General features: G+C 38.9%; 1 protein-coding gene and 1 pseudogene across 1 annotated transcript; both read left to right on the top strand.

Annotated features, from left to right (window-relative positions):
- The first annotated feature begins 7,701 nt into the window (after positions 1–7,701).
- Positions 7,702–37,565, top strand: LOC125411842 (uncharacterized). The gene is made up of 10 exons (XM_085691132.2): positions 7,702–7,955; positions 9,733–9,818; positions 25,110–25,201; positions 27,614–27,740; positions 29,761–30,485; positions 31,468–31,558; positions 32,349–32,417; positions 33,732–33,832; positions 35,424–35,550; positions 36,331–37,565. The coding sequence occupies exons 3-10, from the start codon at positions 25,172–25,174 to the stop codon at positions 37,404–37,406; spliced, it is 2,346 nt and encodes a 781-aa protein (XP_085547258.2). The 5' UTR covers positions 7,702–7,955; positions 9,733–9,818; positions 25,110–25,171; the 3' UTR covers positions 37,407–37,565.
- A 24,201-nt stretch (positions 37,566–61,766) lies between these two features.
- Positions 61,767–63,457, top strand: LOC125411774 (vomeronasal type-1 receptor 4-like; annotated as a pseudogene).
- Positions 63,458–72,089: the final 8,632 nt, after the last annotated feature.

Raw genomic sequence — 72,089 nt, forward strand, 5'->3', positions numbered from 1 at the left:
CTACTGAGTACAGTACTGTGTTAGAAATCCAGTTGCTTTCTGAAGAATCTCTTTCTCATATGCAGGGCTCACAGATCAGCCAGAGGGGCTCACTTGTGAAGCAGAATAAAGACTTGGAAGGTGGAGAGACAGGAGAGAGTAGCTAAAGATTCAGGTATGTACTGAACGGGGATGTGGGATAGTGGAAATGGGAAGTGAAGTCAATTTTGTCACATTGTTTCATTAGAAATGGTTGTGGAGAAGTCCACTGAGGAAAATAAAACTCCTGAGTATTAGAAAACTTTCTATGTAAAAATTAAAAATCTGGAGCAAATATAATTTGATTTTACTCTGCATGTGGGTGATGCTATTCCTCTTCCATTCACATTGTTGATCATATTTTCATACCAATGTTAAATGGTTCTTGTTGCTTTTATTTTAGTGCAGCGTAAAACTGAGAAAGTTGATATCTCCCGGTTTTTCATGATGTCAGAACTTTTGGAACATTTTGTAGTTCCTTCAGATTCTCTCTTTTAAGGTTTATTGATCCTAATGGTAAGAATAAGACCACTACCACACATGAGACAAATTTGAAGCAAGCTTAGTTTTTATTGGGGTGCACCCAAAAACTGACCAGTGATTGCCTCCCAAGTTGGCTTAAAGAAAGCAACCCTGTTCTGATTTCAGCCACAATATGACTGATACTTTCGGATTCTACCCATGTAGAATGCAGACCCATGTATGTGCGGACAAGCCCTCACACAGAAGTACCTATTGGTCCCGTGGATGTTAAAGGGCCCCATGTGACCCACATGTGGTTTAGATTGCCTCATCCATGTATGGCTTAGCTAAGCAGTTGCATGCATCCATGGTTACATTAACCACATATCACTCAGCCAAGCCTGTGCACACATGTGTGGTTGCATCATTCACTCATGACTCAACTAAGCCCTTCCACACATGCATGAGCTCCGTCTTCTGCATATGACATAGTCACAGCAACCCCCTGTGTGTATGTGCTAGGCAGCTTTTAAAAGCTGGACATGCCATTTCTCTCTCTCTCTCTCTCTCTGTGTGCACCCTAAAAAAACTCCTTAGTGGATTTGTTGTGTGTTCCGTGTTTCCTTCTCATTCATGCCAGGTAATTTCATTGGTGCTCTGAGATGCAGGAGTCTCTCCCACCTCGAGCCCCACCCCTGCAGTTGGGATCCGAAACTGGGTATTTTTTCCACAACATCCATGTGTTCCATCTGCCTGAGCACAATTTCTACACCACCATCTTCAATTGGTGAGTTCTCCCATTCTTGTCAGCTTTACTGTTTTGCCAAACCTGAGGAATTGACTGCTGAGCTTCTAGAAATCTTCTGGTGTTCCTAGAAATGGGGGGACAGTCCCCAATTGTGGCCTTAATGGCCACAGTTGAGCCCTTCGATGACATTCATCTCTGGATTGCTTCCCTTAGCTATAATCATCATTCCATCTGTGACTGGGGGCCCAGGGTCCCACAGATTTTTCTTTCTCCTTTTTTCTTTTCTTTTTCTCTTTTTTCTTTTGGACCACTCATCAGTGGTCCCCACCATGGTCTCTCTGGCCCCTGAGTTGCCCCAACCAGAGTCAGTCAGACTTTAATACCCAGCCTATAGATAGAGAACTCTCATCTACAAGCCTTGCAGTGTTTGCTGCCATCACACCCCACCTATAATGGGGAGATGCTCCCCTATAAGCCTAAGGTGTCACTTTTTTCATGGGTTTTCACGGTTTCACCTATGTGTAACAAGCCATTCAAGATCATCAATCCAGTCTTCCCCCAGTATGCCTTGTAGAGGCCCTGAAACCCCAGGTCTTAATGTCCTACTTACAGATCCCCAACTTGGTTCAAAATAATGACCTTGTTACAATTTAGATAACAATCTAAAGTGGCCACCTAACAGCATTTTTGATCCCAATATTCTATGGAAGCTTTCTAACTACTGTCAGCACACAGGCAAAAGGAAGACGTTTCCTTATATCCAAGCCTTTTACTATCTAAGCTCTAAGCCTAAGCCCTCTGTCCTTGCAAGTTGTTTGCCTGCTCACATGTTCCTGGCTATGTCATCTTAACCTGAAGAACTCTCTACTTCTGATCTGGACCCAGCTAACAAACCCCCACCGTTTTCAACCTCAGCAGGCAGCTACCCTCGTTCCTTCAGCTCCTACTCCCCATTCCTTTAGCTCCTACCCCTGTTCCTTTAGCTCATACCACCACTTCTCCAGCTCCTACTCCCATTCCTTCAGCTACTCCTTTGGACTCTGCTAAGAAATCCACACCTTCCTGACCTCAACAGATAGATACTTCCACTCTTTTACTTCCTACTGCCTTGCCACCTCCTACTGCTCACATCCACATCATGCAGACTCCACTGCCCTCTTCAGCGCTCTCTTCCTCCACTAAATACTCCATTAGTCTCTCTGGATCATTCTTCCTCTCCAGTGCCTGGCCGTAGCAGCTGTCCAGCTCTGGTATCCACATTTATCCCTACTCTCACATGCTCACATGCTGCTATGGAACCCAGTACTGACCAAGCCAAGCTGGCTGCAGTTCTCAGGTTGTGAGAGGTGACTGGTGTAGGTGGATTAATTAAGATTCCTTTCTCCCTCTCAGAACTCTCCCATATAGAACAAAACCTGGAGTTTTATATGTCTAATTCTAGCACTTCATAAAGCAATTTCAATATAATAGCCAGTCTTATAACCTCACCTTTTATGATATTTACATGATCCTAACTAATAACCTACTTCCTGAAGAGCACAGGCCAGTTTGGGAGCAGGCCAGACTACATGCAGGTGAGATTCACCAAACATGCGCAACACACCCTTCAGGGGTCAGAGGCGGTCCCCGAGTAGGAACCACACTGGGATTATAACACTCCAGGTGGAATTTTAGCTAGGAACTGGTTTTTGACTTGCCTCCTGACAGATCTCTGTAAGGCTGTCCTCAAGTCAGTAAATTATAATAAGCTCTCAGAGGTCATTCAAGATATGAAGGAAAACCCTTCTGCATTTTTGGAATGCCTCACTAAAGCCCTGTTGCAATATACTAACTTAGATCCAGAAACTAGGGAAGGCAGACTCATGACTCATTTTTTTTCTCAGTGTTGCCCTGACATTAAGGCTAAACTTAGATGTTTGGAGAAAGGGCCCTTGACCCCACAGGCAGAAGTATTAGAGTTGGCTTTTAAAGTGTACAATGTGAGGAATGACAAAGCTGCAATAACTGTCACTTGCTAGCCACAGTTCTCTGACTGGCCAAGGCAACAGACTGCCAATCCATGCTGTCCATGCTGCACCCTTGTCCCTGGATCTTGAGAACTGCCAGAGCAGTGTTTCAAATGTGGTAGACCTAGTCACTGAGCCTGAGCATGCCCTAATCCTCACCTTGGTCCCACGAGACCTTGTCCAAATGCCATAGGGAAGGACATTGTGCAGTCAATTGTCCTCATGCATATAGTGGCATGGAGACATCAAACCCAGAAAATTCCCAAGTTGACCTTCTAAGTCTGGCCATGGATGAGTGAGGCTGCCCAGGCTCCTGTGACCTGACCACAACTATCATCTGTAACAGGGATTCTTGGATAAATATCATGGTATCAGGATGACCCATCTCTTTTCTCTTGGACACCAGAGCAACACACTCGGTACTGAGAAAATTCTGGGGGCCTACCCCTCCTTCAGGTTTCTTTATTGTCATGGTAGGGGGACAATCTTATCTACCTCAGCAGACCCCAACACTTAATTGTGTATTTAGGGGTATTTATTTCACTCATTCGTTTTTAGTCATGGCAACCTGTCTGGTACCTCTTATGGGAAGAGACCTTTTAGCAAAAGTCAGAGGTTTATTAGGGACCCCTGTTTGTATCCTGCTGGTCGGGATAACAGCTCACCTGGACCATTCTTCCCCAAGGATTCAAGGATAGCCCATACCTATTTGGTCAGGCTTTAGCTACTGATCTACACTCACTGTCTCTTCCTAAGTCTAAACTCATACAGTATGTAGATGATATCTTATTTGCAGTCCATCCTTGGAGATCAGTAAAAGTGATACTGCCACTCTTTTAAATTTCTTGTCCTAAAAGGGCTATAGAATCTTACCTTCTAAGGTCCAGTTGTCTATCTCTCAAGTCATTTACTTGGGATTAACTATTACCCCAACCCAAAAGGCTATTACCCTAGACAGAAAGAAGCAAATTCAGTCCCCTGGAATTCCTTCTACAAAAGAAGAAGTTTTATAATTCCTAGGAATACGTGACTTTCTTTGTTCCTGGATCCCTTCTTTTTCTCTCTTCACCCACCCCATTTATGAGGCAGCTCATGGCTCTCTGCATGAGCCCCTTCTCCACCCCATTACTAAACCCTTCCAGAGACTCCAGCAAGCCCTTATCCAGGTCTGAGCTCTTCATTTCCCAGGTTTGACTCATCCTTTCTCCCTCTGTGTAACAGAGAAGGAAGGTTATTCCCTTGGGGTCCTAGGACATCACCTGGGACCTTCCTTTGCACCTGTAGTATACCTGTCAAAGAAGCTGGACCTCACCACTCAGGGATGGAGCACCCTGCATACATGCTTTAGTGGTAGCTTAGCTTCAGATTGATGAGTCAAAGAAACTAACCTTTGGGTCACCCACCACTGTCTTCTCTCATCACAATCTGTCCCATCTCTTAATTTACAAAGACTTAAGAACCTTATCTCCTTCCCGAGTTCTTTTCCTCCAGGTGGCACTAGTAGAAGATGCCACATTCACTTTCCAATGCTGCTCACCCCTTAATATCTCAAATCTCCTGCCTCAACCTAAAATTAATTACTCCCCATCTTACCCCTGCATAGAGATCTTAGAGAATCTGCTGCCCCACCCATCACAAATACAGGAGGGCAAACTGTCCCAGGACACTTTTATCTGCTACACAGATGTCAGGTCTTTTTTATGTGATGGAACCTGTAGAGCACGCTATGCCATAGTGTTAGATACTGGGGTAGTGGAGGCACAGGCACTCCCTGCCCATACCACTAATCAACAGACTGAGTTAATAGCCCTTACCCGTGCCTTTCAGTTACTAAAGGGACAATCTTTAAATGTTTACACAGACTCCAAATACGCCTTTCATATCCTCCTGTCCCACGCAGCTATCTGGAAAGAGCACAGACTTCTTAAGGCAAAACGAGGATCGATAAGTAACTCAGGTTACATTATGAACTCGTTAAAAGCCTCCAATCTCCCCAAAGTTATAGAAATTATTCACTGTTGGTCTGAAACCGACAGTTCCATTATATACAAGGGAAATAACTGGGCTGACCAAGCAACTAGAACAGCAGCATTCCAGAGCCCAAATCTACCTCAATCACCTCAGGGGGTTCATACAGTACAACCCACATTCTCACAGACACCCTGACACTCAAGAAATTCTGTTCTACCTACATCAGCTCTTTCATTCTAATAGCAAAGCTCTGTTTCATTTTGCCAAAGCTCACCTGCAACCCACCCCCGAGGACTTAGACTTCTTAAAAGCTACTATTGCCTCTTGTGAAATCTGTCAAAAGTCAGATCCCAAGACCAAAGATTATAGCTTCCCTTTTCCCACCCACCAGGCCAGGGACTCTCTTCAAGAAACTAACAGGCAGATTGATTTTACTTATATTTCCACAGTCAGATGAGTTAAATATCTCCTAGTTTTGGTGGACAGGGGAGGGACTGGCAAGGCTTGTCTGTAAAAGGAGCAGAGGAGACCATTACAATTATGGCTAGACTGATTTTGTGTGAGGCCGGTGTCGCTGAGTACAATTTCTCTGAGCTGTCGATTGCAACAGCTGTATGGATGGAGTCTAGAGAATGGCATGGCTTAGCCTTTCCTCTTCTCTCCCTTCTTATTCCATTTCCTTCTGCTCCTCCTCTTCTTTCATGTTTCCAGAGCCATAAATGAGGAGGTATAACTGACTTGTTTAGGGCTGAGCTCATACACCTTACTTATTTTCTGCATCTGGTATAGCCACAAGTCTGCATTCACTACTGTGTTTTCAAAAGGAATGCTCTCTGTTTTATCCAAAAGCACCTGTAACATGATCCCCTGGAGACAAATTCATTTTTCAGTTAGCAAAATGATAAGATCATTAAGTACTGGTAAAAGCAGTACAGCAGAGGATGAAGTCAAGCGTTGTCGTCTCCAGTAGTGTTTAGACCAGCACCTTACATTGTTACCTATTTCCTTTGGTAGAAGAATCTAGAGTTCTTGAAATGTCTTTCCCTCTCAAAGTTGATGTAAGACCCAGTCTCTGGCCTCAGTCTTTGGAGGCCCAGCCCCTGTGTCTGCCAAGCCTTGGTCCCTCCCGGGAAAAGTGTCAAGGTGGCCCGCCAAACATTGGCTCCTCCCATGGAGGAGGGACAAGACAGTCCGCCCGCTTCCCAGGAGCACAGGAATCCCATTAAACCTGGATATCCTTTAATTTGGCTTGTTGTGATTTGGCACGATTGGGGTTTTTTCATTGGCAGAGAGCTCTCGTTAGGAAATATTCCTAACAGTTGATGTTGCTGCTAACCATGGGATTCCAGCTTTTTGACTATTAATGGTGGAGAACTTTGAGGGCGGGGATAAAGGTGGCTCTTAGTGCCACTTCATTTGCATCATGAAGGAAATGTTTATCAAACTTCCCGGGAATGCTCTCCAAGGGGATAGTTACTGCATCAAGTTTTATAATGTTTTATATCAATGTAGAAGATGTAGCTGGAATTTCACTTTCACATTTTACTAGTGCTACTTTCATGGAGCATCTGTTTTTTTTTTTTCTCATTTATCATCTTATTTGACGAAGTGATACAGATGCTCTTTTCTCGTCTACAAGTCCTGATCTTCAGTCTCCTTGATCTAATCTGGCGCGGAAGCTTTTCATTGATTTACTATTATGCTTATTGCGTTTTTCACTTGTTTCACTTCAGTTTGAGTTTCCTTTGGTGTTGCTAACTCTTTATCAAATTCAGTTTTCATAGGCTGAATTATCCTCATTTTTCGAGGACAAACCGTTTGCTTGCGTCTTCCTGTCCTCCAATCACTTCATTCCTGTCCTCATTGACTTCAGGAGCTTGCTTCCTCTTTATGTACTTTGACCTTATTGAGAATACTTCTGTGGTGTGTGTGTTTTCTATTTCTCATATTTTATGTGCTTTGGTCTCCTTAGAGGACACAGCCATGGGAATTTGGGGGAGCAATATTTCATCGTAGTTTGTGTTTGGGTTATGGAAACTAGCATTATATTTTTGGGTGATTGTTTTTTTCTGTATGCGTTTATAGGCCAGGAACTGAAATCCCAAAATGAGGCGTTAGTCTGAACAATTTCAACAGAGAGTGGTCAAAACTCAGGATAAGAGGGTCGGATATGGAGAGCAGCGTCCTACTAAATCCAGATCTGCTCTAGGCTGGCAGTAAGCCTGTGGGGAGGCTGTGCAGAGCGGGTCCAGGGCAGCCTGACAGCTGGAGCTGTGTGGAAGGTGGCCTGAGACAGAGTGGGAGGGGACCTTTCGAAGTGTGTGTGTGTGTGTGTGTGTGTGTGTGTGTGTGTGTGTGTGTGTGTGTGTGTGGGAGGGGGGCTGGGGGTGGGATGGGGCGGAGACAGACACTCGAACGGAAGCAGTTTATGAGAGAATGTGACTCATTGGCTGGACGTAGCGGAAGATTGGAGTATGGGCAGGGTGACGTAAGCGGAAGCTGGGAAACCTCGTGGGTAAGGACTGGGAAGTGGACTGCTGAGCGAAAGGCAGCAGCGCTTAGGTCTCATTCGCTGTCGTTGCTCCGGGACCTCAACCGTGGAGAGTCGCGTGTGTAGACCTGGGTGTTGCAGGGACGCGAAAACTCCGCGGAGTCGCAGTCGCCATAGTCGCCGTGGGGCGGCCTGGGAAAGTCAGCAGTCAGCAGCGCAGTGGCGGGAACCGCAGCCCGGAGGCCCTGGAACTTCCCAGGTCAGAGGAACTGCGGGGCTGGGACGCAGGAGAGTAGGCGCCGGGATGTGGGGGAGGCAGTTTCTTTGATGCACATAAGGAAGCCGGCTCTGAAGTTGTCCTGTGAATTTCTTTCCTTGTTGGTAAATTTTAAATAATATCAACTGAACAATCCTGATTTTTTTCATTGAATTTCTGGTTGCCAAATATTATAAGAATACTGTAGTAGAATGTTTGAATTTATCTGTTGATATTTGCAAACGCGATTCGCGTTGTTATGGTGGAAAGGACAAAGCTCTTGAAATTGAAATTTTTTTTTTCAAGCTCCACAGGTCTGGTTGTAAACATTAACATTGAAAACCAAACTTTTTATTGTTAATTTTCCTCTGAGGCTCTGTACTCTGATGTAACCACAGCATTCTGAAAAGTGTCTTTGCCAGGTCCGGTGGCACAGGCCTTGTATACCAGCACTCAAGAGGCAGAGACAGGTCAATCTCAGGTCTTGAGACCAGCCTGGTGTACATAGTGAGTTCCAGGACATGCATAGCTACATGGTAAGACCCTCTCAAAAGAACAAAATAGAAAAAAGAAAAAGAAAAGGAAAAGGAAGAAAGAAAAGAAAAAACAAATTGTATCTCATCTTCTTGTGCTGAATTGGTAGTGTTGCATCTTGGAGTCTGGAAAGCACATTATGATGATTGAGGGTGTCAGTATTCTCACAGTTAAAAAAGGCGTTATAAACCAGGAGGTGGTGGCACACACCTTTGGCAGGTGAGTTCAATGCCAGTCTGGTCTACAGAGCAAGCTTCTGGACAACTAGGGCTACAGAGAACACACACACACACACACACACACACACACACACACCAAAAAAAAAAAAAAGAAGGAAGGAAGGAAAGGACGTTATTGAATAATTATCACTCATCTACATCAGAAAAATGTCTAAAATAGTCTATCTCCTTGGTTCAAGAAAAGCACTCCGCCCATAGACATGTGACCAACCAAACTGTTGGTTTTTCTTTCTTGTTTGTTTGTTTTGGTTCTTGTGTTTGCTTTGTTTGAGACCTGAACTCACAGCATCTGACCAAAAATTCACCCTGTAGGACAGGTTGGACTGGAACTAAGTGAATTCCACCCACCTCTGCCTGCTGAGAGCTAGAATTAAAGGTGTGCCCCTACACAACCATTCAAACCCTTGTTCTTTACTTTGTGGTCTTTTGACAGCCATTGTTGAATCTGGACTTCTCCCAGCAGGAAGAGTAATGCCTGAAGCCTGCTGAGAGGGCTTTGTACTGGTACTGGATACCACAGAATTACAGAGGTCTGGTTTCTCTGGTAGAGAATAGTTAGCTTGCAGTCTCCCTTGTTCTTGGGGTTTCTGAACAAACCAATCTGCAAGTGTGTGAGCTTTGTGTGAATGAGTCTCACATCCCACAGAATAAAGAGGAATCCTCAGAGGGGGAAAAACATTTCAAGGAATGTTCCTTCTTCTTTGTGTGTTTCCCTTTGGGAGGTGTGAAGCTTCCATCGCTCTGGGTCTGTGATGAATTCAGAATGTCACAGAACCTCATCCCAATCTTTCAGTTTCATTTCTACCATTGAGTTCTGACTAAGCTGTGATTGGAAGGGGCATTCAAGTTACACAAAACTGAAAATGCTTTCTAAATGTTTCTAGTATTCTGACATTGCAGGACACTTGGACTCATTTGTAGAATCCTCTCTTCATCCTTCATCTACTGAGCACAGTACTGTTTTAGGAATCCAGATTCTTTCTGAACAATCTCTTTCTCAATTACAGGGCATGCTGATCACCCAGACCTGCTCACCTCTGCAGCAGAACAAGGGGAAGTAGCCGAGGAAGGAAGACAGTAGCTAAGGATCCAGGTATGGTGGAGGCATTGGTGAAAGAGTGGTAAGGGGTTCACGTGGAAGTGGGACATGAGATCAGTTTTGTCACATTCTCTTTCACTAGAAAGAATTTGGGAGACTTGCTCTGAGAAAAATATCCTCACGATAGATATGAGAAGAGGTTCTGAGGAAGAATTGACATTAGGAGGCAAATAAATTGTATTTCACTATACCTTGGGTGTTGCTGCCATTCCCTTCATGGCATGTCATCATATTCATTGATTTTCATGTATGATTTTAATAAATTATAAAATGGTGAAAGAAATGCTTTATTGTGTTCAGAAATTTGAGCCTTGGTATTCTAGCCACATTCTCTGCCTTTTAGTGTTTTTTCTCCGTTCCTGAAAATAATGCCAACTGAGTTTGATAAGAATGAAAGTAAGTGGTGGCACAGGCCTTTTAATCTCAGCACTCAAGAGGAGGAGGCAGGTGGATCTCAGTGAGTTCCAGGATAGCAAAGGCTATACAGAGAAACCCTGTATTGAAAAAAAATCAAGAAAAAAAAATGGAGTTATGTTGGCCGGGCTTGGCGGTGTACACCTTTAATCCCAGCACTCAGAGGCAGAGGCAGGCAGATCTCTGATTTTCAGGCCACTGTGGTCTACAAAGCAAGTTCTAGGTCATCTAGGTCAGCCAGAGCTACACAGGAAAACTGTCTCCATAAACAAACAACAACAACAAAAAAACCAGAGAAAAAAAAACAATGGAAGTATATTTATAGACTTATATCCATCTACTGCCGCCCATGGCTATCTCCTGTTGTCTGTGCTCATGGCAATACTAGGTGCTTTCTACTGCTGTAAATGTCATATAGCATAGAGGTCACCTTTGATCCTCCTCGTATTTTCTGGCTCTCTACTGTTTCTTGGTATTTTCAGGATTACTTTCTGTAAACTATGCAATAGGATTGTGAAGTATATTTTGTCTGTGTTCTGACAAATGAAGCTTTCCTGGAGTTCAAAGGGTGGAGTTAGCTGCTAGTTAACCATAGAAGCCAGGCAGTACTTGCACACATATTTAATCTTTGCACTTAGGATAAGGCAGCGGAAAGATCAAGAGTTCAAGGCCACCCTGGGAGATTGGACCCAGTTTAAAGAGAAATTGAGCCAGACTGACCTTGGTGGTGCACGCCTTTAATCCCAACACTAGGGGAGGCTGAGAAAGAAATATAAGGTGGGTGGAGACAGGGTCTCAGAGTATTCATTCATAGAGGTTAGAGATTAATGACTGTTGTTTTGCTTCTCTGATCATTCAGCATTCACCCTAATATCTGACTTCAGGTTTTTATTAATAAGATTAACATCAGTATTGTGATAGGAATTTCTTGCCATTTTAGTGTTTTAAAAGAACAGATGGCAATGTGCCAGTTTTCACAGGTTTTCTGTATTCTCCTGTTTTCTGTTGTACATGTCTGCATCTAGGTTTTGTTATGTGTACCCATGTTGATAAGAACTTTCTTCTATTTTTATTTTTTTAATTTTTTTTTTTTACTGAGCTCTACATTTTTCTCTGCTCCCTTCTCTGCCTCTCCCCTACCCCTTCAACCCTCCCCCAAGGTCCCCATGCTCCCAATTTACTCAGGAGATCTTGTCTTTTCCTACTTTTTACTTCCTATATAGATTAGATTAGCCTGTCTTAGTGTCCACATTGTTGCCTAGTTCTCTGGGATTGTGGTTTGTAGGCCAGTTTTCTTTGCTTTATGTTTAATAACCACTTATGAGTAAGTACATATGATTATTGTCTTCCTGGGTCTGGGTTACCTCACTCAACATAATGTTTTCTAGCTCCATCCATTTTCCTGCAAAATTCAAGCTGTCTTTATGTTTTTCTGCTGTGTAGTACTCCATTGTGTAATACCACATTTTCCTTATCCATTCTTCAATCGAGGGGCATTTAGATTGTTTCCAGGTTCTGGCTATGACAAACAAAGCTACTATGGACATAGTTGAGCATATGTCCTTGTGGTATGATTGAGCATCCTTTGCATATATACCCAAAAGTGGTATTGCTGGGTCTTGAGAAAGGTTGTTTCCTAATTTTCTGAGAAATCGCCACACTGACATCCAAAGGCCTGTACCAGCTTGCATTCCCACCAGCAATGCAGAAGTGTTCCTTTTCCCCACAGTCTCTCCAGCATAAGTTGTCATCAGTGTTTTTGATCTTGGTCATTTTTACAGGTATAAGATGGAATCTCAGAGTTGTTTTGATTTCCATTTCTCTGATGACTAAGAATTTTGAACATTTCCTTAAGTGTCTTTCAGCCATTTTAGATTCCTCTGTTGAGAGTTCTCTGTTTAGGTCTGTATTCCATTTTTTTTAATTGAATTATGTGTTCTTTTGGTGACCGATTTCTTGAGTTTTTTGTTTATTTTGGAGATCAGATCTCTGTCTGATGTGGGGTTAGTGAAGATCTTTTCCCATTCTGTAGACTGTCATCTTGTTTTGTTGACCATGTCCTTTGCTTTACAGAAGCTTTTCAGTTTCAGGTGGTCCTATTTATTAATTGTTTCTCTCAGTGTCTGTGCTGCTGGGGTTATATTTAGGAAGTGGTCTCCTGTGCCAATATGTTCAAGTGTACTTCCCACCTTCTCTCTTTTTTTCTTATGTTTTTCTTTTCTTTTCTTTTCTTTCTTTCTTTCTTTTTTTTTTTTTTGTTTTTTGTTTTTTGTTTTGCGAGACAGGGTTTCGCTGTAGTTTTGGAGCCTGGAACTAGCTCTTGTAGAGCAGGCTGGCCTCAAACTCATAGTAATCTGCTTGCCTATGCTTCCCAAGTGCTAGGATTAAAGGCATGTGCCACTACCGCCTGGCTATGTTTTTCTTTATTATTTATTATGTATACAGTATTTTGCCTGCAGACCAGAAAAAGGCATCAGATCTTATTACAGATGGTTGTGAGCCACCATCTGGTTGCTGGGAATTGAACTCAGGACCTTTGGAAGAACAGTCAGTGATCTTAACCTTTGAGCCATCTCACCAGCCCCCACTTTCTCTTCTATAAGGTTCAGTGTGACTGGCTTTATGTTGAGGTATTTGATCCATTTGGACTTGAGTTTTGTGCATGGTGATAGATATGGGTCTATTTTCATTCTTCTACATGTTGATATCCTGTTATGCCAGCACCACTTGTTAAATATGCTTTCTTTTTTCCTTTTGCTATCTTTTGCTTCCTTGTCAAAAATCACGTGTTTGAAGATGTGCGGATTGATATCCACGTCTTCTATTTGGTTCCATTGGTCCTCCTGTCTGTTCTTATGCCAATATCAGGCTGTTTTCAGTACTGTAGCTCTGTAGTAGAATTTGAAGTCAGGGATTGTGATGCCTCCAGAAGTTCTTTTATTGTACAGGATTGTTTTGACTATCCTGGGTTTTTTACTTATCCATATAAAATTGAGTACCTTTCTTTCAAGGTCTTTGAAAAATTTTGCTGGGATTTTGCTGGGCGTTGTGTTGAATCTGTAGATTGCTTTTGGTAAGATTGCCATTTTGACTATGTTAATTCTGTTTACCCAAGAGCATGGGAGATATTTCCACTTTCTGGTGTCTTCTCCAGTTTCTTTCTTCAAAGATTTAAAGTTTCTGTCATACAAGTTTTACACTTGTTTGGTTAGAGTTACTTCGAGATATTTTATGTTATTTGTGACTATTGTGAAAGGTGTTGATTCTCTGATTTCTTCCCCAGCCCTTTTATCATCTGTGTACAGGAGGGCTACTGATTTTTTTGAGTTAATCTTGTATCCTGCTACATTACTGAAAGTGTTAATGAGTTGTAGAAGTTTCTTGGTAGAATTTTTCGGATTGCTTATGTAAACTATCATATCATCAGCAAACAGTGAGAGTTTGACTTCTTCTTTTCCGCTTTGTATCCCCTTGATCTCCTTTTGGTGTCTTATTGCTCTAGCTAGGACCTTTAGTACTATATTGAACAGATATGGAGAGAGTAAACAACCTTGTCTTGTTCCTGATTTCAGTGGAATCGCTATGAATTTCCATTTTGGTTTGATGTTGGCTGTTTACTTGCTGTATATTGCCTTTAATATATTTAGGTTTGTTCCTTATATCCCTGCTGTCTCCAAGACCTTTATCATGAAGGGATGTTGTATTTTGTCAAAATCTTTTTCGGCATCTAATGAGATGATCATGTGGTTTTTATTTTTTAGCTTGTTTATATGGTGGATTATGTTGACAGATTTTTGTATTTTGAACCATTCTTGCTTCTATGGGATGAAGCCAACTTGGTCATGGTGGATGATGGTTCTGATGTGTTCTTGAATTCTATTTGCCAGTATTTTATTTAGTATTTTTGCATCAATGTTCAGGAGTGAGATTGGTTTGTAATTCTCTTTCTTAGTCACGTCTTTGTGTGGTTGGTTTGGGTGTCAGGGCAATTGTAGCCTCATAAAAAGAGTTTGGCAATTTTCGATAAGGAGTTTCTAACCAAAAAATCATATTATTGTTTGCTAATACTCTATTTTGTATTTTGATACTTTTGTGTTGATATTTTTGTACCTACTCTACATATGATCTTCGATAGTCTTAACAACTATTTGCAATAAAAAAATTCTTTCTTAATATGTTGTATCATTAGATATGAAATAAAATTTTGGTATAAAATCTGTTTTGAGTCAGGTAATAAAATTTTGGTAGAAAATCTATGCTTTGGACTGGGTGGTGGGGCACACTTTTAATCCCACCACTCGGGAGGCAGAGGTAGATCTGGTCCACAGAATGAGTTACAGTAAAGGCTCCAAAGCTACACAGAGAAACCTGTCTCAAAAAACCTAAAAAGGAAAATAGATGCTTTAAATTCAGTTCTCATTAATCTTTTTTTTTCATAATATAATCTGTTTACCTCTTTTGCTTAGGGCATATTTACATTTACATTTCAAGAAATTTTCAAGAAAATTTTATATTTACAATTATATTTCAAGAAATTAGTGAAAGAAATGCATTTGTTATTGTTCAGGAACTTGACGGTAAACTGACTTGGAAGAATCAGCATCTCTGTATATTAAATTTACGTTATCTTATGACCTACAATGTAGAGGTTTTAGTATATACATATTGGCTATTTCAGCTGCTGTTGAGCATGGTTTATTCAATTCATTTGCTTATTTATTGATTGTATTATCATTTGCTTCCTTTGTATTTTTTTTGGTAGATTTTGGCCTTTTATTCATTGTTATATAAATGGATAGCTAATAAATTCTTCTGCTGTGTAGACTGTCTTTTCATGATTTTTTTTTGTTGTTTTTGGGGTTTCAAGACAGGTATTTTCTGTGTAACAGCCCTAGCAGTCCTGAAACTGACACTTTAGGCCAGCCTTGCCTCAAACTCACAGAGATCTGCATGTCTCTGCCTCCTGAGACGTGGGATTAAAGGCGTGTACCACCACTGCCCACCTAGATATTTTTTCTTAAAGATTTCTTTATTATGTATACATACATCAGAAGGAGGCATCAAATGCTATTATAGATGGTTGTCTTGAAAGTCTTTTAATTCATTATGTGTAGGAGAGATTTGAACCCAGTTCATGTTTTCATTTGCCTATAGATACTTTTCCCAATACCTCTGTTTGAGGAGGCTGTCTAGTCTGCAGCAGACCTCTGTGGTCTTTGGTGACATTGACAGGGTCATTGCTGTTGGGCAGGGTCTGGATCTGCTGCTGTAGTACATTGAGCTGTTTGTCTTCCTCTCCCATGATGCTATTGGTTGGCTCTGCAGTGTCATCTGGAATTACACTGGATTATCTCAGACATGTATCATTTTCTTCAGGTTTCTGTGTACCTAGGCAATCTGTGTATCAATATGGTTTCTAGGTTTCTCTTTATGGTTTCTGAAGTATCTTGTAGGAAGGTTAAATGTCTTGATGTTTGAACTGATCATATAACCACTTCCAGAAATACTGTAAATTTCAAAATTATGTCCCATTCCATCTGTATAAATCATCTTTCCATGTTCTATTAGCATCTTCAGTGAGTCCAAGTTTTCATTGCAAAGTACTTTTATCTGTTTGGTTAGTTCATTCAAGTAATTTTTATTTTGTTTTCTTTCTCTCTCTCTTTGCTGATTTTTATTTACTATTCATTTATTTAGATTCATGTATTTAATGTATACTAGTTTTTTGTTTGAGTGTATGACTGTATATCATGTGTGAAATTACCTGACGCAAGTGAGAAGGAACCACAAAACAGGCAACAAACCTGTTTAGGAGTTTATTAGAGGGGGCGTGTACAGGCCTGGGGAGTCGGTGTGCAGAGAGAGGGCGGAAGATGGAGCTTCCAGCTTTTAAAACCTGCCTAGCTCATGCACACAGAGGGTTGACATGGCTACGTCATATGCAGATGATGGAGCCCATGCATGCATGCAAGATCTTAGCTGAGTCATATGTGGATGTAACCATGCATGTGCTGCATGTGGGTCACAGGGGGCCCTTTACCATTCAGGCACTTCTGCCTGAGGGCTTGTCTGCACATGCATGGCTCCAGAACCCAGAAGTGCAACCTTATTTGTGGCTGAATAATTACATTCCACTCTTGTTTTTATTATAAAAATTGGGAGTTTGGGGCTCTTTAATGTGTGGGAATGGGACATTGTAAGGTCTCTTGTTACTGCTTCTTGCTGATTTTGTGGGCGTCAGGGAGTTCAGATGCTTGAACACATTCTTGGATGGCTTATTACTGTTGTGTTTTCCAGGCACTGTGGAACTGACTGACTGACAGCTTGGACCGTGCAAGATGCTGGAAAGGCAGAAAATTATGTCTGGAAAAATGTTAGGTTGTGGGGAGAGTCCTAAGATGGAAGATAGAGTTTTTTTTGGGGGGGGGAGGGTGGAGGAGGAAATTTCACAGGGGTTCCTGAGACCAGGAATGATAAAGGAAGAATGAAATGATACTTATTCTGGGTGAGTCTGGTTCATTTAGGTAGCTCCAATTGACTCCCTGGAGCTTATAAGAAAAATGTTTGAGAAGAAATAGATTTTAGACATATTAAAAGTTTATGATTATGATGATGTAGTATTTGAATGGAAGATAGTGGGGAGAAGGGGGAATTATTGGAAAGGGGAATTATTAGACCCCTTAATGTTTTACCTGAAGTAAATCTTAAGGCACTTGTTTTCCTTTAGCTTTATGGTATTACCTTAACATCCAGGAGAAATAGTTGCAGTCAGTGATAAATCTGTTATGTTAAAGTCTGTTTTGTGAGTTTTTGAGTTTGGGGTTGCAAACTTGTTATTGTTTCTTACCACCTGGGCTTTTGACAGTCCTTGTACCTCCAGCTCTATGTTTTATGATGTTCTTTGTAATAACAGCTGAGTGGTTAACTGGAGATTTAAGTATGACATTGCAGATATGGAGAAGTTGGTAAAACAGATAGGAGGAAGAGGGAGAGTATATGGAGTTTTTGGGACAGGAGAGTTGAGTATGGTGATGAGACTTTTGTTTTTTTTGGAACTGGAGAAAGAATGGCTGATCTTGGTGTCCTCTGGAACTTAAGGGAGTAGGGTCCTGTTTGAGTTGCCATATATGAGGGGTATCTTGAACTGCAAGAGTAAAAGGTTTAAGGTGGATCCAATGAGGAAATCCCTCGAGCTTGGCAGTTGTGGGAATTACAAGAATTACTTAAAAAGGGGCCCTGACATTTAGGGGAAAAGGGTGAGGGGCATTGGTCTGAGGGTAGAGAGTAGTATCTGATCCCCTATTTTAATTGGCGGTGGACATGAATTGGCACATGATTAAGCTAAGGAGTAGTCGGTAAAATCTCATAATAGGGAGCGGAGATGGTATAACAGCAGAGTAAGTAGGTGATCAGAAAGAGGAGAGGTTTTAGGTGAGAGGCGGGGGGTTAAAACAGCCACCCATATATGAGTTCAAAGGGCAAGATGAAAAGGGGCCTTTTGGGGAGAGCCCTAAGCCTAAGAAGGGCCAGAGGCAAAAGTTTTACCCAGTTGAAGTGAAGCTTGTGTGACATTTTAACAAGAACAGGTTTTAAGAAACGGTTAGTTTGTTCTATCTTTCCTGAAGACTGAGGGTGGCATGTTGTATAAAAATGTCAGGGAATGTTAGGAGCCTTAGACAAAGTTTGAGAAATCTGGGACATAAACTCTGGGCCATTACCCGACTGAAGAGAAGTTGGGATCCCATACCGGGAGATTTCTCGAAGAAGAACATCCGAAACTGTCTGGCCCCTCTTGTTAGTGGTGGGAAACACTTGAATACACCCAGAAATGGTGTCCACCAAAAAAAGAAGATATTTAACTCGTCTGACCGTGACTATATGAGTCAAATCCAGCTGCCACTCAGTTCCTGGAAGGGGCCCTGGACTGGTGGGTGGGAAAAGGGAAGCCATAATATTTGGTCTTGGGATCTGACTTTTGACAGATTTTACAAGAGGCAATAATAGCTTTTAAGAACTCTAGGTCCTCAGGGGTGGGTTGTGGGTGAGCCTTGACGAAATGAAACAGAGCTTTGCTATTAGGATGAAAGAGCTGATGTAGGTACAACAGAATTTCTTGGGTGTCAGGGTATCTGTGAGAATGTGGGCTGTACTGTATGAACCCCCTGAGGTGATTGAGGTAGGTTTGGGCTCCGGAATGCTGCTGTTCTAGTTGCTTGGTCAGCCCAGTTATTTCCCTTGTAAATAATGAATAATTTCTATAGTTTTGGGGAGACAGGAGGCTTTTAACAAGTCCATAATGTAACCTGAGTTAGTTATCGATCCTCCTTTTTGCCTTAAGAAGCCAGTGCTCCTTCCAGATAGCTGCGTGGGACAGGATGATATGAGAGGCATGTTTGGAGTCTGTAAACATTTAAAGATTGTCCCTTTAGTAACTGGAAGGCATGGGTAAGGGCTATTAACTCAGCTTGCTGATTAGTGATATAGGCAGGGAGTGCCTGTGCCTCCACTACTCCAGTATTTGACACTATGGTATAGCCTGCTCTATGGGTCCCCTTCACTTAAAAAAGAGCTGCTATCTGTGTACCAGGTATAAGTGTCCTGGGACAGTTTGCCCTTCTGTATATGTGAGGGGTGAGGTAGTACATCATCTAAGGTTTCTATACAGGAATTATCTGGGAAATAATCAATGTTAGGTTGGGGTAGGAGATTTGAGATATTAAGGGGCGGGCAGCATTGGAAAGTGAGTGTGGCACTTTCTATTAGTGTGGTTGGGTCGAAGGAGCCCAGGCAACTTTACTTGTCCATCACCAGACCTAGAAGGTCAACTTGAGTATTTTCTGGGTTTGATGTCTCCGTGCCACTGCTTGCACAAGGAAAATCGACTGTCCAGTGTCCTTCCCTATGGCATTTGGACAAGGTCTCGTAGGACCGAGATGAGGATTAGGGCATGCTTGGGCCCAATGACCAGTTCTACCACATTTTAAACACGAACCTGGCAGTTCTCGAGTCCCGGGGGGTTAGGGAGCAGCACAGACAGCAAGGATCGGGCAGTCTGTTACCTCTGCTGGTTGGAGGGCTGTGGTTAGCACGGGACAATGATTGTGGACTTTGTCATTCCTCACATGGTACACCTTAAAAGCCAACACTTAAGACTTCTGCCTGTGTGGCTAAGGGGCATTTCTCCAAACATCTAAGTTTAGCCTTAATGTCAGGGTAGCACTGAGAAAAAAAATGATAGGATCATATTGATATCATGAAAGGTGAGATCATAAGACTGGGTAATATATTGAAATTGCTCTATGAAGTGCTAGAATTAGACACATAGGACCCTAGTTTTTGTTCTATATGGAAGAGTTCTGAGAGGGAGAAAGGAACATGTACCCAAATCAATCCATCTACACTGGCCACATCTCAAAACCTAAGAACTGCAGCCAGCTTGGCTTGCTCAGGGTTGGGTTCTGTAGCAGCACCTGAGTGTGTGAGAGTAGCGGTAAAGGTGGGTGCCAGAGCAGGATCACTGCTGTGGCCAGGCACTGGAGAGGAAGAATGATTCAGTGGGGCTGGTGGAGTTGGGGGAGAGAGCTGAAGAGCAAGTGGAAGAAGGAAGAAGATTGTGTGGCAGCGGGAAGTAAAGGAGCAGAAGTATCTGTCTGCTGAGGTGTGGATTCCTTAGCAGGGTCCAGAGCAGTAGCTGAAGGAATGGGGATAGTAGCTGGAGGGACGACAGTAGGAGCTGAAGGGACTGCAGTAGGAACTAAAGGAATAGGGGTAGGAACTGAAGGGACGGTGGTAGGAACTAAAGGAACAGGGGTAGGGACTGAAGGGACTGCAGTAGAAACTAAAGGAACAGGGGTAGGGACTGAAGGGACTGCAGTAGAAACTAAAGAAAACAGGGGTAGGGACTGAAGGGACTGCAGTAGAAACTAAAGGAACGGGTAGGGACTAAAGGAACCTAGGTAAAGACTGAAGGAATGCTGGTAGCTGCCTGCTGAGGTCGAAAAGGCGGGGGTTTGTTAGCTGGGTCCAGACCAGAAGTAGAGAGTTTTCAGGTTCAGATGGCATAGCCAGGAACCATGTGAGCAGGCAAACAACTTGCAACGACAGAGGGCTTAGGCTTAGGACATAGATACTAAAAGGCTTTGGATTTAAGGAAACTTCTTCCTTTTCCTTGTGTCCTGACAGTAGTTAGCTCCTGTAAAATATCGAAATCAAAGGTGGTATTAGGTGGCCACTTTAGATTGTTATCTAAATTGTAACGAGGCCATTTTTTTGGAACAAACATGGAAAAGTGTGGGAATCTGTAAGTAGGGCATTAAGGTCCTGGGGGTGGGGGGTTTCAGGGCCGCTCAAAGGCATACTGGGGGGAGGCTGGATTGATGAACTTGAATGGCTTGCTACCCATAGCTGAAACTGAAAACCCTTGAAAAATGGTAATACCACAAGGCCTATAGCAAGAATTCTCTCTTGTCTAGACGGGGTGTTTATCAGTATCAGCATGAACACTGCAGGACCCATGGGTGAGCATCCTTTGCCCCCTGAGTGGAGTTCTATAGCATGACTGGATTTGGTTGCGGTGACTCGGTGACTTGGAAGCTAGAGAGGCCAGTGGCCATTCTGAGCACCTTTTAACGTCAGGGGAGAAAAAGTAAAGAAAAAGGAAAAAAAAGAAAGAAAAATCTGACGTACCCTGGGCCTTCAGTTGCCGGAGGACCAGCCCCGTGCCATCAAAACACAATTTTAGCTAAGGGAAGCAATACAGAGATGAATGTCATCAAAGGGCTCAATCGTAGCCTTAAAGACCATGATTGGGGCCTCCCCCCACACACACCCCGTTTCTAGGAACACCAGAAGATTGCCAGGAGCTCAAAGGTCAATTCCTCAGGTTTGGACATACAGTTAAGCTGATCAGAATGGAGGAAACTAACCAACTGAAGCTGGTGCTGTGCGGAGAAATTGTGTTAAGGCATATGGAACATGTGGTTATGTGGTTGTTGTGGAAAAAAAATAACCAGTTCTGGATCTCGACGCCGTGAGAGGGGTTTGGGGCGGAAGAGCCTCCCGAGTCTCACAGCACCAATGAAATTACCTGGCGCGATTGAGAAGGAACCACAAAAGACGTCAAACTCGCTTAGACGTTTATTGCTGGGGTGGGGTGGGGGTCTTGTACAGGCCTGCGGAGTCAGTGTGCAGAGAGAGGGAGGAAGATGGAGACTTTTAAAACCTGCCTAGCGCATGTGCACCGGGAGTTGATGTGGCTATGTCATACGCAGATGACAGGGCTCTTGCATGTGCGCAAAGGTTTAGCTGAGTCATATGTGTATGTAACCACGCATGTGCGCATATGGGTCATGTGGGGCCCTTTAACATTCAGGCACTTCTGCATGCAGGCTTGTCTGCACCTGCATGGCTTTAAAACTCAGAAGTGCAGCCTTATTTGTGACTGAATAATTACAATGTCCATCCTAGAATTGCAGTTATTGACACTTGTGAGCCAGTATGTGGGGTCTGGGAATGGAAACTGGGTCTCTCTGCAAGACCAGCATGCTCTTATAACCATTGACCCATCTCTTTGGGAACCTATTAACTTTACTTATGTGAGTAGCAATACTAGAAAATATTATAAATTGTTTTTATCTAAATGATCTAAAATTTGGTTTTACACATGTATTTGTTATTTTAATAACCTTTTTCTTTCATTGTTGTTGTATGTTTGTGTATAAAAACATACCTACTCAGTCTGTATGTTTTTAGGAATGAACATTTGTTTGGTATTGGATAATGTACTCTCCTCTGGGGAAGACTATTTCTCCAGCTCTCAGAATTCCTTAGTGTTTGACTAGGGTTGAGACCTAGTGAGCTTTCCTTATTCTGCCCATGATTAGGCAGCCGTGTTTGTGCATGTAGCTTCTCTGACATTTCTAAAAGACACACCATCACAGCAAATGTCCTATTCTTCTGGCTCTTATAATCTTCTTGCCCCACTTTCTCAGTGATTTCTGAGCTTGAGATGAAGAAGTTGTGTTTTTTTGTCTGTTAGTGGTGATTGAGCGTCACAAGTCTGCATTTTGACTGATTGTTTTCTGTAATAATTTCCATGAATTCCAAAGAAACTTCCTTTGACTAGGAATAAGGGCTACAATAATCTGTGGGAGTAAGGAAAATATTTATGCCGTTGGGAACTATTTTGATTTAGTAAAGTAGTGCTTGTAGGTTCTCCTTGAAGATTCCTGACTTCAGTAACCCTAGGGAAACTAGCTAGGTTTCCAGTGCCAGGCATGATTTCCCTCTTGCTGAGAGGGTCTTAAATCCACTTTGAAGCTGTGGTTACCATCAAGGTTTGTGTGCCGCACTTGCTGCTTTAGGCTATCGTGTAGTGCAGATCATTGCTGTGATTCAGAGATGTTATAGCTGGCTAGGACTGTTGGTTGGCTCCACCTTTGAAAGGATGCTTGTTGCCTTCTGTTACCATGAAAACTAGTTCCCAGGGAGGAGGTTTAGGTTATAATCATCTTGAGTCATTTGGGTTTTTTGTCCAAAGTACATGGTGTCTTCAACAATAGGTGCTCAGCTACCTCTGGGAGGCAAACTTGGACAACAGCAATAGCCTATAATGAGTTGAGTATCTTGGACAGCAGTGACCAACAACTACTGTGGAGTCCTGAAAATGTGAGCCTATTTTCACATTAACCAAAGGTCAGAGAGTTCTGTTCTCTCAAGGCTATTGTGCTTCCACCTCAAACAAAGGTTCCCTTCCCCCCCTGGTGTAGCTCAGAGAAGGAGAGGGAGGAGAGTGGAGACCTGAAAATTTGAGCCTGTTTCCTTTGACCAGGGACCAGAGAGTTCTGTTCTCTTAAGGTTATTGTCAACAGGTGTGGCTAATAGTCAGACCTGGTACTCCAGGAATGGGGAAGTAGATCTGTTCCTGCCTCAAACAAAAGTCTAAGGAGCCAACTAAATTCCAGTTTCCTTAAGGAGATAACTTTGGATCCCACCCAGGGAGTGGTTTCCCTATAGAATGTTTTGGTCTGGTTTGTGAGCACAATTTGTTTTGTTCTAGCATCAGAATGTTTGACTATGAATGTAGCCTGCGACCTTCAATTAGCAGTTCATTTCCTTGTATCATGTTAATGCTGTCTTTTGTCCTTTTGGGGTCAGGAGTATTTTAAGCCATTGGAAATTAAATACTGCCAAATTTCAGTACTCACTGGAATTCCCTCCTGATAATATGCTATATGTTTCTTCATTTTGTTATTTTCATTTGTGTCTTCATATACTTTACTATGTTTCTAAATCCTCATGCTTCTACCTGTCATGAGGTATTTTTGTCAAGTCTGATCCTGGACAAACTACAAAGCATGTGTCATGCCTGATTTTGGTGGTTTTGTATGAAAATATCTGGCTCTTGTGAGGGGTATCATCAGCCCAGATGTGGTTTTTGTTTTCATTCTAAATGTATCTGCATGCACAGACTTATGTATTATAGGCATTTTTTTTCTGGACAATAGATAATAGTATGACTCCTTATAATATTTTAGACATCCTTACTGTTTTATTTTACCATACTTCTTCATTGTTTATATATCTGTTTCTTCTCCATAATTAAATCCCTCCCCCATGTTTTCATTTCCACCTTTAGATCACTTGTTCCCTGTTATTCCCAACTATTAATCCCCACACATTTCATAGTGCTTTCTTTTTACTGCATCACTCCAGGTTGTATGTTTAAATCTGAAGATTTGGAGCTAGGAGCTTCCTATGAGAGAGAATATGCAATGTCAGTCTTTTTGTCAGGGTTACCTTACTCGATATGCTCTTATCTGCATCCATTCAATTACTTACAAAGCTAATGATTTCAATTTTCTTTACACCTAAATCATATTCTATATTTTCATTCTCCCTGTCTGTTGAAGGACATTCATTATAAGTTGTTTCCCTTTTGTAACTATTATGAGTAGACCAGCAATGAGCATGGCTAGCAAGAATCTGTGGAGCATATGCCAAAGGGTGGACTATCTGAGTCATGTGCTAGATTCATTTAACTTGAGAATTTGTTGATTTAATTGAGGATTTTCCATATTGATTCCCAGAGCACCTAAATTATTTGTTCATAAGGATTTTATTCCCTATGCTTGCTTTCTTTCTTTCTTTCTCTCTTTCTTTCTTTTTTTGATGCTCTTCCTGGTTGAATTATTCATATTATTCCTCTTCCTTCTCTGAGAATTAATGCTTTGCTGCCTTGCCTATGGACGATTAGTTCCCAGTTCTCTGGTATTTATCTATTCATTTGAAATTTATTTTCCATGTTCTCTTTTAATTCCTCTGAATCTTCTGTGTATGTTCTGCCTGTAATTTATCTGCAGCGTTGCATTAGTGAAATCAATTGTGATAATTCATAACTGTCTTAGAATGCATTCATGTCTTCAGTTTTGTTCTTTAAAAATATAATGTGGCATGCCCCAGCAGGCTCGCAGAGCAGCCGCTAGTCCGACAAGGACAGCTGTGGGTCCCTGCAAGATCCCCAGGGTGGCAGGCTGGTCCTGCCATGCTGCCCGGAGAGCAGGCGGGCGGGTGAGCAGGCGTGGCGGATAAAAGGCTTACAAGACATAGTAAGTAGACATAAGGCTAAACATAAAGATGAACATTTATTACTTAAAGAAGAGGGAGAGAAAGAAAGGCAGAAATAGAAAAAGAGAGGGAGAATGGAGAACACTTGTGCACACTCCAAGAGAGGGAACAGAAGGAAGGTTAAGATGGCGACCAGAGGTCAGAAGTGGCTGGGAGTGGGCGTGGCTTGCCCCTTAAAGGGACCAGACCAAAAGAATAACATTCAGTATTAATTTTGTGTTTCTTTTTGACTCCTTCATGTGAAAGGGCAATAAGCCAACTATTCATTGTTCCTGAAAGAAAAACGCAAAGAAGAGAAACAGAAACGAATGGCTGATTCTCCAATAAACGTGCCCCAGGTCAGTAGTCATGTCCTCTTTTTTTAATGGAAATGTTGTAGTTTGAGAAACTTTGAAGCCTTTCATTTTCTGCTTCTGACTGTGTTTTTTTTTAAGCTTTCCAATGAAAAACGTTACAAACATAAAAGCAAACAAACACAAAAATCACGTTGAAATTAAGCAGGCCCCACTGTACAACTCAATGTACTTTTGTACAGTTAAAGTAATCACTCCGAACAGAAGCTCTGGATGTAGCCTCACATGGGACTTTATTATTTTAATATCCAATATAATTGTTGTACTTATCTACCATCAAAAACCAAGAAATGTGACAGTGTTAGAGCTAGAAAAGCACTCAGCTTTTTATCTTTTTCATAACTGATGTTCATTGCCTGCATCCAGTTCTACCTCAATATTGATATTTAACCTTTCTTCTCTTTTCTCCATGTTGTACTGTGACCAAATGCATATTCTTTCTATAAACACATTTCATTGGCTAGATTCTGCATATGAGGGAAAACATGATTTCTTTCTTGACACTGTATAACCTCACTAACTATTACATGTTCTCAGTCCAACTGTTTTCCTGCACGTTATTATTTTTTCTCTTTAGGTGAATGGTACTTCACAATATATTTATACCATTTCATTATCCATTCATCTGTTGATAGACAGTTAGGTTGATTCCAATGTTATTATTCCAATGTTGTTATTCTTTTTTGAAACCTCAGATATAAATATCTCTATAGGGGGTGTGGAGTTCTCTATAGGGGATATGGCCAGGAGTCAAAAACTGGGTCATATATTAGTTCTATCTTTAATTGCTTAATAATCTTCAAACTGATTTCCATTGGAGTGTATTAATTTGCATCCCCTCCCCCACACACCCAACACTGAATAAGGGTATCTTTCTCTCCACATCCTCTCTACCATTTGTTGTCAGGTTAGTTGATGATGGCCGTTTTTTCTTGGGTGAGGCTGTATGTCAGAGTAGGTTTAGTTTGCATTCCTCTGGGTGAATTTTAGGGATCCTGAACACATTTGCCATATTCATAGACAATTTGGGTTTTGATTGAAAACTGTCTATTCAATTTATTTGCCCATTTGGTGATTTCAGTTTTATTTCCTTGAAATTTAATTTTTGCAATTCTCAGTGAATTCTAGGTATGAGCTGCTATCCAGAATGCTACTGGTGCAGATTCTTTCCTATTCTGTGTAGTGTCTATGTGATCTGTTGATTATTTCTGTTGATATATTGAAAGTCTTTATCTTCATGGAGAATCATCTGTTAATAGTTGGCTAAGTTCCTATGCTGTTCTTTCTAATCAATAAGTTCTTGCCCACATCAGTGTCCTGATGTGTAGTCCCTAGGTTTTTTTGGTTTCTGTTTGCTTGGTTCTAAATGAGTTTTTGATTCATTTTGAATGAATTAATATACATTGTGTAAGATAAGAATCTAATATATTTCTGATAGAATTTAATATCTTCATGTACTGACAGGAAATCTTTGTCACTCCAGAATGCATCCAAAGTAATTATACTTACGTGTGCATGCTAAGCTGTAACTTAAACATTATTTGATGTGATTTTAAGACTTCCATTAATTTTTACAATTCTGCAGTTGAAGTGAAATGTTCTTCTAAACTTCTGAGATTGTTTTTTGTTTAAGTCACCTTCTTAATATTTATAGAAAAATTTGGGTTATATCAAATGTGACTGCTGATTATTCTATCTGCTTGAAAATGACTCAATATTATTATGAAATTAAGTCTATAGACTACTTGACCTTATTATATATTGAAGTTAAAATTTGCAGTATGCAGTGTGATACACCTTGTTACTCTTGGGAAAATCCCAAAGTCTTTGACTATCCAGTCAATCATGAATTATGCCTTCTATATCTATCCCCTTGATATTTAATGATAGGGCTTTGAACCTAGAATCTAAACACCCCAACTGATCCTGTTAGGATAGAGTCATGTAAGACCCAAGTACAGACAGTACTGATTCAGTATCAGTGTTTAGCATGATCTTCATGCTAATTTTTAAAGGCTGTGCATGCCTTTAATCCCAGTACTCGGGAGGCAGAGACAGTTCAAGGCCAGCCTGGTCTACAAGAGCTTGTTCCAGGACAGGCACCAAAGCTACACATGGACAGTATCATCTTATGTGTCCTAACACAACATCCTTAGCATATAGGTAACCGTGTTCATACCTTAAATGTGTGTCTTCTTGCATGGACATGCTTGTACTATTATGTCATATTGCTTTCAAACTTAGAACATTCATTATGGAGGGAGACTTTATTAGAAATCATCTTTTTGAGTATATGTCTTCGTTCACCATCTATATTTCTGATTTCCACAAGTCTCCTTATATCAAGGAAAGCACTGTGCCTGATGTTATGTGATTAAACTGTGCCCTTTGTTTCAGGGTCTGTTTATATTCCGGGATGTGAATGTGAACATCTCCCAGGAGAGAAAGGAATGCATGGACACTGCTCAGGAAAATTTGTACATTGATGTGATGTTGGAGAATTACAACAACCTGGTCTCTGTGGGTGAGAACGTTTGCTTATAGAATTTCCAACTCAGGCTATAGGTCGTTAACTGTCTGTTAGGCTGCATTGAAAGCAACAGGAAACTAGGAAATGTGAGGTAGTAGAAAAGTTCTTTTTCTTGGTATTTGTTTTTTGCTTTTTTAACATTTTTCATTTTAGAGGTATCATATATTGTAATATGATTAATTAAAAACCCAGAGACAGAAATTAAGGTTCAATTTGAAGGTCAGAAATGCAAAACAGTCAGCCACTGGCTCTTACCTCTACCTAAGTCCAAAATGGCGATACTGCCTCCAGTTATCTCAGAATGAGACCATGTATAAGAGCTGTTTTTCCCCATCTTACATTCCTCTTTAATGCTAGGATTAAAGGTATGCACCACTACTGCTCGGTTTCTATGACAAACTAATGTGGCCACTGCAATTAAAGGTATTTTTACCACCGCCTGGTCTGTAAGACTGATCAGTGCAGCTGTTCTTCTCTCTGAAGTTCAGGCAAGCTTTATTTATTAAAACACGAGTGCAGTATCACTACAATGCACCCTTTTAGTTTCACGATGCATTCAGAAACTCAGTAGTGTATGTAATTTCTACCTATATGTTAAAGCAGATTGTCTACCATTGCCTTAGCCTTTGTTTTAATTGTGAGAAAAACTAAGGGTGTGGAAACTTAAAATTTTTCCTAAATATGCTGAAGATTCTGATAGAAAATAGCAATTGAGAAGTCATTCATGTATTTCTCTACTTTGTGTTCTCTTCATGTGTTGAGCAGAGTGCTCTGTTAGATGTCTGTATTCTTTCTAAAAATTTTACATGGGCTACCTCACAGAACATGTGGATTATTGTATGCAAGGTAGGCCTGGTCACCTGTCCTGAGCAAATGAGATTGCCCTGGTATGTGGAAAGGAGAGAGTAGCCACACTCAGAGTAAGATAGTGAATGAACAAGACAACAGTGATGACTTGAATAGAAAGAGAAAGCAAGAACTGAGAATATGTTTTTGCTTTATTCAATTCCACTTGAAAGGATTCCTAATCATTTAAATTAGTGTAACATCCTGGCCCCAGGATGCATTCAGTCTCTTGGAAATGTTAGAAGACATTGAGCCTTATTGCACCCAAATTATGGTAAAAATAATAATACAAAATGCAATTTTATTTGAATATGCTGATATTGGAATAGTTTGACAAATTATAAACCTAATGTGAATCCATGAAGTAGAATTATTCTGTAATTGCCTACCTTGCATGTGTTTCAATGGTGGAAAGAAAAAGCAATGGCTTTCTGTAGTAGCCCTGCCACTAATGATCTAGAGCAGCGGTTGTCACTGTTGGTAATGTTACGACCCGGTAATGAACAGCTTGTGTTGTGGTGACCACAACCATGAAATTATTTTGAGTGCTACTTTTTGACTGTCACTTTGCTACTAAGTGATATCTCAGTTACTAAGGCCGTCAGACATATGTTTTCTCAGATGGTCACCACACACAGGTTGAGAAATGATGATCTAGAGCCTCTGATGTCTGGCAGACTCCTTGCTTTTCATCCATTATTATTGAAGAATCTAATGTGATTTTTGTGGGGGGGGGCACCTTTAATGCTTTTATATATGCCCTGAATCTTTAAAGACATTTTATTGCTGTACATTTGTTAGTAACTGAGACTGAACCTGGGATTGGATTATACTCTTCTTTAACAAATTCTGAGATAAAAATATTTAAAAATACAGACAGGTATTCTATATATCAGGTATCAGTCAGTGGGCTCCTTCCCAAGGGGAATTTCTGATTCTTCGATTATTTGTTTCAACTTCCTTGAAGTCTATCATTCTCTCACTGTGAAAATTCATACAATTATAGTGAAAGAATACTACTCAATACTACTCAATACTACTCAAGTACTGCGAGCTCTATTCTAAGTAGTTGCTGGTTGACTTAAGTGAGAACTTAGGAAGAGAGTCATTTATCAAATGATTAGTCTTGGAACAAACTCTATTAATCTGAATTGTACTCATTTTCCAGAGAACTATGGCATGTGTAGCATTGTCCCCCAGCATGTGAAGACTGATAAGGAGTCTCGTCAATGTAATGAGCTTGGCAAAATGCTTCATGACCCCTCCACATGTGCACTTTATAGAACAAGTGAAACTGCAGAAAACTCTAATAACTACAGATGCAGTAATAACGGGAATGCCTCTGTTGACTCATCTAACCTAGATAGACATGACAGCATGCACATTGGAGAAGAACCTTGCAAATCTAGAGACTGTGAGAAATCTTTTAATTTGTGTTCCAACATTACTCAAGATCACAGAGTCTACACTGCAAAGAAAGACAAGCAAGGAGAATATGATGACTCTTTCAGCTCTGCTTACAGTCCTATGCAGCAAACAATCTATATTAGAGAGAAACCATTCCTGTGTGAGGAATGTGGGAAATGCTTCATTACTGCCTCAAACCTCAGTGTACATCGGAGAATTCATACCGGAAAGAAACCCTATAAGTGCGATGTTTGTGAAAAATCCTTTTCCCAACGCTCACACTTTAAAATTCATCAAAGACTTCATACTGGAGAGAAACCCTACAAATGCAAAGAATGTGGAAAGTCATTTCGTCAGTCCACGGGACTTAATAACCACCAGAAATTGCATACTGGAGAGAAACCTTACAAATGCAGAGAATATGGACAGTCAAGACTTAAAGGGTATTACAGAATCCACACTGGAGAGAATCCTTATAATTGTGAGGTATGTGACAAATCCTTTCATATCTCATCTCTCAGAGTACATCAGAAAATGCGTACTGGAGAGAAACCTTGCAAATGTAGGGAATGTGACAAATCCTTTGCCTATAACATATTTTAGAACATAACAGATTATTCCTAATGAAGAGAGACATTACTGTAGTAAAGAATGTGACAAACATTTTACTGGATGCTTCTACTTCAGAGCACATCAAAAAATTCATTGGGAGAGAAACATACCATTGTAATGTGAGACGTAAAATCTATCTGAAATTCTCTGCTTATGAGTCTCAAGAGTATACATAGTAGAAACACAAAGATAAGAAACTTGTGAATGCCTTTAATAATAAAGGTCTAAATCTTTGAAAATATCACAGGGTTTATATAAACATTAAATCCTGGAAAATATTGGGAATTTATGTGTTTATGTTTGTGGTGATATTGCATGCATGTGTTTCTGTACAACATGTGTCTGCCTGGTACCTGGGCATAGATGAGGCCAGAATAAGGCATCAGATCCCCTGAAACTGGATTGACAGAAAATTGTGAGATAATATGTGTGTTGAGTTAAACCCCATCTTCTGGAAGAACAGTCACTGCTCTTGACCACTAAACCATATCTCCAGTCCTGAGAGGAATAAGGAAAATCTTCATGAAATGTTCTCTCTTCCTGTGTGTCCCTGGGGAGGTGGGCCTAGGATATCATCTTGGGCCTAGGATAATTCAGAACCTCAGCAGTGTACATTTTTCTCATCCCAATCATTTAGTTCATTTCTGTCCCTGAATTTTGACTGAGCTGTGATTGGAGGTGAGATTCCTTTTACACTAACTGAAAATGCGTCCTAAATATTCTCAGTATTCTGACATTGCATGACAATTGGAGAATCACTTGTATAATTCTTTGTTTTATTTTCTTTTTGTCTATGATGTACAGTACTGCGTTAGAAATCCAGGTGCTTCCTAAAGAATCTTTCTTTCATGTGCAGGTCTCACTGATCACCCAGACCTGGTCACCTATGGAGCAGAGCAAAAAACCCTGGAAAATGGAGAGGGGTGAGACAGTGTCTAAGGATCCTGGTATGTTGCAGGGATTGGTGAAGGAATGGAAAAGGTTTCAAGTGAATGTGGACGTGGGACACAACATCAGTTTTGACACATTGTTTCACTAAAAATACTGAGAAAGATCTCATGGTTATCCTAATGTAGCATGCCTATAATAGGTATGAACAGGCATGTTGAAAGGAGCTGTTCTGCAAAAGAATTGATGCTAGGAGGCAAATAAAATTTTATTTAAGTATGCATATGAGTGTACATCACTGATCATGTCATACAAATATTAAGTGATTTTCATTTTTTTGGTTTTAATTTGTTATATAAAAGGATGAAAATTAATACCTCTATGTTTATTGTTTTTAGATTGTTCTGAGCTTTGATAATCTAGCACATTCTCTACCTTTTAGTGTTAATGTGTACATTTCCAAAAATGATGTCAATATAGGTTTGATAAGAGTCAAGAAATATATTTATAGACTGTTAAACTCTGTCTGCACTGTTTGCCCATTGCTATCTCCTATTGTCTGTTGTCATGACAATTTCAAGTGGTTTCGATTGCTGTAAATGTAATATACTGTGAGATCACCTCTAAGTTTGATCCTCTTAGTATTTTCCATCTCTTTGCTGTTTCTTGGTACTTTCAGGATTATTTTCTGTAAAACGTGCAAATAAGATTTTGATAGGAATTGCTTGGAGTCTTAGAGAAAACAGACCTTCTAGGTTGTCTTTTGTTTGAAAAGAACATGAGGCAATGTGTCAGTTTTTATGTTTTATGTATTCTGTTTTATGTCTGTTGTGGATATCTGAATTCCAGGTTTTGTGACGTGTACCTGTAGCGTGATTAATAAAAACCCAGAGACAGAAGTTGGGGTTCAGCCTGAAGGTAAGAAAATCAAAACAGCCAGCCCCAAGCCCTTACCTCTCCCTCAGTCCAAAATAGCGATCTTGCCCCTAGGAATCTCAGAATTAGACTGTCTGAAAGCTATCTCCTCCCATATTATATTCCTTTCTAGAGCTGAGATTAAAATCCTGCACCACTACTTCCTGGTTTCTCTGGCAAACTACTGTGGCTACTGGGATTAATGGTGTATCTCACTACTACCTGGTCTGTTAGACTGATCAGTGTAGCTGTTTTACTCTCAACTTCAGGCAAGCTTTAATTATTAAAATACAAATGAAATATCACTGCATGTACCCATGTTGTTCAAGGACTTTCTATGTCATAAACCATTTTATCCTTTGCTAATACTATTTATTTTGCATTTAGATGCTTTTGTCTTGACTTTTCTGTCACTATTTAAATTATGATAATCAGTCTTCTTTTCTGCTGTCCATATTTATGGCATTTTAAAAATTCCGTCTTTCTCAATTTGTTGTCTCTCTAAATATGAAATTAATTATTGACAGGATACACACACACACATGTTTTTTTTAAAGATATGTTATGTATACAGTGTTCAGCCAGCATGTATGTCTGTAGGCCAGAAGAGGGCATTGTGTCTCATTCCAGATGGTTGTGAACCACCATGTGGTTGCTGACAATTGAACTCAAGACCTCTGGAAGTGCAGCCAGTACTCTTCCCTGCTGAGCCATCTCTCTAGACCCCAAAAACATGTTTTAAACTCTGAAGTTATTTCACTTTTTACGTGATCAGTTTAGGTAATATTATCCATTTTCACTTTAAAAAATTACTGAAAGAAATACATTTTTAGTAGGAACATGACTGGGGAAAACTAGAATCTTTCTATATTAAATTTTACACCCTACAATGTAGAACTTTTTAATATGTACTTATTGGCCATTTCAGCTGTGTTTGACATTGTTTGTTGAATTCATTTGGTTATGTTATCATTTGCTTCTTTTCTAATATTTTTGGTGGATTCTGGGTTTTCAATACCCTGTAGTGCTTGTAGGTCTCTTAGACAGCTGATACCAAGAACTTCAAAGAAGGCTTCTCATTGGTAGTTTTGGTAAAAAAAAAAAAATAGTCTATGCCTTTTTTGTGAACGATTTTTATCTGAGAGTATTAATATGGTTGACAGTGATTTTCTCCATAAGCTTTAAATGTGGTTTCATGCTCTCTTGGTTTTGAGACCATTGACCAGACACCTGATAGTATTCTGGGGTTTTACATTTTTATTGAACAGTTTTCCTTATTAAATTTTGCTTTTCCTGTTTGACTCCTTTATATGAAAGGGCAGCAAGGCATCTATTCAGCAAGCCGTCTATTGTTCCTGAAAGAGAAACTCAAAGAGGAGAAACAAGAAATGGCTGGTTCTCCAGGACATGTGTTCCAGGTCATTGGTCATGTCTGTTTTTTTCTGGAAATGTTATATTTTGAGATATTGCTTTTCTGCTTCTGATACTTTTTTAACATTATTATGAAAAAAACAATTGCAAACTACAAAAAATTCACATTCTTAAATTAACCAGACCCCAAGACTGTACAACTCTATGTACTTTTATACAGTTATAGTCATTGGGAAAAGAAGCTCTGGAGCCTCACATAGACTTTTATGTTTCACTCCTGAATATATTTTGTAGTAATTATCTACTACCCCCAAAATGTGACAAAATTAGAACTAGAAAAACAATAAGTTTTATATCTTTTTTCATGGCTGCTGTTCATTAACTGCATGCAGTTTTATCTCAGCACCTGATATTTACCCTTTTTTTGTTCTCTTCCCACTTTTCTACTGTGTCATAATAAACATTGTTTTCATAAACAAATATAACTGACTAGATTCTGTATATGAGGGAAAATGTGATTTTTTATGACACTTTATGGCCTCACTTATATTATTATACATTCTAAATCCATATTTTTCTTCATATTTGTTATATTTTTCTCTTCAACTGACTAGTATCCCATTTTCATTATCCATTTGTTGGTGCATGATTAGTTTGATTCCAATACTTTGCTATGGTGAATAGGCAACAGTAAACATGGAGTATAAATATCTCTATAGTGAACCGTGAAGTTTTCCTGCCTTATGCCCAGTAGTGAAAGGACTGGGGCCACTTTTACTCCTAGCTTTAAGAATTTAATAATCTTCAAACTGATATTCATTTGAGTATATTAAATTGCACCCCCCCCCACACACACACAACACAGTTTATAAGGTTTCCTTTCTTGTCACTTCTTCTCTAACATTTGTTAGCAGATTGGCAAATGATAGTCATTCTGCTTGGGATGAGGCAATATTTAAAAGTAGTTTTTGTTTATATTTTTATGATGGCGTTTTAGGGATCTTGAACACTTTTTGCAGCATTTATTGACCATTTGTTTCTGTCTTTGAAATATAATCTATTCAGTTCATTTGCCCATTTGTTGATTTAAGGCAGTTTTATGTCCTTGGAATTTAATTTCTGTAACTTTTGCTAAATTCTAGGTATGAGTCTCTAAAGTGTCACTGGTACAGATTCTCTCCCATTCTGTGGGTGTCTGAGTGATCTGCTGATTGTTTCCTTTCATGTACAGAAACTTTATTTTCATGTAGTCCCATCTGTTTATACTTGGATTTTGTTCCTGTGCTGTTAGTGTGTTTAGTATTCAAAAAGTTATCTATAGGTACAATATTTAAAAGCATATTTCCTCATCGCAGATTTTTCTTCTGAGACTCATACACTCTAATCCTGCATGACATAAACACAGCATCCATAGCAGATAATGTTGTGCAAACATTAAATGCGGTTTTTGCTTCATGCATATTGCTTGTAAGAGTATTGTGTCAATCCTGTTTCATAGAATTAGGACGTTCATTATAGAGTGACTGTTAGAAATCATTATTTGAGTAATGGTCTTCACTTATCTGCATCCATAGCTTCCTTAAATCTCCTTATATCTAAAAGGAAATCTGTCTGGTCAAACTGTGCTTTGTCTTTCAGGGTCTGTTGACATTCTGCGATGTAGCTGTCAACTTCTCACAGGAGGAGTGGGAATGTCTGGACTCTGCTCAGAGGGCTTTGTATGTTGATGTGATGTTGGAGAATTATAACAACCTGATCTCTGTGGGTAAGCATAGTTTGCTTGTAGAATTCCTAACTCAGGCTTTCTTTCTTTTTTTTTTACATTTATTTATTTGTATTTTATGTATATTGGTGTTTTACCTGCATGTTTGTCTTGTGAGGGTGACGGATTACTTGGAACTGGAGTTTCAGACAATCATGAGCTGCCATGTGGGTGATGGGACTTGAAGCAGGGCCCTCTGGAAGAGAACACTGAGCCATCTCTTTAGCCCCCCTAACTCAGCCTTTTTATGTCACTACTTTATAGTTGTAAACACTGTTAAACTGTCATGGAAATAAGAGGAGATTATGAAAAGTTTGGTAGTAGGGAAAAAACGTTTTTATGATCTCTGAAAAAGAAAAACCTTTTGTTTCTTTTAAGCAAGACTTTATTTTTAAAAGGAATCGGGTTTTCTGAGGTGTACTCTTCATGGCTGTTCATTGATACAAACACTGTGAACTTGGGATTGCATTAAACTCTTTTTCATCATTATCTGAGTATATAAATATTTAAAAATAGAGATGTGTATTATAAATCTAATCAGTTAGTAAGCTCTAGCCCAAGGACTAATTACTGATTTCTCAAATATTTGTTTTATCTTCCATGAAGGTTGTCACTCTGTATTTGTAAGAATCTGTATAATTATAGTGAAAGAATGTGTTGACTACTGGGAGCTCAATTTGAAATAGTTGTAGGTCGACTTAACAGAAAAATTAAAGAGGCAGTCATTTATCAGATGTTTGATTTGGAACAAGCTCTAGTAATCTGAATTGTATTTTTTTCTAGAGAACTATTGGCTATGTGATCCTGTCTATCAACATGTGAATAATGAAAAGGATTCTTGTCAGTATTGTAATGACCTTGTCAAAATGCTTCATGACCACTCCAAATATGCACTTTATAAAACAAGAGAAGCTACAGAAAACTCTAGTATCTACAGATGCAGCAATCACGGGGATGCCTCTATGAACTCATCAAACCTAGATCGACATGAAAGCATGCATAGAGAAGAATCTTGTAAATCTAAAGACTGTGAGGAGTCTTTAAATTTATGTTCCAACATTTCTCAAGATGAGAGGCTGTACACTGCAAAGAGAGAAAACAGACAGGGAGAATATGGTGGCAATTTCAACTCGGCATACAATCTTTTGCCTCAAACAATCTACATAGGGAAAAAACTACACCAGTGTGAGCAATGTGGTAAATTCTTCAGTTCCCCCGCAAACCTCGTTATACATGAGAGAATTCATACTGGAGAGAAACCCTACAAGTGCAGTGTTTGTGGCAAATCTTTTACCAATTGCTCAAGTCTTGAAAGACATCAGAGAGTTCATACTGGAGAAAAGCCTTACAAATGTGAGGTATGTGACAAATCCTTTAATGTGATCTCAAATCTTAGAATTCATCAGAAAACTCATACTGGGGAGAAACCATACAAATGTAGAGAATGTGACAAATCCTTTACCCAGAGTTCACATCTTAAAAGACATCAGAGAGTTCATACTGGAGAGAAACCTTACAGATGCAAGGAATGTGACAAATCTTTTTCTAAGAGCTCAACTCTTCAAGCACATCAGAAAATTCATACTAGAGTGAAAACTTACAGATGCAAAACCTGTGACATATCCTTTACCCGGTGCTCAAATCTGAAAATACATCAAAGAATTCATCCTAAAGAGAGAACTTACTTTTGTAAGGAATGTGGCAAATATTTTACTAGCAGCTCATATCTTAAAGTACATCAGAAAATTCACAGTGGAGAGAAATCTTACAAATGCAAACACTGTGATAAGTCCTTCACCCAGAGTTCAAATCTTAGAACACATTACAGAGTTCATACTCGGGAGAGACAGCATGTGTAAGGAATGTGAGGTTTGTTTTACTGAGTGTTTAATTCTTCAAACACATCAGAAGATTCATACTGAAGAGAAAAATACTGTTTAAATAAGATGACATAACATTTATATGGTATTACAAATCACAACAGTATACGTGATAAATAAAGATAAGAAAATTGTAAATGCCTTGAAAGACTCTTAAATTCTTAGGAAAATATTAAAGAGTTTATATTAAATTATAATCCTACAATTCTATGTGAAAAGCTTTTAAAAATGCCTAGGTATTTTGACTGCATGTATGTCTGTACCTTGTATGTATGCTCCTGCCTGTGGAGGCCAAAAGAATGTATCAGATCCACTGAAGCTAGAGTTTGAGGATGTGTGTTATCAACTGAAGCTTGGTTCCCTGGAAGGGTAGCCAGTGCTCTTAACCATTAAACCATCTCTCCAACCACCTGGGAAAAGCTATAATTATAACATTTAACTTGCTTAATACCCTAAATTTCATGATCCCTTTCATGGTTTTGGTTTGAAAGAAAATAACACCAAAGGGAGTGGCACAATTAGGAGATGTAGCTTTGTTAGAGTAGCATTGATCTTGTTAGGTCTCATATTATGCTCAAGACATCACCCAGTGTCTGAGTCCACTTCCTGTTGCCTTTGGATCAAGATGTAAGGACTCTAAGCTCCAGTACTTTGTCAGCCTGCATGCTGCCCTTCTACCATGAAGATAATGGACTAAAACTCTGAACTATAAGTGAGCCATCCATATTAAATGGTTTCCTTTTTAAAAGTTGCCATTTTCATGGGCTCTCTTAACAGAAATAGTAACTCTAACTTGAGCATTAGATGTAGATACCAGGAACAGAGGTACTGCAGTGATAGGCCTGACCATGTTTCTTTGAAGGAATATTGACCGTAGGATTACGGATTTAAAAAGTAGTAGCTTTAAGTGCTGATTAATGGGACATCCTAGTAGGAGCATGGAAGACAGTGGTACTGAGTGATTTTAACTATGGGTACGTGGATTGGTTAGAAAAGAATGTTAATATGTGGCCTAGAGATTGTTCTTGTGATATTTTGTTGAAGAATGTGGCTGCCTTTTGCCCTTGTCCAAAGTGTCTGTGTGAGGCTAAAGGGAAGATTTGGAATTTGTTAATTTCATTAACAGAAGACATCTTAAAACAGCCCCATATAGACTCTGCATATAGTTATTAGTGATAACTCTAATGAATATTTATAATGGAAATGAGCAAATTGAGCGAGAAAAATACAGAACATATGTTTTTGTAGAACAAAAATGTAGAACAATTTGAGGAGGGAAAAGAGCACCAGTAAGTGTAATGGAGTTGAATTCTGTGTTCCAGGAGATAAACAGATTAAGAAATAGAAAAATGGTAATGGTGACCTTAGGGCACCATTCCACCCAGATAAGTTTCCAACTTGTGAAAGGAATTAAAAAGAAGCTAACAGCCAGGTGTAGTAATAATACATGCTTTTAATTCCAGTACTGGGAAGGCAGAGCCAGGCAGGTCTCTTGTTTGAGACCAGCCTTTTCTACAAAGCAAGTTCCAGAACAACCAGCCTTCTGGCTTCAAAGATAGAAGAAATGTATGTGGAACCTTCCTCCTCATATAAGAAAAGTCACTAAGGCCACACATGTGTCCAGGTTGTGCTGAATGGAGGACTGGAGGGGTGATTGTGTGAATTTGTGAAGGAGAAGCCTGTGATTTCTTGGAGAACCCAAGATATTAGAGGTGCCAGAGTGAGATCTGTTGAAGAAAGCTGCTAACTGGGAGTGGAACCATCCCATGAGAAAGAAGTGTGTTGCAGTCAACACAACTGAAAGGAATTGGAGCTCTGAAGACATGTTGACATCAGATGTGGAAATGCAGTTTGGAGTTTGCCCAGCTGGTTTTGGTCTTGTTTTGTATTTCCACACTTTCTTCCCTATGTATTGGAATGGTAATGAGTATCCTGTGCCATTATTTGGTTTTTTTTTATTATTAATTTATAAAAATTTCCATTTCCGCCCCTCCTCCCACTACCTTCCCACTCACCCCACTCCCTCTCCTCCTCCCTCTCCAGTCCTAAGAGCAGTCAGGGTTTCCTGCCCTGTGAGAAATTCAAGTTCCTCCCCCCTCCCTCCAGGTCTAGGAAGCTGAGCATCCAAACAGACTAGGATCCCAAAAAGCCAGTACTTGCATAGGAAACTAGTCCCAGTGCCATTATCAATGGCTTCTTAGACAGTCCCCATGTCAGTCACATTCAGAGAATCCAGTTTGATCACATGCTCTTTCAGTCCCAGTGCAGCTGGCCTTGGTGAGCTCTCATTAGATCAGTCCCCTTGTATCAGTGGGTGAACGCACCCCTTGCAGTCCTGACTTCCTTGTTCATGTTCTCCCTCCTTCTCCTCATTTGGACCTTGGGGGCTCAGTCCAGTGCTCCAATGTGGGTCTCTGTCTCAATCTCCATCGTCGAATGAAGGTTCCCTCTGATCCTGACTTCCTTGTTCACGTTCTCCCTCCTTCTGCTTCTCATTTGGACCTAGGGAGTTAAGTCCAGTGTTCCAATGTGGGTCTCTGTCTCTATCTCCATCCATCGCCAGATGAAGAAGGTTCTATTGTGATATGCAAAATATTCGTCAGTATGGTTATGGGCCAGGGCCAGTTCAGCCCCCCCTCTCCTCTGCTGTCCAGGAAACAATCTGGGGGTCTTTCCTTGGACCTGGGAACCCCTCTAGAATCAAGTCTCTTGAAAACCTTAAAATGGCTCCCTTAGTTGATATATACTTCCCTGCTCCCCTATCCATCCTTTCTCCCTCCCCCTATCCCATTCCACCAAGCTTTCCCCAATCCTCCCTACTCCTTTTCTCTAGCCATCTCCCCTTCCTTCTGCCCCCTGCCCCCAAGGTTGCCTGGCTATCTTGTCTACTTCCAATATCCAGGAGGATAACTATATGATTTTCTTCTGGTTCACCTTCTTTAGCTTCTCTAGGACCACGAATTATCAGCTCAAAGACCTTTAATTATGACTAGAATCCACTTATGAGTGAGTACATACCATATTCCTCTTTTTGGGTCTGGGTTACCTCACTCAGTAAAGCGTTTTCTATTTCCATCCATTTGCATGCAAAATTCAAGATGTCATTGTTTTTTACCGCTGAGTAAAACTCTAATGTGTATATGTTCCACACCTTCTTTAACCATTCTTCTATTGAGGGGCACCTAGGTTGTTTCCAGGTTCTGGCTATTACAAATAGTGCTGCTGTGAACATAATTGAACAATTGTTTTTGTGGTATGGAAGGGCACCTCTTAGGTATATTCCCAAGAGTGGAATTGCTGGGTCCTGAGGGAGGTTGACTCCCAGTTTCCTGAGAAACCGCCACACTGATTTTCACAGTGGCTGAACAAGTTTGCATTCCGACCAACAATGGGTGAGTGTTCCCCTCACTCCACATCCTCTCCAGTATAGACTATCATTGGTGTTTTTGAGTTTAGCTATTCCTGTTGTTTTCATTTGCATTTCCCTGATTGCTAAGGAGGATGAGCATGACCTTAAGTATCTTTTGGTCATTCGAAGTTCTTCTGTTGAGAATTCTCTGTTCAGATCAGCACCCTATTTTTTAATTGGGTTAATTAGAGTTTTGGTGTCTAGTTTCTTGAATTCTTTGTATATTTTGGAGATCAGACCTTTGATGAGGGGTTGGTGAAGATTTTCTCCCAGTCAGAAGGTAACCTTTTTGTCTTACTGACAGTTTCCTTTGCTTTATAGAAGCTTCTCAGTTTCAGAAGGTCCCATTTATTCATTGATTCTCTTATTGTCTGTGCGAATGGGGTTCTACCTAGGAAGTGGTTTCTTGTGCCTATGTCTTGTAGAGTACTTCCCGCTTTCTCTTCTATCAGGTTCAACGTGGTCAGATGGTTGAGGTCTTTAATCCATTTGGACTTGAGTTTTGTGCATGGTGATAGATATGGCTCTACTTTCATTCTTCTACAGGTTGACATCCAGTTATGCCAGCACCATTTGTTAAAGATGCTATCCTTCTTCCATTGTATACCTTTAGCTCCCTTGTCGAAAATCAGGTATTCATAGGTTTGTGGGTCAATATCTGGGTCTTCTATTCGATTCCATAGGTCGACTTCTCTGTTCTTATGCCAATACCAAGCTGTTTTCAATACTGTAGCTCTGTAATCGAGTTTGAAGTCAGGGATGGTTATACCGCCAGAAGTTCCTTTATTATATAAGATTGTTTTGGCTATCCTGGGTTTTTTGTTTTTTCATATAAACTTGATTATTGTTCTCTCAAGGTCTGTGAAGAAGTTTGATGGGGATTGCATTGAATCTATAGATTGCTTTTGGTAGAATTGCCATTTTTACTATGTTGATCTTCCCAATCCAAGAGCAAGGGAGATCTTTTCAATTTCTTTCTTCAAAGACTTAAAGTTCTTGTCAAATAGGTCTTTCACTTCCTTGGTTAGAATTATCCCAAGATATTTTATGCTATGTATGGCTATCGTGAAAGGTGAAGTTTCTCTGATTTCCCTCCCTGTTTCTTTATCCTTTGTGTGTAGGAGGGCAACTGATTTTTTGGTGTTGATCTTGTACCCTGCCACATTACTAAAGGTGTTTATCAGCTGTAGGAGTTCTTTGGTAGAGTTTTTGGGGTCGCTTATGTACACTATCATATCGTCTGCAAATAACGAGAGTTTAACTTCTTCCTTTCCAATTCAAATCCCCTTGAACCCCTTATGTTGTCTAATTGCTATTGCTACAGCTTCAAGCACTATATTGAAGAGGTATGGAGAGAGTGGACAGCCTTGTTGTGTTCCTCATTTTAGTGGAATGGCTTTGAGTTTCTCTCCATTCAGTGTGATGTTAGCTGTCGGCTTGCTGTAAATAGCTTTATTATATATAGGTATGATCCTTGTATCCCCAATCCCTTCAACACATTTATCATAAAGGGGTGTTGATTTTTGTCAAATACTTTTTCAGCATCTAATGAAATGATCATATGGTTTTTTTTCTTTTAGTTTATTTATATGATGGATTATATTGATAGATTTGCATATGTTGAACCAGCCCTGCATCTCTGGAATGAAGCCTACTTGATCACAATGGATAATTTTTCTAATGTGTTTTTGGATTCGGTTTGCCAGTATTTTGTTGAGAAGTTTTGCATCGATGTCCATGTTTGAGATTGGCCTGTAATTCTATTTCTTGGTTGTGTCTTTATGTGGTTTGGGTATCGGGGTGACTGTAGCTTCATAAAAGGAGTTTGGCAATGATTCTTCTATTTCTATATTGTGAAGTACATTAAGGAGTATAGGTATTAGCTCTTCTTGGAAGTTCTGGTAGAATTCTGCATTGAAACCATCTGGTCCTGGGCTTTTTTTTGGTCGGGAGGTTTTTAATAACAGCTTCTAATTCTTCGTGACTAACAGGTCTATTTAGATTGTTCACCTGGTCTTGATTTAACTTTGGTAAATGGTACTTATCTAAAAACAAGTCCATTTCTTGTACGCTTTCCACCTTTGTGGCATATAAGCTTTCATAGTAAGATCCAATGATTCTCTGAATTTCCTCTTTGTCTGTGGTTATGTCCCCCTTTTCATTTCTGATCTTATTAATTTGAGTGTTCTCTCTCTGCCGTTTGATTAGTTTAGCTAGGGGTTTGTCGATCTTGTTGATTTTCTCCAAGAATCAACTCTTTGTTTTGTTAATTCTTTGGATTGTTTTCTGTGTTTCTATTTTGTTGATTTCAGCCCTCAGTTTGATTATTTCCCGTCTTCTCCTCCTCCTGGTTGAATCTGCTTCTTTTTTTTCCCAGAACTTTCAGGTGTGCTGTTAAGTCTCCAATATGTGCTTTCTCCGTTTTCTTTAATTGGTCACTTAGTGCTATGAACTTTCCTCTTAGCACTGGTTTCATCGTTCCCCATAGGTTTGCGTATGTTGTGTCTTTATTTTCATTAAATTCAAGGAAGACTTTAATTTCTTTATTTCTTTCTTGACCCAGGGGTGATTCAGTAGTTGACTGTTCAGCTTCCATGAGTTTCTAGGCTTTCTGGGGTTAGAATTGTTGTTGAATTCTAACTTTATTCCATGGTCATCTGACAAGACACAGGTGGTAACTAATATTTTTTTGTATCTGTGGAAGTTTGCTTTGTTACCGAGTATGTGGTCAATTTTCGAGAAGGTTCCATGAACTGCAGAGAAGAAGGTATATTCTTTTCTATTTGGGTGGAATGTTCTTTAGATATCTGTTAAATCCATTTGATTCATTACCTCTATTAATTCTCTTATTTATCTGTTGGGTTTCTGTCTGATTGACCTGTCCATTAGTGAGAGAGGTGTGTTGAAGTCTCCTACTATTAGTGTGTGTGGTTTGATGACTGCCTTGAGTTCTAAAAGTTTTTCTTTTACAAAAGTGGGTGCTTTTATATTAGGGGCATAGATATATTCAGGATTGAAACTTCCTCCTGATGAATTGTTCCTGTTATGAGTATAAAATGTCCATCTCCGTCTCTTCTGATTGATTTTAGTTTGTAGTCGATTTTGTTGGATATTAGAATATCCACACCTGCTTGTTTCTTTGGTCCGTTTGCTTGAAAAACATTTTCCAAACCCTTTACTCTGAGTAGATGTCTGTCTTTGTGGTTGAGGTGTGTTTTTTGTAAACAGCATAATTTTGGATCCTGTTTTCGTATCCAATCTCTTAGTCTGTCCCTTTTTATAGGTGAGTTAAATCCATTAATATTAAGTGATATTAATGACCAGTGGTTGTTGACTCCAGTTATTTTTTTATTTTATTTTTTTTTTGTAGTAGAGTTTGTGTGTTTTCCTTCTTCTTTGAGTTGTGCTTGTGAAGGGTCACTAGATGTCTGAGTTATTGTAGGCAGTGTTGGAGCCTGGATTTGTGGCTACGAACTGTTTAAATTTGTTTTTTTCCTGGAATATTTTGTTTTCTCCATTGATAGTGAACAATAGCTTGACTTGGTATAGTAGTCTAGGCTTGTGTCCATGGCCTCTTTGTTTCTGCAGTACCTCTATCCAGGACCTTCTGACTTTCATGGTTTCCATAGAGTAGTCCGGTATAAGTCTGATAGGATTACCTTTATAAGTTACTTGTCCTTTTTCCTTTCCAACTCTTAATATTTTTTCTGTAATCTGTATGTTTTGTGTTTTGATTATTATATGGCGAGGGGATTTTTTCTTTTTTGATCCAGTCTATTTGGTGTTCTGTATGCTTCTTGAACCTTCATAGGAATATCTTTCTTTAGGTTGGGAAAGTTTTCTTCTATAATTTTGTTGATTCTATTTTCTGGACCTTTGATCTGTAATTCTCCTTCTTCAATCCCTATTTTTCTTAGATTTGATTTTTTTATTGTATCCCAGATTTCTTGAATGTTTTGTGATGAGAATTTGTTGGATTTGCTGTTTTGTTTGATCAGAGCTTTTATTTTCTCTGTGGCGTCTTCCGAATCTGAGATTTGTTCTTCTATCTCTTGTATTCTATTGGTTATGCTTGATTCTGTAGTCTTTGTTCGTTTACCTAGATTTTCCATATCCAGCCCGCCCTCGGTTTGTGTTTTCTTCATTGCCTCCATTTCAGTTTTCAATTCTTGAACTGTTTCCATTACCTGTTTGATTGTTTTTTCTTGGTTTCCCAGGGTATTGTTTACGGATTTACTCATTTCTTCAAACTTTTTTGTTATACTTCTCATCCCTTTCTTTTAGGGAGTTATTCATATCCTGTTTAAGGGACTCTATTGCTTTTATAATGGCACTTTTTTCCACTTTTTCTGGATTAAGGTGTTCAAGTCCTTCTGTTGTAGGGTTGCTGGGATCTGGTGTTTTCATGTTGTTTTTCAGATTATTGGAGGATTTCTTGCCTTGGTGTCTGCCCATCTCTTCCTTCAAAAGCTCTCTTTTGGATCTTCTGATACTGGGTCAGGTTCCCTTGTTGGGCAGGGACCTCACTGACCTTCTGTCAGTAGGTAGGCCTTCTGCCTACCTTTCCTCAGGCAGGTATTGAAACACAAGAAGTCCCTCCTGCCGGGTTGCGCTTCCAGCCCACTCCCAGCATTCAAGGGAGCTGTGCTGGCGAATTTTATGGCCCCAGGGGGAAGGGAGGAATAAAGGAAGGGGTACCTAGGTGAAATCTGGGATGGGGTAGGAGTCCAGAGAGCTTAGCAGGGCAGAGCAGCCCCTGCAAAGTGACCAGGGAGTCAAGGGGGTCGGGGAATGTCTGAGCTCCTTCTTTCCGGGCTTCTGCTGGGGGTCAGGAGCAAACTCACCTCTGCGATGGATGGCTGCTAGAGGATCAGTGCCCCTTGCTGGCCAGGAAACTCGCTGAGCTGACACCCTGTGCCATTATTTGTGATCTGTTTTTTTGTTTTTACAATGAACGTGTTTACATGACTCAGAAGAGACTCTGGACTTTGGATGTTTAAATAATGTTTAGACTGTGATAGAGTAGGATCTTTTGCATTTGGACTGAATGCATTTTTACATTATGATAGAGTTACATGCCCTTAGAGGCTAGTGAGTCTAATTGGTGGTTTGAAAGAAAACGTCCCCCATAGTGAGTGGAATTTTAAGGAGGTCTGGCTTTGTTGGGGTGGTTGTGGCCTTGTTGGAGATAGGGGTCACTGGATACAGGCTTGAGCTGTCATGTGCAAGCCATGCTCATTGAGATAGTTTAGTTCCTTTTGCCTTTGGTTTGTTACAGATTAAAGACAGCTGACTTCGTTTTTCTTTTTAATTAAACAATGTTAGATTTTGATCACATTCTCAGCTAGAGATTAACTTATTTGGGTGGTTTTTCCTCAAGAATATTATGAATTATATATTATTAATTGTTTTCATTGTTCTGAGAATTAATTGACCATAAGATGTTTTGTGGTTTGTTAACTCTCTGTCCATAAACATGTGCCATTCCCATGATCATAAAAATAACTGCAAAATTCCACTCTTAAATCACTTTCTTGCTTGATATAAGGAAACTACTCTTGCCTTTAATCTGGGCTGTTTTCATTCTCCTGCTGTGGGAGACTGAAAATAAGACCCAGCCATTAGTAAAGTTTTTGCCTTGCAATATCTTGGTGTTTGCTACTGGATTTTGACACTAAAAAAGATCAAAATGCAAGGACTCTTAAGCTCCAGTACCATGTCTTCCTGATGCTGCCTTGCTTCCCACCATGATGATAATGAACTTAATGTCTGAAATGTAAGTGAGCCACCCCAATTAAATATGTTGCTCACCTTCTCAGGACACAAAGTCGGAAAGATGTCTAAGAGTATGAGGCCAGATTGATCCACTTACTGAGTTCCAGGCCTGGCAGGACTACATAATCCCTGTCTCAAAAAGAATCATAAGGAAAGAATGTAGTATCAAAAATTGTGACAAAGCCATTCTTTTTCCTCTAACTTTGTTGAACACTGAAAAGACATTCTTCTGACACCATATAAAGTAAACCATATATAATCCCCATATTTTACTGTTCATTGGAAGTTCCACCACCAAATACATTCAATTTGACCGATCTTTGCTTCGTACTAAAACAGTATACATAAAATTTATCATGAAAGAAAACACAAAACGTTTCAATAAATTTTCATCTTAAAAAAATAAAAAAATAAATAAATTTTCATCTTTTATTCGCCTTCAAAATCTTCAAACTATAGTCAAACCATACAAATATCAAGACAATGAGAAACTGTAGAGTTAAGATGCAAATGTGACAACATGTACATGCATTCATTTAGTTTACAAATAACCAAGATCAGGACTAGAGAGATGGTCCAGTGTTTGCTCTTCTGTAGGTTTCTGGTTTGATTCACATCAGTTAACATGGTAGCTATCAACTGTGTGACTCTCGTTTCTGGGGATATGGTGCCTTCTGGATTATGTACATACTTCATGTGTATGCTGCATAAACACATGCTGTCAAAACAGCCATACACATAAAATAGGGACCCTCCCCCAACCATTATGAAATGATAATTGCCTCATTCTTTCACAATTGTTTGTTCTCAGTTCTTTTTGAACAGCAATTATTTACTACCAAAGTATGAGACTTTCTTCACCAAGATAGTACAAATCTTACAAAGGGTGAATAATTCAGGACCAGATTAGTAAATGTGATCATTAACAAAATGTTTTCTCTGCCCTTAAACCAGTAATCGCAACCCATGATCTTCAACCATGCTTACTGTATCAGGCAAGAATTCCTTTCTGTGGAACTGGAATCAGTCCTATTGAGTGAAGCTGATAATGCCCATAAGTAGTTGTGCCAGTATTGCACCCCTGCATTCATCTTATCAAGTTGCCTGTTATTGTATATTGCAGGTTACAGTGGTAAGACCATTGATATCCTTTCCCTGCCTGGGGCCCATACAGGACCTTGCAGGACTACAATAGCCAACAGAGAGCTTTCCCTCATAAATTCTAGATGGCTTTTTTGGAACCAAAATGTTAAGTGTGTTCAGGACCACCATGTACTTACACCATGTACCAAGAAATCACTGATAATGACCTATTTTGTTTGGTGTGACAATGGGGACTCCATGACCAGTAAGTACTAGGCAGATAGACTGTAGCTGCTGGTACAGAGAGTTTTATTTAATAGTTCTGATATCTAGGAGCAGTACTGTTTACCTATGTGGGAACCTCTGTTCAAATTTTAAAATCATACTTACTTAAATTACATATATTTAACTTGTAAGACATATTCCAAGAGGCTACTTCATACATCCTTACTGTTGATGTACAGGCATACAGACAGACGAATCAACTCTACAAAGAAAAATGCAGCTCATTGGTTTACTAAGTTAGAATTTGTTGTCTTCCCAATTTTGGCTTGTCGATGTTTCCTTTTCTATTATAAGTAGATGTTTGTCATTGCTCAGGAATAGTATCACACATCAGTTCTCTAATTTGGTCACACAATACTTTTTATTCTTTTATTTATTCATTTTCTGGAACACCTAGATTGATTTCATAAGTTGATTCTCTAGTTCTCACTTGAACAGCAGTGTATGACTCTTTTTCCCACATTTATGCCAACATTAGTTATTTCTATTCCTGATGATTGATATTGTAGCTTGTGCAGCATAAAATCTTAAAGGAGTCCTAGTCTGCGTTACCTGACAGGTATATTACTTGTTCATTTTGGTTTTACTTGGGGTTGTTGTTTGTTCATTTGTTTTATTTTTGTTTTGCTTTTTATATATTATTAATTTGTGATTATATGATTAAAACATTTCTCCTTGATGTTTTTCTTGCCAAATCCTCTCACATACCCTCATTCAAACCCATAACTTTTTTCATTAATTTTTTCATACTACATATCTATCTACATACATATACATCTAAATAAACTACTTAGCCCGTATAATGTTGCTTGTTTTTAGAATTGAACATTTGGTATTGAATAAGCAATTGGTATGCTCATCCATGGGAGATGCTACTTTTCCTGCTATAAACACCCGCTGTTTGCCTGTCATTATCTATGGTTTAGGCCTTGTGGGCATTTTCCCATCCACTTTGGTATGTCTAGTGTTTCTGCCTTTGTTCAGCTGGTTTTTGGGTGGTCATATTCCTGAGATTTTAGAGATAGAGCTTCTGGCATTACTAAGTGTGATCGCTATTCGTGACTACATCTGGAATGAACTATAGTTCAGAAATCGAGGGCATATCTGTGAGAGATTATTATTTTGGCTTGTTTTGAGGTGAGTGAATACCTTTTTGAGGGAGGAAGATACACAGCTTTGATCCAGGTCTTGAGGATGAAACATACACCTTGAATCTGGATCATACCTTCTGCTGGAAGCCTATACAATGACAAAAAAGCCTTTTCTGGAATGAAAAAGACTTTGTTCGTTGCCTGCATGTCCATATCTTGTTAATTAATACATCCATACTTTCACTGACATTGAAACCTACTTTAGAATTTCAGCATATAGTGAAGACCAGCTAAGATATACAGCCTTTTGGATTGATCAACTGGATTTTTTGACATTCTGTTCAGTCAATCATTGTTGGATTAGCTGGTCAGCAGCCTGTAAGTCAGTCATTCTAATAAGTTCTCGTCTATCTATCTATCTGTCTGTCTGTCTGCCTATCTATCGAGAGAGGGAATATATATATATATATATATATATATATATATATATATATATATATGTATATATATATATATATGTAGATAGGGAGAGAGAGAGAGAGAATATATATAGGGTGGGCAGATATACAGAGAGATTCATTCTGTAACTTCTGTTATTCAAGAGAACCCTGACTAATAAAGATTTTGGTTCCAAAAGTGACTTCTTAAAATACCATAAAGGACAACAAAGACCTCAGTGATAAAATTGACTGGCTCCAATAATGAATAAAATCTAAAGGTTCTTAATTGTGCCCTGGAAGAGAATCTTCCCTACAGCAGTCACAAGTTGCACAAAATCAAACTGAAATCCTCATTATAAAGTGGGCTGAACTTCATTAAAAATTTAAGTCTCAGTCTCAGAGTTGTCAATGGTTAATGCATGGACATTTATTCATGAAGAATGAAATCCTATAACTTGGTGTGGGGGTGTGTGGGAGGGTCCTATTGAAGATGAGAACTTGAATCCTCAGATTCTCAAGGGTTTATCTCAGCTGAGGAAGTAGCACCCTGAGTCCCAACCCCTTTAAACATTGTCCCTTTCAGCTTTTCACTGAGGAAAGTACTCCTTTAGTATCTGGCAAACCAGCAGTGACTTTCTCTGAAGAAAATGCCACTGAATATTAACAATGTACTTCAAGATCCACCAAAAATTGCCTCTAAGCTTAAAACCATACTGAAGCAAAGCAGGATCCTAGAAGGGTGATAGGAAGTGTAGTCCATGAAGAGCTGTACTACACTTCTAAAGAAATTAATGATTTTGCTAATTCATCCAAGCAGAAGTCTGGTGAATACATGTTGTAATGAATTTTGTTTGTGTGGGATAATGGTGGAAGGAATATATAGCTAGATCAGGCTGAATATTTTGATATGGACCCCCTGAATGCAAATTCTGGATTTAATATGGATGCTTGCAGCGTTTAAAAAAAAGATCAATGCTTTCTCTGAATGATTGGTTGAAACATTTGTCAAAAGATGTCCTACTGGAAAAGAGTTTGAGATGTCTGATATTCCTTGGATTAGTGTTGATGAAAGTCTTTTAATGCTCAGGGAAATTGTAGTTTTAGAGTGGATGTCTTAGGCTTTCTGTTGCTGCGAAGAGATACTATGACCATGGCAACTCTTCTAAAAGAAATACTTAATTGAGATGTCAGCTTACAGTTTCAGAGGTTCACTTCGTTATCATCATGATGGGACATTAGCGTGCAGGTAAACATGGTGCTAGAGAAAGAGCTGTTATATGCAGGCAACAGGAAGTAGACTTTCTCACTGAATGTGGCTTGAGCATATATGAACTCTCCAAGCCCATCTCCACATTGAAGCACTACCTCCAACAAGATCACACCTAGTCCAACAAAATCACAGCTCAGAGTAATGCCACTCCCTTTGGGGGTCATTTTCTTTTAAACCACCACAGTGGGTATGCTGTGGAAACCAAATCCCACACAAGGGAAAGGCCCAGAAGGCATGCCCTTCACAACTTATAAAATGCAAACTGATGAGGGGTACCAGCACATTTTAAAAGCTTTGTTGTCCCCTCCCCCCTTTTTTTTATTTTGCCAGACCTTAGGGTTGGAGATGTTGCTGCTCAATTGGATGAATTAAATGCAATAGGGTTGCTCTTAAAAATAGGGCCCCTGAGATAGAAGGGACCAGGTGGCAACACTAAATCACCAAAGGCAAGGTAGTTGTAGTTATTATAGTAGGCAACATAGATAAAGCTTAGACAATTATGAACATTTCAATAATTGTCTAGCTAGTAATGGTTAGCACAGGCAAAGTGAATTTTATGGTGGCATGACTCATGAACTTTTTGGTACTGGCTTAATAAGTCATGGTCTTTCAACATCCTTTACCATCAGGAAAATGCAAATCAAAAGTACTCTGAGATACTATCTTACTACACCTGTCAGAATGGCTAAGATCAAATAATGTTGATTGCTTATGCTGGAGAGAATATGGAGTAATGGGAACAGTCATCCATTGTTGGTGGGAATGCAAACTTGTACAACCACTCTGGAAATCAGTATGGCAGTTTCTCAGAAAATTGGGAATCAACCTACATCAGGATCCAGCAATACCACTTTTGGGCATATACCCAAAGATGCTTAATTACACTACAAAGGTATTTGTTCAACTATGTTCATAACAGCATTATTTATAATAGCCAGAATCTGAAAACAACCTAGATGCCCCTCAACTGAAGAAGGGATAAAGAAAATGTAGCACATTTACACATTAATGTACTACTCAGTAGTAAAAAAAACAATGACATCTTGAATTTTGCATGCAAATAAATGGAATTAGAAACCACTTATCCTGAGTGAAGTAACCAAGACCCAAAGAAATACTAATACAGTATGTACTCACTCATAAATAGATACTAACTATAAGCAAAGGTTATTGAGTTCATGATCCCAGAGAAGCTAAATAATAAGGTGAACACTAGGGAAAACATATATAGATCCACCTGGAAATTTGAAATTGACAAGATCACATGACGAAATTGGGAGCATGGAGTTGAAGGGAGGGTGAAAGGGGAAGATCAGGCGAGATGGGGAGGGGTGAGGAGAACTTGAGGGAATGGAATAGTCAAGATGGAGGAAGGACAGAGATGAGAGCAGGGAAAGAGATACCATGATTGAAGGACCCATTATAGGGTTAGCAAAAATCTGGATCTAGAAAAATTTCCAGAGATCCACAAGGAAGATCCCAGATAAGACCCTAAGCAATAGAGAAGTTGGGGCCCAAACTGACTTGCCCTGTAGTCAGACTGCTGAATATCTTAAATACCACCATGGAACTTTTCATCCAGCAACTGATGAAAACAGAGGTAAAGACCCACATTGGAATACTGCAATGAGCTCTCAAAGTCCATTTGAACAGTGGGATGAATGTGAATATGAGCACCCACTGAAGCAGTCTATCTGAGCTAATGGGTGCTCACCAACTCCAGCCAGACAGGGAAGGAACAACATAGGACCAAACTATTCTCTCTGAATGTGGTTGACAGTTGTATGGCTGGGGCAAACTGAGAGGCCACTGGTAGTGGCACCAGGATTCATCCCTATTGCTTGTATTGGCTTCTTGGGAACCTTTTATTTTTGGATGGATACCTTGCTCGTCCTAGATATAGTAGGGAGGGCCATGGACCTACCCCAAAGTAAAGTGCCTTACACTCTCTGAGGATTGGATGGGGTGGGGTGGGATAGTATTTGGAGGAACAGGGAGTAGGGAGGTGTGGGAACTTCAATTGGTATGTACAATGAAAAGCTATATTTTGTTTTTTCTTTCAATAAATAAGTAAAAGATAAAATAAAGGGCCAGGGATCCAAATGAGTCATAGGGTGTGCACTTGGTATGTGGAGATCTGGAAAATAAAACACAAAGACAAAAAAAAATTAAACTGGCTTTGCAGTTGAGCACTGCTATCCTCTAAATCCAAGCGTGCTGTTTTGCGTGAGTTTTTGCTGCTTATTAGGAGTCGTCTGGTATGAGATACAAAGAAGTAAGAGTTTAGGAATGATTTTACTTTTTCCCACAATTCTTTTTATTTCTATCATAGCTTTTGCTGAATATGTCTATATAAATAAAGTTTAAATTTTCCACAATAACAAATTTTCCTACAATAATCTTTGGAGTTTTCAGGAAGAAAATAGAACTCCACAATGATTCCACCTAATTGATATGATGTCATGATGCTGATAAGGCTACATTAACATTGATTAGCTGAAATGGTACACCTTCTTACAATGTTTTGGCCAGAAGTTCAAATAAGAATCTTAGAAATACCCTACTGACTACACAGAGACTATTTGCAATCATAACAGATAGTAATCTTGAATCTTACCACTATTTTAGTTATACAAAATATCATGGAAAGAACATCACTCCCACAACATCCCCTCTCACAACAATGTCTTCAGGGTTAGGGACATCAATTAGGGGTTGATTATAACTAGTATAGGGTTGGGGGTAGGGTGAAAATTATATAGTCTCAGGGTTCTTCTTTGGAAAAAAGATGGAAAATGGATGGAATAATAGGTAGAGTAAGAATAATAGAGTAAATCCTTGTGAGCTATTATTTATAGACAATTTTCATTGGTATAAATTTTTGTGTATTGATCCAAATTCAAATTATATTTGTTATATTGACTATGCTCCAATTTCTGTTTTCAATATTTGTACACTTATGCAAAGTTATTTTTACATTGTTTACATGCATCTTTCTACCTCTGCTTAAGACATTTTGTATATTGATAAAATTTTAGGATATATTTATAATATTACACTATATATTGACCTCTAATCAAGATACTTATTCATTGTTTACATTTTCATGTCACTGTCTTAATTTGCTACACAGTTGTTTAAAGATCTTTTAATATTCTAATATGAAGCCTTATTCTTTAAGATATAGAGGTATTAAGAATTATAGGTTAATAGTCATCAATTTTTGTCATATTTAGACTAATCAGGTTCTTTAGATGCATAGAGATTGTATTTTTTATATATAGGTAATCTTCAATGACTTCAAAGATTTGTAGAATATGGCATCTAAATAACTTAGGGTTCTGTTGACCTGAGGCACAGTTGCTCCTGGTAGCTCTGATCTATTCCCAGGACAATGTTGGTTGCAAAAGACACTCCACTTGGAGCTTGTTGTCTATTTGTCAAATTGGCCTTTGAGAACTGGGTGTAATTCTCTGTACTATTTCTTATTGATTGGGTGTGCTGTTCATAAGGTATTTCATGGGATATTCTGTGTGGTTGGTCCATCTCACTCAGAAATCCTGAATCTGTCATGAATGTTGGACCACCAGGGTCATCACTTTAGGGAGTCTTGTTTGATCAAACCATGTTAGCCAGTAAGAAATAGACAACTCTTTATCCTTTATGGAAACAAAAGCAGAACCTCTTTCCAAAGTAACATGTCCTTATACTTTAATTTTGAAGTCAAGATACCTTTAAATATATCTGCTGATTTAGCTAAGTGACCCATAAAATGAAATGTCTCCCTGAAGTTAGCTCATTCACAATCAAAAATTTCAAAGAAAATACAGTAATATATATAATCCACTCTTGATATATTTCCATCTCTACATAGCTTCTTTTTTTACTTTACTTTTTATTTTTTGTTTTTTTTGAGACAGACATTCTCTCTCTCTCTCTCTCTCTCTCTCTGTCTCTCTGCCATGTAGCTGCTGCAGGAGACAGACACACTGGAACTGGAACCTTGGCAGTAAGCCATGAGCCTCATGATAAATTCTAAAATAATAGAAATGATTAATGTAAAATGTAAGAGCTAGTTAAAAATATGCTTAAACTATTGACCAAACAGTGTTGTAAATAATATAGTTTTTGAGTAATTATTTTAGTTCTTACCTGCTAGGAATGAATAAACAACAGCCTCCTCCAACAAATTATCATGAAGTATGTAAGAATATTTTTAACAAAAGGTAGTTATGTGAATATGCATATGACTTGCAGCTTTCCAAACTCCCTCAACTCCTATTCCATTATTTCCTTTTTCTCTCTAAGCATTTTTTTCATTTCCTCATGTGAGTGTTTTTTCCCTTCTCTCTGTCTGTATGATTTTTATATAAATACATAAAATTTATAAGTACAATGTGAGAAGATATCTAAAGTAAATGTGTGAAATTCAGAGAAGATACATAAAGTACATGTGTGTGGAATTCACTTAATTTTGTAAATATTATTTACATTCACTTTCCTGCAGTTGTTTTCCTTTATTAATAAGAATAACTTACTCTGTGTATGAATTAAAGTAACAGCTATCATTCTTCTCTTGATGTCTATCTAATTTGATTTCATCATTTGGGTATCATAAAAATGTGACCTTGGTTCTTCTTCAAAGCAATGTGTCTTACCCTCTCTAAGGAGTGGATGGGGGGGGGGGTGAAGGGAAATTGGAGTGAATGGGAGGAGAGGAAGGAATGGAAACTGGCATAGGTATGTGAAATGAGAAAAGATAGTTTGTTTTATTTTTACAAAAATTAAAATAAAAAATAATAAAATGAAAAATGGGCAAATATATATATATATATATATATATGAGTACTTCAAATATTTTGACAGAATACCCAGGAAAGTAAATCTTGGTCATGTGGTAGGGATATTGATTGTTCTTTTAGGGACAATCACACATATTTTTGCAATGAACTGAATATTTGTTATTTCCAACAATGTGCAAGATTTCCTTTCTACCAACATTTTCTTTACCTTATTCCCATTTTCCCCTTTGAACTTGGGAGGTAAAATATAGATGTAATTTTATTTTGAATTTCTCTAGTGAACTGTAAAGTTGAATATTTTCATAAGTTCATTAACCATTGTTAGATCATCTATTGATAATTGTTTGAATATTTCCTTATTATATTTCCTTATGAATAATTCCTTATTATATTTAATTATTTATTTATATTTATTATTATATTTGCTGTTGGGATTTCTTGATCTCCAATATTTTCTAGATATTAGCGCTCTTAGTTGTAGATAACACTTGCTGATTTCTGCAGTCTGCCTTCTTAATTTGTTGCATATTTTCCTTTATTCTAAAGATATTATTATTAGCAATTTTACAATTACATACATGTACATGATGCATTCTGGTTCTACTCACTACCCCTCTTATCTCTCTCTGATCCTCATTACCTTCCTTACCCATATCTATATTTTTCACAGATTTATGAGTTTGGATTTTGTCCTGTGACCCATTTGTAATAGCCAACACTGTTTAAATAGATATATGACTTGGATTGTACATTTCATCTAAGTGGTGTCAACAATTTTCGCACAACTGATGACACTGATTCACTCCTTTCCAAATTTGTTAGTGGTAAATTCCTTAGCCGTGAGGCATAGTCCTCTTGAGTCCTTCATTCTTTCTAGCCTGGATATTTATCTAGTCTTCTGCGGATCAAATACACCCATCTTTAGGTGTTTTGAATTTACAAATGTAATGCAAATTATTGCCCAGATAATGGCATAATGCAGCTCTTATCTCCATTGTCCCTTAACTTCTCAATCTTACAATCTTTTTTCTACCTCCTCTAAAATGTTTTTTTTTTTGAGATTTTAATAGAGGAAGGTAAAGATGTTTTGTTCAGGAAAAGGCACTAGTTCTCACTTATTGTCAGCCCCTTATTAAATAATTTTAAATCTTTATTGCAGTTTATTGTTGAGAGCCTTCTCTGATTATATCTTAGCATTTCAATTACCTTCTGAAATGGACACATATATTTAGAAAGTGGTTCTATAGTGTGTCATTTTAGCTAAGCAACAGAATTAGTTCCCCTCAAGTCCTATGACTTATGTTACCAGGTGCTTTGGAGTTGGTTTACAGTTGGCTCATATGTCTGTGCTCAAGTGTGTGAACTAAATGTTCACTTTTAGATTACCCAAAAGAATATTATATCTGTGTGTGAAATATCTGATAGCTCTATTTCTTCTTGTGATAGGGGAGTTCAGCCAATCACATTCTGTTTGTGGGGCATGTTGCTCTTAGGCTAAAGCTTGCCTATAAACCTGGCAAGTGCGCTCCCGCTAGCTCTCTCGCCTGGCTCCTGCATCAGGACGGATCGTTTGGATTCTGGTGTAAACTGGTGTAAGTCTTACTTCTGTTTATTAAAGCTGGATATTTTGTATTAAGATAGTCTGGGGACTTTTCATTACCAATTGCCCTGTGGAATCATTCTTGCTTCTCCCTCTAGTTTTGTAGGTGCTGAGTTAGACACTTTTGAAAATTTTTCTATGCCATCACAGACCACATTCCTATCTCCTGTGGGAATTAACTCTGCATTATTTGTTAATTATTTCCTTGTTTTATCACCAGATATTTGAATTTATAAAGAATTAAAATAATTTTACACAGGTCCCTCCAAGATAGTCAGGAATATAAAAGTTTTTTCTACCAAACGTAGTTTCTTTAGATCTATCCCGAGGATCAACGTGGAGGGAGAATAGATATGACTCCATGAGTTTGTCCTTAGACTTTAATGTCCTGAATCTTTCCACAATAGAATATAAATTCTTAGCTTGAATAAACCCTTCCTACTTAGTTGTCTTTTGGTGTTTCATCATAGCAACCAAAAGGAATCTGTGATAAAAGACTATTCTACACCTTTGATTGGGCCTTAAATTTATAATAATAAAATACATATTGTAATATGTCTTTTAGTACATAAACTATTTTATTAGAATTCATGTATTCCTGTGGTACAACGAATTTGTTATCCCACACCTCCTAGAGAGAAATTCCCTTTTTGGCTTTATATCCATTTTTTAAGTATTCAATTTCTCCCATACAGCCATGTGACTATTGCACCAGTCATCAGTACTTGCTTGGAAGTTCATCACTTTACCATGCAGGACACAGTGCTAGGTTAGACTATTATTGTAATTTCTTCAATAAGAGTGCTACATGGACAGATTATGGTGAATTTTTTATATACTACATCATTAGTGCATGTGGTGATATTTTATTTGTGCTTTAACAGATAAAGCTTGGCTGAATATCAGAGTGCAAAGCTTACCACACTAGAGGTCAGGCAGTGGTGGCACACACTTTTAATCTCAGTAGTTGGGAGACAGAGGCAGACAGATCTCTATGAGCTTAAGTCCATCCTGGGCTACATGACTGAATTAGACTTAAAGAGAAACAAAGCCAATCAGTGGTGGCTCACACCTTTAATCCCAGCACTAGAGAGGTGGAGATGAGAAGCTATATGGCTGAGCAGAGAGAATACTATAAGGTAGAAGAACACAGGAATTCAAGATTCAGTCTGAGGCTTTGTAGATATGGCATTCTGTCTGATAATTTGTAGGAACAGGATCACCCCTTAGGTCTGAGCATTCAGTAAGAACTAGTGGTTCACTGATTGCTTCTCTGATCTTTTAGTAGTTACCCCTATATTCCACTTAAGGTTCTTAATCTTAAGGCCAATTAGAAACTGCACTACAAGTGCATGGTTTTCTCAGTAATATGCTCTTACAGCTAGTTATTGTAACATGAGGGCCGGCTTGTTGGGGTTTCTGTCCCGCCTGGTACCCCACAGCCGGCAAACCCCAAAGAAAATCACAGAGGGGACTCCATAAGATTATAAACTGATTGGCCCATTAGGTCAGGCTCCTTATTAGCTCTTATAACTTATGTTATCCCATCATCCTTATCTACATTAGCCACATGGCTCTGTACCTTTCTCAGCTGGGCAAGTTACATGCTGCCTCTTCAGTGGTTTGCGCAGGAGTGGCGGAGGGACTTCCTCCTTCCTGGAATACTCCTGTTCTCATCGCCCCACCTCTACTTCCTGTCTGGTTGACCCACCTATACTTCCTGCCTGGCCAATCAGCGTTTTATTAAAATACATGATTGACAGAATACAGATAATTCTCCCGCAAGTTATGATGAGCAAGTAAAAGCAATCTCAAGAGCCTGTGCAGTTTGTTTGCCTCACAATCCTCTCATGACAATACTTACACTGAAAAAACAATGCCTTGAATGATATTTCATTCAATAAATTACATTATTAAATTTTATTTAATAAATTGTGTTTGATGATAGAATTGTTCACCCATGCTTGGTACCTCTTCTCAAAATCTTACTTGTTTCTCTTCAGTAAATAATGCCAAATAATATTAACAAATGATATTTCCTTGTAAAATATCAATTTTTGCAAGTTGACTCAATTTTTAAAAGCAAATAGAAACAAATTACATTGAAAAATTTACACTTCATAAAGAAACTACTGTGCAATGTAGCATCCAATTCATTTTATGGTGTTCTTTTATAATATCAAAAATCTTTCTCATTAAATTTCCCTTCTATATAAAGTGATGGCACCAGCAAAGATGAAGAAAAATGAGACTATGTTCCATGCACCTCAGACAATCAAGAAACGGAATGTACACAATTATAGCTGTCAGATCTACCATATTATCTACTCATTTATGAAACTGAGATCCCATGACCTCTAGGAAACAGAGCAGATAACAACTTCTCTTAAAAATACACAGAGTTTAACACAGCTTCTTGCTGTTTCTGGCAGCATGCCATAGCTCCTTTAAGAGAGGTCTTACAGATTCACAGGTAGCACCTGTGTGGTTCCTGTCCATGGACCATGCTGTTAGCACAAACTCTGGATCTTTTGGGAAACCAAGCATTTGGATGGGTTTTGTGAACAGATTGCTTCAGCTTGCTTGATGGCAATGTTGACTGGCTGTGTGCCTGAGAATGAGGTGGTGTGCATGGCTCTCAGAGGTGCAAGTGGCCTCCTCCAGAACTCTCTGAAGCCTCAATGTTCCCTTAAGAGCCAACAGCAGAAACTTGCAATTCTTCCTTGCTAATGGTCACCAGGGGAGAAAAGTTGACAGCAAAGTTCTTGTCTATAATGTCGACTGCTACTACAAGTGAAATAATGATTGCTTTTCTGAGGGGAGGGGAGGTCATAGAATCACAGATCATATCTTAGGCATCGGGTATATCCCTCCAGCTAACCTCCTCCTGATCTCTGTGGGTATAGAGCTGAGATCATCATGTCAGAGAGAAAGAGTGCCGAGAGTGTAGTAGACTGCAGAAAAGAGAAGAAAATGTGAGAGTCTTGGTAAGTGATCGTTGGAGATATTAGGACATGAGACTAAACTGGAGGAGGGACAAAGCCACAGAGGACACAGAAAATCTTCAGGAATAGATCAGGTAAAAATGAATTCAGGGGTCCTAGAAACACTGCATTTTAATTCTGACTAGCCCATTCCTCACTGACTGCCTGCTGTGCTCTGTCTTACTGAAAAATAAGTCTGGTGTTTATGGGGTCTCAAAATGTCTGTAAAGAAGCAGTTTCTTTAAACCCCTTTTAGTAAGTCACCTGATAAAGAAGTGTTACATAATCATTGATACTGCTTAGCTTTTAGGGGATTTATATCTATGAATATTAGTCTCATGGAAGCTTTTATGCACAGTCAGATGTTTGGACAGTGATGGACTTGGTCATGAGGTCTGTAGACAATTCATTCACATGGTACCAGTGTCATAGATACTAACATTGGTTTGAATGGATTTTGCTATGAAATGTAAATAACTTTCATAAATGAAAACAGATTTAATAGTAAGTTCTCATAATAATAAACTGATAGTAATAATAACTTGTAGCTTCATCTAATAAGTATAATACATTTTCAGCACTTTAGGAGTACAACTATAGTAACTTCATGATTGTAATAACAAGTGGAACATGTTTCATAAAACAATGCAATCCTACCTGTAATTGCATGTAAATGTAGGTCTGCTTTGCATAAAACATTTTCCTCTGACTCTGAGTGAGGGTGCCATTAATAGAAACAGTATTCTTATTGGTTTGAAAATGGCTAAATGACTATAAATGTCAGTATGTTTTCCTGTGGATGTAGGAAGAGGTATTTAAATGCTGCTACAAATATTATTTCTGTCTCCCCTCAACTGCTGGGATTAATTTTTTTCATGTTTAACAACATTCTCATCAAATATGGGATTAATTATACTTCCATAAGACATTGAAAATGGGGAGATTGATCACATAGAACAATTCTATGGAATGCCCTGTAATCACTTCTAAATTTTTCTTTGAACCTAAAATATTCTAAACATTAATGATTATTAGCATAGCAATTACACTTTTACCTGTGTCAAAGTTCAAAGTTTTTCCTTTTCACATTCCCTGTTACAGTTTTATCCTTAATTTATAAAACTTAACTCACTTATCATTAACCCCCAAATCCCTTCATTTAGATGTCAATAATGAAATTATTTGTGATCTTAAATTAATTATTTTGTTTCTCTATTACCATGTTTTCCATGGATTCATGTTTATCCTCCAAAGTTAAAGTAAGTCATTTGATTATTGGCCAACTGTTTTGCTGGGTAATGACTGTGTTTCAGACATGAACCAGGCTATGGAGATATTCTGTGCTTTCCTTCTAAGGAACTATTGTTACCTCTCTGCACATTCTACACAGTATAAATGTACAAATATTGGAGCATTTTGTGTCCCATTCAACTGCCTTTGCATGTTTAATTCATGTCAAAGAGGCACATATCCTACAGACTGAATTATCTTATGGACTCATTAAGGATAGAGAATGTTGTTTGTCCAATGATACAGTATATGTGGCCCAAGCCTCATTTTTCCACATAATTTCCTCAGTCTGGGAGCAGTAACTTACAGTATGGAAGCCAGCGAGCTGTGTATAGCAATGATCTTCTTGTCTTTGACTATGATTGGATCCCTGGGGAATTTCTCTCTCCTCCAGCACTACATATTTGTTTACCTAATGAGGTACAGATTAAAGTTTACACACTGGGTTCTCATGCACTTGATTGTAGCCAACATCTTAACTGTACTGACTAAAGGAGTACCTCAGACAATAGAAGCTTTTGGGTTGAACGACTTGTTCAATGATGTTGGATGCAAATTAACTTTCTCTCTTCACAGAGTAAGTAGGGTTGTGGGGATTGGCAGCACCTCTTTCCTCAGTGTCTTCCAGGCCATCATCATCAGTCCCAGGGACTCCAGGTATTCAGAACTTAAATTCACGCAAGTACATCTGTTACTCTGTGTACCTGAACTGGGTAATTTATTTCCTTATTAGCAGCATTAATCTTGTGCACATGAGGGCAAAATATGGAAATGAAAGCACAGAAAACTTGAAATCTTTTTTATATTGCTATTCTGCCCGTCATGACCAAACCAGTGATATCCTGTATGCAACATTACTGTCAGCTCCTGAAATTCTTTTTCTGGTCCTCATGTTATGGTCCAGTGGCTCCATGGTTGTCACCCTGTACAGGCACAAGCAAAGAATGCAACACATCCCCAGGACCAATGTTTCTTCCAGATACTCCCCTGAGACAAGAGCCACTAAAACCATCCTTCTGCTGGCCTGTACCTTTGTCTCCTTTTACACAGTCTCTTCACTCTGTCAACTCTTTGGGGCTATTGCATATAATCCCAGCTGGTCTCTGGTGCATGTGACTGCAATGGCCTCTCTGCTTTTTCCCACTGTGTGTCCTTTTCTCTTCATGAGTCATGATTCTCGAGTACCCAGCTACTTCCTACTCTGGAAAATGAGAAGACATTTTCCCAAGGCCTCTCTGATCAAGAGCTGAATTGAAAGCTGCTGTTCAGTTCTCACTTGGTTGTGGAGTCATTCTGAGAAAATAGTAATCATATCACATGACTTTTGAGGCTATTGGAGTTGAACCTTCCCAATGCTGTAAATGGAAGTGAACGTGTTCAACCACACAGGCATACATAACTGTGTGTGTCCTTTTGTGCGCAAGTATGTGAATGGATTTATTTAAAATATATTCATTATACATCAAGATATAATTTAGTTCATGGTGTAACAAAAATAGATTACAAAGTATACTGAAAAATTAGGTAAACTTTACACTTCAGGTTAAAGTAATTGTTAAAAGACAGAATAATTGCTTAGTATTGTGCTTCCTAGATTTTGGGTAATTGACTCTGAAATAAACCAAACAAAAGTTTGATTGAGCTCTATGCTAATATCTAGTGTATTTTATTCCTCTGGTGTATTCTATGCTACACTCCATTGTTTTAATATGGACGATAAAATTTCCCCTGCATTTACATTTCCCTCTGTGAGTATGTGACACTGTATCTTGTTTCCCTTGTCACATCCCTTGTCTCTTACTTCACTTGTCACATCCACAGCAGACATGTACCTTTAACACCTTTCAATGTACAAGGGGTCCATTCAAAGTTCAAAGAAATTTTCCACTTTAGATACAGCTCTGCTTTTATTTCCCAAATGAAAGCTAATGTAATTATGTTCAAATCTGCCTTTTGAGTACCCTCTTCAATCAACCTTAAATAGGAAGAAGTTTGAAATCACTGCACAAATTTTCTGAACCCATTTTCATTTCACATAAAGGAAATGTTCTTGTTGTATAGTTTTTATTTGACTTTTACAATTTCTTGTGTTTTGTATTATTTGTTTCTATGTTTCTATTAATTAATGAATAAATAATTAATTAATGATAGAACTTGCCTCTTTGAAGATCAAAGAATCAATATGGACTTTGACAGTGCTGGAGAGAAGGACCAGCAGTTAAGTATGATCTACTCTCACAGAGCCTAGAGTTAAAGTCCAAGCCTCTCCATCCACTAGCTCACTATTGCCTGTAACCACAGATGCAAGGATGTTGTATCATCTTCTGGAATCACTAGACAGTGAACATATGTGTACAACATCTGATAATATAAAAAATACATTCCAAAATCTCTTCGCTTTGTTGTTCCACATGCTCTGTGGTTTGGACACATTCTTGTTGTCTCTCAAGAGACCATGCATTGGAGGTTTTGTACCTTCTCGGATGATGTTATACTGGAGGAAGCATAGCATATTCTAGCTCTGTCTCATTACCTATCTTTCCAACATCAATTCTTCTGAACTGTATTCACAACCACAATGAATACAACTGCTTTGATGTCCTCACTGTATCTATGCAGATTCACTAACATACTGGTCTGAATTCAACCTATGATACAAATAATTTTCCTTTCTTCAGAAATTACCCAGCCTTATGCATTTCATTTTAGAGAGAGAGGAAGGTTAAATAAATATGTTTATTTTTCTATACAAAGTATTAATTATAGGAACTAACATTTAGGCTTTCCAACATGTTCTGATGGTAGGTATATAAACAATTTCCTTGTAAAAAATGAATGTTCATACTTGTTGGTTCACAAGTATTTTTGTGTCAGCTTCCTAATGTAAATCAATAGTTTCCACAGATGGTTCTCAAAATAACTACTCAGTAAATATTGTTCTTTTTTAGCAAAATCTCTCAGTCATAAATTTTGATTGATTACAAATGCACACTCTTACGAACATACTTTCCTAGTCAATACTTTTGATCCTATGACTAATATCAATTGTGAGGTGTTGTGTCATGGCTATGATTGAGTGACAAGAAAAGATAGAAATAGCAAGGGAGTTGAAACTCAGTTTAGAGTGTGAGAGATGACAATCTAAGTGAGGCTTCAGTAAAAATATTAACATGACACTTTCATAATATATTGAGCTGTAAAAATTCACCCAAGGAAAGTAGTAGTAGTAGTAGTACTGACTGTGTACATTATTCTAACATATTTTTGTATATAAGAGGGTATTTTTTATTTTAATTAAAAATGACTAACATTTCCCTTATCCCTTATTTGCTCCAACACATTCCTTGTCCCACTGACTTGATCCCTCTTAAAATTATTCCCTCTTTTTCATTTTTATTACACAAATCTTGTATAAAAAAGTAAAACCTACTGAGTCAATTTCATATTGTTAGAATATATTAGATTTCAAAGCTTACAAACTGCTATTGTAAAACCAATTATGGGTTCATTGCTGGGAAATCCAAATTTTCTCTATCTCTTTAAAATTTAGAAAAAAACTTTAGGTTCCAGCTAATAGGAGCTCACCAACACCAGCTGGACTAGGAAGTAACAAGCATAGGACCAAATTAGTCCCTCTGAATGTGATTGACAGTTGCATGTCAGGGGCAGACTTAGGGGCCACTGGCAGTGACACCAGGATTTATCCCTACTGCTTTAGGGATTCTATTCTCTTTGGATGTTTACCTTGCTCAGCCTATATATAGTAAAGAGGGTATTGAACCTTCCACAAAGCAATGTGTCTCACGCTCTCTGAGAATTGGGAGAGTTAGAGGATGTGTGGAGGTAATGGAAGGAGGAGAGGGAGTGGTGTAACATGTGGGGCCAGCTTGTTGGGGTTTCTGTCCCGCCTGGTACCCCACAGCTGGCAAATCCCAAAGAGAAAATCACACACAGGACTCCATAAGATTATAAACTGAATGGCTCATTAGGTCAGGCTACTTATTAGTTCTTATAACTTATGTTACCCCATTATCTTTATCTACGTTAGCCACGCGGTTCAGTACCTTTCTCAGCTGGGCAGCTTACATCTTTCCTTTCCAGTGGTCTGGGCAGCACTGGCAGAGGGAGCTTCCTAGAATACTCCCAGGTGTAATTGCTCCACCTCTACTTCCTGTATGGCTTTCCTGCCTATACTGCCTGCCTGGCCAATCAGCGTTTTATTAAAATATGATAGACAGATTGACAGAATACGGATAATTCTCCCGCACCAGAGTGGGAACTTGGATTAGTATTTTTTAAAAAATCTAATAAATTTAAAAATAAAAAGTACCTTTTCAGCATCTAATGAAATGATCATACGTTTTTTTCTTAATTTCAGTTTATTTATATTATCGATTACATTGATAGATTTTTGTATGTTGAACCAGCCCTGCATTTCTGGGACGAAGCCTACTTGATCATGATGAATAATTTTTTGCTGTGCTCTTGGTTCGGTTTGCCAGTATTTTACTGAGAATTTTTGCATCCATGTTCATGAGTGAGATTGGTCTGTAATTCTCTTTCTTGGTTGAGTCTTTGTGTGGTTTTTGGTATTAGGGTAACTATAGCCTCATAAAAAGAGTTTGGCAGTGACCCTTCTGTTTCTGTTATGTGGAACACTATGAGTAGTATAGGTATTAGCTCTTATTGAAAGTTTCTGATAGAAAAATGGCCCTGGGCATTTTTTGGTTGGGAGGTTTTTGATGACAGCTTCTATCTCCTCATGGTTTATAAGTCTATTTAAATTGCTCATTTGGTCTTGATTTAATTTTGGTATATGGAATCTATCTAAAAAATTGTCCATTTGTTTTACATTTTCCAATTTTGTAGAGTACAGGTATTTGTAGTAGAACCTAATGATTTAATTTGAACGAGCATGGGAACAAACTAGTCCCTCTGAATGTGGTTGACAGTTGGGGAAGGCTGAGAGGCTACTGATAGTGACACTGGGATTTATCTCTACTGCATGTACTGGCTTCTTGGGATCCTATTCTCTTTGTATGTATACCTTGCTCAACCTAGATGTAGTAGGGAGGGCCTTGGATTTTTCACAGGGAAGGGTGCACTGCCCTCTCTTTGGATTGGAGGGAGTGAGGTGGGAGGGTGTGTGTAGGTGTGGGAAGGGAGTGGGAATTTGGATTGATATTTTTAAAGTAATAAAATAAAATAATAATAATAAATAAAATAAAAAGTAAAACAGAATAAAAAGAAAGAAACTTCAGGAGAACTGGGCAGACATGTTATAACACACAATTAATATAAAATTGCTCAAAAAATAAAGACTTCCTTTCCTGGCAAAATAAGTACTGAATTTTGAAGCTGCAGGGCGATTGGTAAAGAAAAGTCCCCAGACTATCTTGATACAAAATATATAGCTTTAATAAACAGAAGTAAGACTTACAACAGCTTACACCAGAATCCAACCGATCCGTCTGGACACAGGAGCCAGGCGAAAAGAGAGCTAGTGGAGCGCGTTTGCAAGGTTTATAGGCAGGCTTTTGCCTGAGGGCGGCACGCCCCGAAAACAGAATATGATTGGGTGAACTCCCCTATCAGAATTTAAAGTGAGTTCAAAGGGCTAGTAGAAGCATTATGTAAAATCACCAAAGTAACTTATAAATTAGGCGCAAAAATCAATAAAGAAACCATAATGAGAAAAGCCAACCAGAACTCAATACTGGGCTTAAGCTGTGATAGCAAAATATAGGATGTGTGAGCCAAAAGGAGAATATGAAAGTCCTGATCAACAGGATTAAGTATGAGGAACACAGAGAACATTATCTGGGATGAAATTATACAACAATATATTACATACAATTTTAATGTACAAATGTCAGAAATGATGGAAGGAGAGATCGGAAAAGGTGTCCTCGGAGGTAAGTAAAAATATGTAAAACATGCAGTTTGTTCAATATGAAACTAAAAAATAAATTATTTAAGCAAGCAAACAAACCAACTGAAGTAGAGAAATTTTTTAATTTGTTTTCTATTTCTTGTACAACACACCATGGTCAAAGATAGCTATGAAGAAATGGCTTTATTTCATTTAACAGCTAACAATCCATTGCAACATAAAGACATGGCAGGAGTTCAAGGTAGGAACCTAGAAGTGGAAACTAATGAAACTATGGAACAACACTTACTGGCTTGTAGTCTGTGTCTCACTTAGCCTGCTTTCTTATAAAACCAAGACCACCTGCCCACAATTGGCAGCACACACAGTGGGATGATTCCTCTTACTTCAACCATTAATCAAAAAAAATACAATATAGAAAGTATCTACAGGCACTCTGATAGATTCATTTTCACCACTGAGTATGCCTCTTCTGAGATCATCAGAATTTGTGTTAAATAAATGAAACTAAGCAGGGAAGAGATATGGAGGTGAAATGGATGACAAGGGAGGAAAAGGAATGATAGAGAAGAGGGGTAGAGATGCATTTAAAACCTCCCAAAGAGCAAACCAGGTTGTGGTGCAACATACTGGATTCTTCATTCTGACATATAGAAAAACTCCGTTAACCTGAAAGCTATTGCCTCTTTTTGTTGTACAGATGAAAATATCTCATTTGTGATTTCTCAAAGTCATGAAACATAAAACTATGGAAGGTTAAATGTTTCTACAGGAATATGTGAATTCCTTTATCAGGGCTGCTTATGAGCAGGCCTTACTTATCAATGAGTAGAAACTGAAGTGTGGTGCGGGAGAATTTTCTGTATTCTGTCAATCATATTTTAATAAAACGCTGATTGGCCAGGCAGGCAGTATAGGCAGGAAAGCCAGACAGGTAGTAGAGGTGAAGCAAAGAGACTGGGAGTATTCAATGAAGCAGGAAGCTCCCTCTGCCAGTTCTGCCCAGACCACCGGAGAGGAAAGATGTAAGCTGCCCTGCTGGAAAAGGTACTGAGCCATGTGCTAACATAGATAAGGATAATGGGGGTAGCATAAGTTATAAGAGATAATAAGTAGCCTGACCTAATGGGCCAATCAGTTTATAACCTAATATAGACTGTGTGTGATTTTCTTTGGAAGTTGCCAGTTGTGGGGTACCAGGCGGGACAGATACCCCAACAAGCTGGCCCTCATGTTACAGAAGTGCATGGAGCATGTATTTGAATACATCTTTTGATCCATTTCAATATGGAATACAGAGGAATTTTAACAAAATGCTGGGCATAAGATATACATTATTTTATGATTATTTTTATAAAAAATTAAAGGTAAAATACTTTGAAATTGCCCTCTCATGGGTATTATCACTGCATAGGATTGAAGCATCTGTCCCCATGCGTTCAACCTTATATGTTTCCCACATGGAAGATATTGGAAGTATTTCATTACCCCAAAATTCCCATTAGTATCTCAGATACCACGATGAGATGCTCAAAAATTTATTTTTTAACATTTCAAGTAGAATTGAAACCATTAAAGATAACTGAAACTTACATGAGACTGAAAAAATGTGATGCCAAACAGAAATCACCAGAAATAAAGTTTACCAATACAATAAAAGACATGAAGGAGAGAATTTCAAATGTTGAAAAAAGGGGAGATAAATGAACACTACAGTTGAAAAAATGCCCATAAAGTTCCCAGCAGTTTGCAGACAGATAAGAGCCCTGTCTGCAAACTGTGCCCCAACCCCAACAATTCACTGGACCTTGATCCTCAAAAACTCACTCTGCCACCCAAACCCATATCCCAAAAGATCCTTCCTGGGACAAGTCCTCACCCACAACCCCAGCAGACTACATAGGCACAGAGACAAACCAAAACAGTTAGAAAAACAGGTTAGTGATTTGCCTCTCCACTGGACTACCTTAACATCCAGACCCTAAATTCACCAGGGCACATCCCGTGCCACCCTCCCATACCAACCCCAACAAGGCAGCTGGAATCTGCCACCACCTCTGGTGAAAATTCAAGTCTCTGTTGCAGTCCCCAACAGTCAGCAGGAGGTGAGAGCCTTACCACCAGGCTTTGCCCCCACATCCACCACATACTGGGCTCTGTCCCTCCAAGATCCACTCTAAAATCCAACTCCATTGGATTTTAGAAAATTCTCCCACTCAAACATAGCAGACCATATAGGCACAGGCACAAACCACATCAGTTGGAAAAACAGCAGACACATAGGCATGTTGTGGGATAATGCTTTTGTATACTGTAAAGGTTTGTCACTTCTGTTGGTTTAATACAATGCTGTTTGGTCTGTAGCCAGAAAGGAAGTATAGGTGGAACAAGCAGACTAAGAGAATTCTGGGAATAGAAAAGGCAGAGATGCAATCACCAGTCAGATACAGATGAATCAAGGTAAAAATGCCTCACTGAGAAAAAGAACCAAGCAATATGACTTAGCATAGGCAACAAATATGAGTTAATTTAAGTTTTAAGAGCTAGTTGATGATAATCCTGATATAATAGACCAAACAGTTTTATAGTAAGTATAAGCCTCTGTGTATTTTTTTTGCAACTAAATGGCTGTGGGATCAGGCAGGACAGAAACTTCCATTGACAAAGGTGCCCAAACATTTGAAAAGAATTTCAACATTAAGCCTCAAAAAGTTGAAAAGAAAGACTTATAGACAGACAATAACAGACCCAAGCACAGCTTCTTGGTAATCATTTTTTCCTTGATAGGCTATTTGCTAGAGATAATGTGGCTCCTTTAAGGGAGACATCCTTACTCAGCTTTAGCCAAAGAAATCTCTGAGCTGTTTTTAGAGGCCATACCAAAAAAGATTAAACTGGTCTTTATGAAATCTGTGGCATGCTTCTTGCTGGTTGCGGGGACCTTAAAATTCCACAGAGTTGTGGCAATAAAAATGGCACTGTCAGTACCTCTACCATGAAGCTAGACTCTTGAAAAGCTAAGGAATGGGGTACAGTCAGCTGCAAAAGCTGCACCTTTAATGCTAGTCATGATGCTTAGAAGATTTAAGACTTGTGTGCTCAGAAAAATTTAGACATATGCAGTAAAGACAGATTCATATGGAAAAATTACTCTAGATGGATTAAAGTATGTTTTAAAACATATGTAGGCTTGGGAGAGAAAATAAAAAGGAGAGAGAAAGTTTTTTGAAAAGGAATGGAGTAGTCAGGTTTGGTCCACACACCTTTAATCTCAGTACTCGAGAGGCAGAGGCAGGAGGATCTTTGTGAGTTTGAGGTCACCCTGGTCTGCAGAGTAAGTTCCAAGACAGTCAAAGATACACGGAAAAGCCATGTCTCAAAAAAAAAATTAAAAATAAAAGAAATAGAGTAAGATTAAAACCACAGAAATATGGATAAATATACAGAGAGTCTGGATACTGTATGTTATTTTGTTGTCTTTGAATTGTTTAATTATTGAGGCAGGAGCAACAGCTGCTAAAAGATATTTGATTATAAATACTGATACATTTATCAAACATATATGTTTTGAAAATGCCTTGACTTCAAAATTTAAGTCAAAACATACGTTTCTTTGCAGAAGAGATTTTTATGTTTGTTTCCACAGGAAATGAAATGTTGTGGATGAATTCTTGGTTAAGAAAAAGAAGGTTTGATCAAGGAGAACCCCCCCTGAAAAATCTCCAATGGAAATGAGTATCCCAGATGATTCAGTAATTCACAGCATCTCTATTACAGTTTCTTTTGAGCTCTGAACCAAGAACAGTTTCAAGGCTGCTGGCTGAGATAATTCAGTCTCACAGAACACTTCAGTCAGAACTTGACCATAATCCTAAATTTGCTTTGGGCCCCCATAACATTACTAGCACACTCAGTTGGCAGGAAGTAGCCTTAAAAATTATGCCCACATTCTCCCCCAAAATTGATTTGGATGTTCGTCTTAATTTAACTTGCTAGATCTGCTGCTGATCCACCAGGTCCTGGCCCCTGGCTGCCTGAACAACTTCCCCCTGCTCAATGCCTATATGGCACATCTCAGTGCCCGGCCCAAGATCAAGGCCTTCCTGTCCTCCCCTGACCATGTGAACCATTCCATCAATGGCATCAGCAAGCAGGAATGTATGGGAGAGACCGGAGCTGCCTGTCCACCTTTTCCCAGCACTAATAACATCTGTAAGACAAAAAAATAGTGTATTGGTTAGAGGTTTTTATGTAGAATAGTGAGGGAATAAAGCTAAGCAAAGAAGATTAGATTCAGTGTCTTTATTTGAAAAAAAAGAAAGGGGGACTGCTGTAGGATAATACTTTTGTACACTGTAAAGATTTGTTAATCATATTTATTAATGCAATGCTCATTGGCCAGTAGAAAGGCGGGAAGTATAGGTAGAACAACCAGGCTAAGAGAATTGTGGGAAGAGTAAAGGCAGAGATGCAGTCACCTGCCAGATGTAGAGAAACCAAGATGAGAATTCTGCCCTGAGAAATGGTACTAAGTCATGTGGCTAAACATAGGCAAGAACTATGGATTAATTTAAGCTGTAAGAGCTAGTTAATGATAAGCATGAATGAATAGAACAAACAGTTTATAATTAATATAAGCTTCTGTGTGTTTCTTTGGGACTGAGTGGTTGTGGGACTGAGTGGGACAGAAACTTCTCTCTACTTAGGCACAGGTTTATACTACAATAGTTGGAAGAACAG

Source organism: Myodes glareolus, chromosome 1, assembly GCF_982192425.1.
Source record: "Myodes glareolus chromosome 1, mMyoGla1.1, whole genome shotgun sequence".
In the NCBI taxonomy this organism is placed as follows: domain Eukaryota; kingdom Metazoa; phylum Chordata; class Mammalia; order Rodentia; family Cricetidae; genus Myodes; species Myodes glareolus.

Coding starts and splice junctions, on each gene's coding strand:
- LOC125411842 (XM_085691132.2), top strand. CDS start 25,172: ATGGCTGATTCTCCAATAAACGTGCCCCAG. Junction 31,559..32,348: donor GACAGTGTCTAAGGATCCTG/GTATGTTGCAGG, acceptor TCTGAATTCCAG/GTTTTGTGACGTGTACCTGT. Junction 32,418..33,731: donor AGTTGGGGTTCAGCCTGAAG/GTAAGAAAATCA, acceptor TTTATATGAAAG/GGCAGCAAGGCATCTATTCA.